The 51,898-nt window shown below is 31.9% G+C and overlaps 5 protein-coding genes across 5 annotated transcripts in view; 2 read left to right on the top strand and 3 right to left on the bottom strand.

Moving 5' to 3' along the window:
- Positions 1 to 5,247: 5,247 nt before the first annotated feature.
- Positions 5,248 to 6,893, bottom strand: LOC122607742. Its single transcript, XM_043780773.1, has 2 exons — positions 6,207 to 6,893; positions 5,248 to 5,656 (listed from the first exon to the last, which is right to left on the bottom strand). Exons 1-2 carry the CDS (start codon positions 6,598 to 6,600, stop codon positions 5,493 to 5,495), a joined length of 558 nt encoding a protein of 185 aa, XP_043636708.1. The 5' UTR covers positions 6,601 to 6,893; the 3' UTR covers positions 5,248 to 5,492.
- Positions 6,894 to 29,131: 22,238 nt separating this feature from the next.
- Positions 29,132 to 30,780, top strand: LOC122595764 (ATP-dependent DNA helicase RRM3-like). Its single transcript, XM_043768203.1, has 2 exons — positions 29,132 to 30,151; positions 30,211 to 30,780. Exons 1-2 carry the CDS (start codon positions 29,132 to 29,134, stop codon positions 30,778 to 30,780), a joined length of 1,590 nt encoding a protein of 529 aa, XP_043624138.1.
- Positions 30,781 to 35,857: 5,077 nt separating this feature from the next.
- LOC122585204 (putative phytosulfokines 6) lies at positions 35,858 to 36,850 on the bottom strand. The gene is made up of 3 exons (XM_043757314.1): positions 36,630 to 36,850; positions 36,424 to 36,506; positions 35,858 to 36,211 (listed from the first exon to the last, which is right to left on the bottom strand). Exons 1-3 carry the CDS (start codon positions 36,736 to 36,738, stop codon positions 36,101 to 36,103), a joined length of 303 nt encoding a protein of 100 aa, XP_043613249.1. The 5' UTR covers positions 36,739 to 36,850; the 3' UTR covers positions 35,858 to 36,100.
- A 6,154-nt stretch (positions 36,851 to 43,004) lies between these two features.
- LOC122595753 lies at positions 43,005 to 44,489 on the top strand. Its single transcript, XM_043768190.1, has 3 exons — positions 43,005 to 43,043; positions 43,466 to 43,763; positions 44,089 to 44,489. Exons 1-3 carry the CDS (start codon positions 43,005 to 43,007, stop codon positions 44,487 to 44,489), a joined length of 738 nt encoding a protein of 245 aa, XP_043624125.1.
- A 6,906-nt stretch (positions 44,490 to 51,395) lies between these two features.
- The window catches only part of LOC122595745 (putative nuclease HARBI1), a 1,268-nt gene continuing 765 nt past the window's right edge, over positions 51,396 to 51,898 (bottom strand). The window contains exon 2 of the mRNA XM_043768178.1: positions 51,396 to 51,865. Within this exon, the coding sequence (XP_043624113.1) occupies positions 51,396 to 51,865 (470 nt within the window). The remainder of the gene's footprint in view (positions 51,866 to 51,898) is intronic.

Genomic DNA, 51,898 nt, shown 5'->3' with positions numbered 1-51,898 from the left:
GGTTAAAGATGCCAACATTTTCGTTTGGCAATGTTCATTTATGGTCCCAAACACTCTTTAACTCAATTAGTTTGATGATTTTTAAAGTCCAAAATGATTCGTATATGCGTGTTTAAGTCCACCACTCTTTCAGCAATTTGTTCCTGGTGATCTGTTACTTTATCATATGTTGTTGTCAAAATAGCTTATGACATGGTCATCTTATATATGCTTTGTTATCATGACATGGTGTTACATGTTCGTTGTTGTAGAGGTGCCTAGGTGGAGTAAGATATAATTGGTGGTTTCTTGCTCTCTTGGTGGTGCTTATTAATTCTAATTTCTTTATAAGGTTATGGATGGTCGGATTTATTTCCGGTGTGTTTGTAGGGCATTATGATACGAACCCATCCCATAATAGGCTCGCATCATGTCATAAACTAGGTGTAGAACTTACTCCCAAAAGCTAGCTCAAAGGAGGAGTGGACACCTAGGCTTATAAACCACCAACCAATCCCATACTTGGCCGATGTGGGATCATATCAATACCCCACCCTTTGAAGAGCCAACGTCCTTGTTGGTCACGGCTATGTTGGTCACGGTTGGCACCCTTCTCCTTGGGTCCAAGCCACCACTCCATAGGCCACTACTCCGAGCGTTGGAACCTCGAAATGTAGGGTTGGCTCTGATACCAATTGATACGAACCCATCCCATAATAGGCTCGCATCATGTCATAAGCTAGGTGTAGAACTTACTCCCAAAAGCTAGCTCAAAGGAGGAGGGGACACCTAGGCTTATAAACCACCAACCAATCCCACACTTGGCCGATGTGGGATCATATCACATTATTGGTAGTCGAGAGATTGCTGTCCACCAACTCCATCACCTCCTAGCAATCGGGCAGTTGTAACTTTTCTCGTTCCTACTCACTGTTCTGATTCTTTTGACAACATTAGCATCTTTTATCGTCTTGTTCAATGTCCTTGTGATTGAGTGATTGTTCATACGGTTGATTTTAGGTCTAATTTTTCACCAATTGCATATCAGTTTCATCGTCCCTATGTTTGTATTGCCATTATATGTAGACTCGTAATATCTTTGGTATGTTAGTTTAGATTCTATCAACCTATTGGCTCTGTTGCAAGGATAGTTTCAGTGGCTATGCTAAGTTATCTGATAGCTCAGTTTCGACTGGTTTATGCTTTTATAGGTACGAGACATTATCGGATAACATCATATATTTGTTCTTGAAAGTTTCTTGCATATGAAAATTTTAATGGTTTTATCAGTAAGTCACTTGGATATTTTTTTAGTTCTTTCCCAAGGTTTTGTTGATGTTATTTGTGTTTCTAGTGTATTCTGGGCAGCTGGCCAGTGGAGTATGTCACAGATTTTGGTATGTTCAATGCCTTCTTCTAGTCTGTTTTCCACCCGTTTGTTGATTATGACCACCAGGACATGGCAATTCCGTTGAGTTTGATTTCTTCCAATTATTAGTTTCTTGTGTTGCCCTTGTTTCCTTGGTAACTGGCATGCTACAAGTGGGATATCCCAGCTTTTGGTATGTTACTATGTTTGGTGCCTTCTTTTTTAGTCTGTTATCCTTTTATTCAGTCTTAGTGATTTTTCAATTGGCACTCTTGGATTGCATGTTTTGCTGTTGTGGTTGCCTAATCAATCACATCTCATGCTTCATGCCTTGATTTTTTTAATTTTATTTTGCCAGTTATGTTGCTTGTTGCCCAGGATTATAATCAAACCCGAAAACACGAATCACTCTTTATTAATAAGAACAAAGGTATACAATCACTGTAATTTTTTTTGCAAATTTGGATACGAAAGCCGACGGAAATCTACTCTAATTTTTTGCAATGTTTCACCATCATCGCATCTCCATCTGAACGGCAATGCTCTTTTGATGTGCTAGGCTGTATCTGTGACTTCATATGAAAGGACAGTGAACCTCGGTTTCTCTTTCTTTTGATACATCTTTGTCGTCGCTATAGTTTGGAAAACTTTGAGATCTATATTATTGTATACATTTTCATTGACAAAACATGAGATTTCTTTTGTTCGTCTGTTCTAAATTGGGGCCAACTCCTTATGGTTCAATAAACAAGTTCACCCTAAACATTTCCCCAATTACTAAATACTCCCATTGTTGCTGAAATATTCTTTGTTTGTTTCACCACCACCACGGGAAAATCGATTTTATACCTGTCATAGCCATTAGCCACACTGACCTTTGTTGAAAATTGAAGTCACATGACTATGAGGGGGGACCAAATCTAAGCAACCCTGACATGATATGGTCCGAATCAGATCAACTAGTTCCATTTAAATAATCAATACTATCTTCATTTGATTACAAGAGAATGCTAACTAGAAAAGGTAATTTTTTGTTTTCTTATTTTTTAAATTTTCTTTTCTGATTGTAGATTTATTGTAAATTTTTTCATGTTTGATTCTAGATATGGCATGTTTAGAAAAGTAAGTTTTCGTTTTCTTATTTCTTTTCTGATTGTGGCCTTGTGGGTTTAATCTTCATTTTTTCATGTGTGATTCTAGATTTGGCATGTTTAGAGAAGGTAAGTTTTCGTTATCTTATTTTCTTTTCTGATTGTAGGTTAATTTTCATTTTTTTCATGTGTGATTCTAGATATGGCATGTTTGGGAGTCTCTAGATTTGATTTTGACTTTATCACAAGTGATCTAGTATCCCAAAAAAAATTTTACCTGTAAAATCAACATGTTACATAAAATTTTTCAAAAAAATTTACACTTCACGAAAAACATATACCCGTAGCCATGACTACTCCTAGCTGGCTAACTTGTGAGTAGTAAGTAGTACTGCCTCTATATTATTAACTAGGTTTTTTATCCGCACGATGTGCAGATGTTAAAAAATATTCACTAAAAGTTTTATACAAGCATTTTTAATTACAAATATATTAATTATTATCGTATTTTTAATATCTTGTTTTTTCCCCCCTAAAAACATGGAAAGAAATAAAACAAAGACAGAATATTTAATACATTAACAGTGTGTTCTTGAGTTTTGTTAGAGGTGGAAAGGAAAAGAATACAAGTGATTCTAAAATAAATTGTGTTCTTGAATTTTTTTTAACAACGGAAAGGAAATGAAATGATAAGATTTGAGAGGATTTTTTAGTTGTTTTTGTTTAAAAAATTTCTTCTCATATTTGGGATGATTTGAAATGATTGAATCTCTTCTATTATAATTTTATCGCTTCTCTTCTTTTCTTTTAAAAAAATACTCAAGAACACAGTGTAAGCAATCTAGTAACATTTTTATGAATTAAAAAAATTTGGAAGTAATGTCATACTTTTATTAATGAATGATTGATAACAAAAACTTGTTAGAAAAAAAAAAGTATTATTTCAAACTAATTAGTAAACGCTATAAGTTTTAACGCATGAGCTTAAAATCCTCAACGTATAGATTAACATTAAAAAAACATAGACTAACATAAAAGAAAATATGTAGACATACAAACACCTGGATAAATTGTATGGAATTGAATACATGTTAAATATGTCAAATAAATATGTCCTCTAACAAAAGTCATATTCAAAAAATCTATCACAAAAGATTTATTCGACCCGGGTAAAGGGGAAACTGAAAGTCCCAAGACTCAACAGAAACTACCCCGTTGACTTTATATAACAACACCTAAAATCATTACAAAACAAGTAGTGTGACAGAAATATCACACTAATTCATATACAAGACATGTCCCATATATGTAAACAAAATAAACAAACTAGAAAATAAAACATAGCCATGAGAACCTAGTCTACCCTATATGTAATAATAAACATACAGAATAGACCTAAAACATAAACAATACTTAGCAGCTATCAAACAGATGTATCATTTGAAAAAAAACAAAGTTTTTTTTAAAAAAAACCTACACATAATAAAAGAAATTACATCAAACATTAAAAAAATATATATATAATCAAAGTTTTGTGTTAATATAGTTGTCTTCAAAAATACTATAAAACAAAAGAGGATCTCAATTTAATAAAGAACATATAAAATACAAAAAAAGTAAAATATAAAAAATAAAGAGTAAAAATTAATAAATCTGTTTCGTAATTATAGTTTGATATAAAAAAAATTATTATTTTGTATATGTAAAATAAGATTTTGAATATTTGTATAAGATTTGATGTTATCTTTGCCTATAAACATCCGCATTTGCAACTTTTTAATATTTTTTTTTATTAAGAAGTATTCAAATTAATATAGAGATACCACATAGGAGAAAGTCCTATATGACAATTTTTTAATGTAGTTTTAAGATTGAGGAGGGCTTTAGAATGATAAGAGTATTTAGATAGACATCATTGAAGATTGTTTTTCTTCCATAAAAGTATTCATGGACACCTAAATCATTGATCAACTAACACTTAATGAAACTACTTTTTTTTTTCTTTAATATATAAACTGCCACTTGTTATTACGTAATACGTATTAGCCGAATTAGAATCATACATCAATACTTCATCTCATTAATCACTTATCCTTATATTCTATTACCCTTTTTCAAAGCTTTGAGGTCTATAACTTCTATAAATCAAATTTCAAACGATATCGAATTTGTAAAATGATCTTTGAATTTGTCTATCAGATTACATGAAGCAAGTAAGTATAAAATATTAAACATTATAATATTTTTATATATTCTAGCTTCGATTAGGAAATCAGGATATTATTATTGAATTTAGATAGTAATTTTTATTGTTTAGATTATTTGTTGTAGACTCGGCTGATTCTAACTTCAGTAATTTCGATACTATTAGTGTAATTGCCTATAACTTTCTTCTTTTCCTTTCAAACTACATGAAGATAATCAATAAACTCATTGTCCACTACGATGCTCATTTTTAACATAATACTTTTGTCAACTATGATATTTTGAACTTTTTTATTCATGATTTTAGACCTTTATTGGCAATTTTTTACAAAGAAAGTGGAAAGACAAGGGATAGTCATGGTATCGGTGGACAATCTTCAAAAAGATAAATGATTATATACAAGTTGGTTAGACAAAGGCACAAAGCATAATACCATTCCCGATTCACTCCCAATTACCATTGATTTGAATGATTTTTTTTCCCATCCTTTAGAAAGACCAATATTTACAGTTGGATACCTGTTAAAATATGTTTTAAAAATAAATACAGACAACTGTAGTCTCTAGAAAAAATAAAAAAATTCAAGCAACCATACCTTAAAATACTTTCAAATGGATATCCTTTTATATTTTGAAAGGTAATATATACACATACAAGGCTACAAGCTAATCCATCACTGTAACTTCAAATCTTATCATCAATCATTCTTTATTCTTGATGAAAGTAACTAATTCTGTTTGTACAAACTACTATTTGAACTCGACAGTATAATTCAAAATTATAAATACTGAAGAAGAAGAAGATGAATAAAACTAATAAGAATAGTAAACGTGTATACTAAGTAATTTCATAGCATGAATTCCATGAATCTGAGCCACCCTAGTCCGTTTTTCGCCTCTTTTTCGGCTTCCTTCGAGCATGTAGATGAAGACGACGATATCGCTGATTGCTTGGGACATAGAAAGAAATTCCTTGAACCTAACTCATTCAACTTCTCGCCCGGCGATAAACCTGAAATGTCGGAATCCATAACAAATTAGCAACCATTTCGGTCTAATTACACGAGAAAGTACCCGCGCTAGTGGCGGTGCGGGATAGGCCATAGAGTGTAATAAGTCATTGGAGGTGATAGGTCATAGAGTGCGATATACAGATGTCTTAGTCTGGCTCTGCACCTCTGCCTCGGAATTAAAAATTCATCGAAAATATATCGAATGACCCATCTAATGTAACAACATGAAATTTTAAGAACACTCGTATAACTTTAATAATCTATATTTTTGAGATAAAATATTTTGAAATGAATAAAATAATTTAAAAAAAAAAAAAAAATAAGTGGTTGAAATTTACAAAGAAAAAGTTGAAAATGATTGGTTTGAGATTTTAATTAGTTCGAAAAATATTGATGAGAAACAAATGCTTCGCATAAAACATGATGTATATATAAACAGAACTTTAAAATAATAAAAAAAATGTCACTAAGAGTTTTTAAACAACTTATACTGCGTAACGTACAAGTAAAGTATTCAAAATGGAATCAGATAGATATTGATTAACTTACTTTCTAAACTAAACTGCGAATAATGGAGATTAAATCCAGAAGGATCTAACGACGGAAATACCATCCTCCGGCCTTCCTTCGCGAACTGCCGTAACACGGCAGCAATCAGATCACCAACCGTCGATTCCGGCGAGATCAAAACGTGTACAGGACCTAAACTTCTTTGAACCGTCACGTTTAGCAACAGCTTCGTCAATTTAGGTGGCGTGACCGTCACCGGAGACTCATTCGGAACCGTATTCCTACCGGAAACTAAATCCGGCACCGTCCTCGGTCTCGCTAATTTGCCTACCATATCTTCAGCCAAACGGCCGTGAAACGACGACGATTTTTCCGTCAATCTTCCTTTTTTGTTCTTCACTAGTCCTTTTGGACTGCTTTTCTTCATCGACATCGAGTAACTTTAGTATGTATATACAAAAAATAATAGAATTAAGAATGAAATTCGTTAAATGATGAACTTATGTCACCGGAGACGGCGGTAGCGGAAAAACCGGAGTCGAGGGAAACCGGCCGTTGGTTTACCGTTAAGATCAACAACCATAACCTACAATAACGACATAATAAGAGTAACTATAAGTTGGCTATTTTAAATTAAATTTTTGGTATATAGATATACTTGTTTTTGTGTATATATACGAGAATCTATGTTGAGAGGTGTGGGATGACAATTTATTGGAGAATAAGTGTGGGTTTATATATTGGTATGTTGGATGTGGATGAGGATGAATATTTATTCAGGGGAAAGTTAAATTCAGTTAATTGATAGTAGGGTACCGGTTATGGTAAGTTGTTGTTATGCGAGGCGTGACGGTGACTGGCTATAGCCAGTTTTTTTGCGGCAAATTATTGTGCCAAGTGGGTTCATGTTGTGCTAAATTATGCGTCCTAGCCATTTTAAGAGTCCGTGTTTCTGTGGGACTTTTTTTTATGTTTTCTTTTTAAGTCCATGTGGATTGTTGACATTCTTTAATGTCGTTACTCATTAGGTCTGCGCTTATAAGGATGGTTTTTTTGAAACTTCTTCAATATCACATCAGCATCACATAATCCAGAACTCTTCTCAGGACACTCACTGTCTATAAGGATAGCTTCTTCAGAACTTCTTCGCCACATCATCAATTCTTATATATTCTTTTTAATTAACAAAATATCATTCAAATATAATTAAAAAAAACACATTTTATTATTAAACAAACAAATTACATTACTTAAAAATAAAAGACAGCACAAAACTAAAAAAAACATTCCATAAACGTACCGCAGATCCGGCATGATCTCGTGATAAAACCCTCTGGGTCTAGGAACATGTGAACCAGACGCGTCATCATTTGATTCTTCTTCGTTAAAAAGTTTAAAAACGGCGCCTGCGATCTCTGGATTAAATAGCGTGTTCATTTGCGTAGCGGTGTTGGTAAGGAAATTGTATTCCTCACTTGCTATGATGAAGTAGACATAACTTGGGTGGTGTTTGAAATGAAATGTTTATGTGTTAAAATGAAATGAGAGGTTTGTTTGATGAATTGTTTGTGTGTTAAAATGTGAATAAGGTTAGTGTTTAAATAGGAAAATAAATAATATTACCGTTGGAAAAAAAAAAGTTTTAAACGGCCACAATGGTCCCAGAACGGACGTCTTCGAACTTCTTGGGGAAGAACTTGTGATAGGACGCAGACACCGGGACGATCAAGGTTTATACACCGTCCGCGTCTTGGCATGGAAGGACGCTCCGCAGGACGGTGTATAAGCACCGGCCTTAGTTGCAAAAGTTTAACTAATTATACTGTTTTCGTTATGTTCCACAATTTTTATACTCTTTCTTAATGGTAGTAGGACAAAGGGCTATGGTTAGAAAAAAATTATACTCTATTACAATTAGCTTTGTTAAACGAAGTTAGGAATCAATATATGGGTTTATAATGTTTAGATTTATACTCGTATATAAAATGCGAATAGATCCTAAACTCATCAAAGATGACAGATTTTATGTACAGTATGTCTAAAAGCATAGATTAAGTTTATATTTTTCAAAACCAAACCTGTGAATAAAACTACATAATAGTGGTTACACACGTGTAAGTATTTATATATCTGATTAACCGAACACCTCCAATAAATAGCTATCCAGATTAGGGCATCAAAAAGTCGAACTTTCTTGTTGGATGTCTACCTATAGTCCACCCAAATGACGAGGTTATAAACTTATACGTAATATGTAATTGGGAGAGTATACATATATATTTTTAAACTTGAAAGGATGATAACTAATAATACGAGAGAAAGTACTTGATCGTTACGACGGTAAGATGGTGGGGGTCAGGAGGTGATAGGTCATAAAGTATGATAGGGCATAAGAGGTGATATGTCATAGAATGTGATAGCCAAATGCCTTAGCAGTACGGGTTTTGCCCACGAATTTAAAAGTTCGTTGAAAGTATATCGAATGACATCTTTAATGAAAGAGCATGAAATTTTAAGAACACTTATATAATTTGTATAATTTATCGATGTACGGTTGTTGAGATAAAATATTTTGAATAAATTAGAGATATAATATTATTTTTTAAGGAGAGAAAAAAAATGAGTGGTTGAAATTTAAAGAGATAAAAAATAAGTGGTTAAAATGTATATAGATGTATTGTACATTATGTCACACCCCATCTTAGGCGGAATCGTAGGATATGACGAAAAGATATAGCATAGCACATAAACTTTATAATAGAGTCATACTAAATGAAATCCAAATAAATGAAATTCCCACAAGCGGGATAAGTCTAAGCAACACGCCTCAAACAACAAAAGATGTAGCAAATAGCAAATAGACTTCAATGTTCAAATGCAATCTAGGAGTCCATGAAGGATCTCTTTATTGGTCTTCCTAAAGTCCATATGCTCACTCTCCTTAAGCATTGTTATTACCTGAAAATGAATGCTCGAAAATGTCAACATAATGTTGGTGAGTTCGTAGGTTTAATGTAATACAAATGAATTTGTTGTGCATGATATATGAAGTATGGACAATAGTGTAAATATAAACATGTAGTAGCATGTATGCATACCAAATACTGATCAATGTCATCATAGTTATCCAACAACATAAACTCACAACTGCTTGCCAACAACTCAATCACATCACTTGCCAACAACTCAATCACACATTGTTATACCAATAAACTACCAGCTGGAGTATAAAGTTGGTTAATTGTTATCACTGTTATCTATTGCCGTAAATTGTCTTCAATAGATGTCGACAGACATCTATTGCATCATTGTAATCAACACAAACAAACTAACATACACATTTCATAATTACACGTATTTGTCCAATAAAACAAACAAGTTTTGGCACAGCTAGTAAATGAAATGAAAAATGTTTTGAGTATCATTTTCCTCCAAAGAAATAATATAAAAAGGGGGCCACAAAACTCACCTTAACAAGCAAGTAGTTGTGCAAAGTCCAACAAAATCACTAGAATCTACATAACATATATAAAAACAAGTTACAATTACGGACATGGTCAACAACCGGACATTGTAACCCGTATTTGATGATATACATATATGGCTACTTTCAAAATGTTCACAACTGATTTGTCCACTGTATTCTCGAGTTTTTATTAAAAGAAAAGAAAGGAGAAAATTGGATACGGGAAGAAAGGATAGAAAATTACATAAAAAAAAAGCATTCTCGAGTTGAAAGAAAAGAAAAGAAAGTTGATAGTTGAATGTATTCTTGAGTTAGAAGGGAAGGAAAAGAAAGGGTAAAAAGATACAATTTTACATTTATAGTCTTGTAGTAATTAAAACCTTTATATAAGTTTAAGGGGATAATAATAACCACTTTTCTTTCCAAATCTTGCTAAAAGTGGCAAGAAAGTTTTGGGATCAAAACACTTTATTTTTTCATTTCTTTCCCTTCCCTTTCTTTTAAAACAAAAACTCAAGAATACAAAAACTAAAAATTTCTTACTCTTTCTTTTCTTATCTCCTCAAAATAAAACTCAAGAATGGAGCCGTCATGTATTATTAAGTTACAAGTCACATAACTTAATATAGTGTATTTGTTTTAAAGGCGTACCATTGGTTTCTACAAGTTCATATTCACTGAAATTTTTGATAACTTTATCTATTTTTTATTAGGATGAAACGAACAATTCAAGCTTTCAAGTCTTAACCACTGTAACTTTAGAGTGTTACATACTTACATGAATTTTTGCATAATTTATTTGGTACGTTAACTATTTTTAAAAATTTCATAATTACAAACTAGTCAGAAAATTCATTGTTTGTGCACAGAAAAGTTTTATAAAAGTTAAGGACCTTCGAAACTCCAAAAAATCCAATTTTTTTACTATCAACTCTTAACATCTTAAAAATGTTTCTGGAAAAAAATAAACTTCCAGCTCATAAAATTGACCAAGATATGACTATTTGAAGTCGACTCAAATCTGTTCGGAAAACTCAAATTTGCACAGTTTTGTTACAAAATCCATTTGACAACCTTAAACTTCATATTTTGACACAAAACCAATTCCACCAGAAAGTACACTTCCTGAACTTAATTTTAGACACCAAAAACGTGACTTAACCATCTTCCATTAACCAAGATACAACCTTTCAAAGTTACAAACCGAATCTGTCCAGATTCTGAAATAACTCAAACTTACTGTTTTAAAGACTACTACAACTAAATATTCATATATAAACTTTTAGATCTTTCCAACACCTATATAAATCTGTTATTATGATTTCCATGGTACCATAATTAGTTTTCCCTCAACTATATTAATTATTACGCTACAATTAATACGTAAACTTTTAACATTAATATGATTTATACTTCAAGCTTTTGATTTAACCTAAAAAAAAACTCTTTCATTCATTATTATAATTTTTGCCATAATATACATATATATATATTTATATATATATATATATATATATATTCGTCAAAATAGGTTACTTATAATAAAAGATTAATAAATAAAAAGATATGCTTATATATATATATATATATATATATATGAAAAGAGAAAGGCAAGTGATTTACCCCAAGATTGATGATCTCTCCTTAGATACCTTGACAAAATAGAATATAATCTATAAGAATTTTATTATTAATTGTAATTTGAATCAAAAGTTCATAAGAATTATAATTAACCTTACCAGTAATTTACTTGACAATGATGAATAAAAATAGCTTTGATCTTGAGAGGGTTTCCCTTTTTTTTTTTTCTATTTGGGTCGACGACAAGGAGGAGAGGATAGCAAAAATAGTTTTATTTATTTGTTTAGGTATTTACTTTATATTTATTATAGGAATAAGTGTTTAGGAGTTTGAATGTAATTAGGATACAATAATATATAATTTAACAAGAGTTCTAGTAAGATTATGATTTCTCGATTATTATTATTATTAACGAGTAATGTCACCCGGGCGTTACCCCAGGAGACATTACATTTGTTAATGATTTAATTAAAAATATTATTCAAGAGATAATATGCCATAAACTTTTTGAAGAAAACACGTATTATTCAAATTATTAAAAACTGACATTTGTCAGTTAAAAAATGAACTGTAAAAGTTTTGTGTGAAAGTGAAAGTCGTTCGCATAAAAGTTTAGTGCTTAAAGTGTAAGAGACTTAAATGTTGTGGTGAAAATAAAAGAAAATCAAAAAGTATAAAAATTTAGTGCTAAAAGTATAAGGGGTTAAAATGTTATGGTGAAAATAAAATAAATAGAAAGTTTATTATTGTTATACAAGTTTTCCCGTACATTTCTTTTTAATATACGTGTTAAAAAGTTTGTTGCTAAAGTATAAGAGGTTAAAATGTTGTCGTTAAAATAAAAGATTTTAAAAAAGTAGAAAAATTTAGTGTTAAAAGTGTAAGGAGTTAAGATATTGTGGTGAAAATAAAAAGATTAAAAAGTTTACTAAGAATTATAACAGTTTTGTTCTAAAAGTGTAAAGAGTGAAACTATTGTGGTGAAAATAAAAATAAAATAAAAAGTATATTATTCTATACACGTTTTTCCGTACCTTAAAATAAAAAAATAAAAATAAAAGCTATGAAAATTTAGTGCTAAAAATATAAAGAGTTAAAATATTATGGTGAAAATAAAAAGAATACAAAGTTTACTAAAAATTATTATAGTTTAGTGCTAAAAGTGTAAAGATTGAAAGTTTTGTGTTGAAAATAAAAAGAATAAAAAGTTTACTAAAAAGTATTATAGTTTAGTGCTAAAAGTGTAAAGATTGAAAGTTTTGTGGTGAAAGTAAAAAGAAAAAAAGTATACTATTACTAAAAAATATTATAGGTTAGTGCTAAAAGTGTAAAGATTGAAAGTTTTGTGGTGAAAATAAATAGAACAAAAAGTTTACTAAAAGGTATTATAGTTTAGTGCTAAAAATGTCAAGATTGAAACTTATGTGGTGAAAATAAAAAAATAAAAAATATGTTATTCTTTACACGCTTTTCGATACTTTGTTTTTAATATATATATTATAATATCCTACTACTTGTATTGATTATAAATTACTTTGATAATTATTGATTTTTATTCACCACTAAGCAACGTATAATAATTTATCAATGTCCAGAAATAAATATGACTAACAACTACGCGTCTAGAAATTACGGGGATAGTTATAGTCATTTATGTTTAGGAAGATTAAATATGTAAATTCTAAACTATTGGAATCCAAGTAATAGAAATCCCATATTGGAAATAATTACCACATTTCTATGCTTGTTATACTGTATAGACACATTGACTAGTCAAAATTTTTGAAATTAAGTTAGAGGCTATAATAAAGTATTGATTTTAATGACGGATGTCACGCATTTTGCATTAATAAGTATACATTGTTGAAAAGTTAAAAAAAATTTGAAATAAATAAATGTTTTATAATATAGTACAGATAGAGATTTAACTCAAAGTTTAAGTGTATTATAATTTTTGTTTAGTCCCAATATATATATTGTCGCTTAATCACTTTAATAGTTTAATGATTGGTTATGTTATTCATCATATAAAGCCACGGTCAAATATTACTCCAAGCTTATGAACCTTCCATGAGGTGGCTATTTGACGTTATGATAATACAAAAACACACGTGGCAAAATGCCTTAACGCTCAAAAAACAGAGCGGCGGTTAAGGATTGTAGTTGACCGGGGGATAGGCCTAACCAGCTTCCGGTTGGTCGGGAAAACACGTGTATACAAGAAAACTATGTTTTTCTTATACTGGTAATTCTTATCTTTCATTTTCAAAAAATAATAAATCACCTAATAAATCAACATAATAAGATTATGTCAAGTTTAATCATCGAAGGAATAAATTAACTGACAGATGCATCCTTAAATTTTTCCATGGGTCTTGGGTTTAATTCTTAGAAGTGACAAGTTTGTGGATTTTTTTCCCTTGAATAACCTGTAATGGCTTATGGTTTACATCTCATAGTATAGAGTACATGCAGAATTTTACCATTATACCTTAAGGTTTTTCCCTGATGTCGAATACCGATTAACTGTTCAAAAAAATTTTTTTTCAAAGGAAAAGAATAAGAGAGAATAAGTAGAATACATTTATCATATGATAAGGGCTTTAGGTTAATTTGTTAAGTTGATTTATCAATTTTCTTCTTTTTTATTTAAATCTCTAAATATTTTATATTTTGTGTTTTTGATTTGTTAGTGTAGTATAATTTGTAATTTATCTGAAAATATATAATTTTTATTTTATTATATATACGAACTATCTACCAATATACTAAAACATGATTAAGGAATTGTTTGAATGACACATGAAATAATTTTTCATCGACATGTGTCATTTTATCTATTTAATAATTAAAATATTTGTTCTAAGTTTTAAAATCTGTAATTATCTTTACTTAATATAATATTTTAAAACTATATTAATAAGTCCTAATCGAACAACGTTTCCAACTACCATTATTAATTAAATTACCTAAAATTATTAATTATATGCAAATAAAAACTATAACAAAACATCCAACTTAAATAAATACTAAAATAATGTAATTATATGCATATATGTCGTTAATAGTAGTTTTTCCTATTCATAGAATGCTAAAGTATTATCGTAGATTCGTACCTCATCCGTTAACATAACCTTTTATTGCGTTCTTTTCTACTTTAAATGTTTTTTCTCGTTTTGCACCTTAGCTTTAATTAATTACTTATTATTTATTATTATCATCTGTGTTTTTAAGCATACGTTTATCAAACACAAGGATGCACGAACATATATAGGTAGCATACAATTACGAAAGTTATTACACACAACCCATTAATAGATGGTCCCATCGTCGCACAAGTTGAAGTAGGCAACCTCGAGATCATTTATGGGGGCAACAATCTAGGACCCTTTTTTAATTAGTAAAATTGTTTATTCAAAGAAGGCAGCCATGCGTTTCATTCAGCCGCTTTTGTATAATCAACGGGATGTGTAACCCCGTCAAGGAAAAATGTATAACCCTACCATAAAGGGTATTAGCAGCGACATCGTCGTTAATGTTGTGGGCTCCCATATCTGTAATGATAAATCTGAACGAGAAATTAGCGGGCCCCTTGTCAGTGTCATAGTATTTATGACGACGTCACCGCTAATACCTTGATCGGGTTGACTTTTGCATAGTGGTGTTACCCTCTACCGTAATCAATAATGCCTTCACTAGTTGAAATGCACTCAGACCCCTAAAACCAATTGGTTTTTATGACCTCTTTTTAAAGCAAAACATTTAACGTTGAAAGCAATCATTATTGTTTAACGTTGAAAGCAATTTTGTATAGAGATAATGCCATGAGAGTATAACCAACTATGATCTAAAGTTATGTAATGTATCCAATTATTTGACTAGTTATGTAGTGTAACCAATTTTATTTTTTGGGTTATGTAATTTAAGCAACCGGATGGAAAACAAGTTACCGGTTATCACTTTTATTTTTAGGGATAATAGCACTGGAGTGTTACTAACTAAGACCAAAAGGTTATGTAATCTAACCAACTACTTGACTAGCTATGTAGTGTAACCACCTTTGTTTTTTGGGTATGTAATGTAAGCAACCGGATGGGAAACAAGTTGCCGATTACCACTTTCATTTTTATTCTTTTTTTATTAAAAAAAGGGGTCATGTGTCACATATATATACCCGCCGCATTATGCCGGTTACCTCTTCTCTCTATCTCTTTCTTCTTTCTCTCACCCCCCGCCACAACCACCACCCTTCGGCCACCATTAGCACCATCACCTATAACCTAATCACCTATATGTATATATACATATATATACACTCACACACAAACTCCATCTCTTTTTCTCTCTCTCTTTCTCTCCATCTCCTTCCTTCCCTCTCGTTCTTTCTCTCTCTCAATTGTTGCAATAGTTCCGAACATTATTGGGATTCGTTAAGGGGTTTTGAGGGTTGAAAGATCCGATAGTGGCGACGGTATTGATTTTGAAGATTCCGGCAACAAGTGACCTCTCTTTTCTATCGGTTTGAGTTTGAAGATTTGTGGGTTTTATTGAGAAATCAAATTTGTGTGTAAATGACTAGATTAATATATGGATATTTATTGAGTAGATGGTGAATGACAACAGTGAAAAACAACATCAGATTCCGGCAACAGTGAAGAACATCAGCAGATTCCGACGACATGATCGAACTTTTTTTAGCTTTTGCATCCTTCGTTGAGTCGTTGTCATTCAGATCTTTGACAATAGCTGTGGAGTCCAATAAAGCAAAAGCCATTGAGGTATCTCATCATGGTATAGTGTGGTGATTAATATTATAGAATGAATGGGCGTGGTGAAACCATTTGTCTACGACGACGAAGGAGAAATTTATAAAGATGTAGATATAGATATATAGTGATAGATAAAAGAAGATATATTGATTGATGATGATTTGATGAATCGGGTGGGTTAATATATTTGGGTTTAGATTCTCATTTTTGGGTTGTGTTGCATAGTCTGTGTGATGAAATGAAGAAGTAAAAGAAGCAAAAGAAATGAATAATTTTATAAATTTATTTTTGTTAGTATAATTACAAAGGTGGCTACACTATATAGTCAGTCGAGTAGTTTACCACATTACATAACCTTTTGGTCATAGTTGGTTACACTATGGTGTCATTATCCCTAACTTTATTTTTGGCTTAACCGGATGGAAAGTTGAAGTAGCCGGTAACTTACATGACATAACCAAAAAAACAAAGGTGGTTACATTACATAGTTAGTAGAGTAGTTGATTACATTACATAACCTTTTAGTTATGATTAATTATACTCCGATGTCATTATCCCTTTTTTACATTATCAAATATGTTTAAAATGTGGTATTATACAAGTTAAATATATTTGTTGGTGATAGCGTACACCCTACCACATAACGAGCTAGATATTTTCCTGACCACTTCCTAATCCTAAATATATCCATCGGGGTTATAAAATAAGTATTAAAGTAAAACAAATAATACAAGATTTTGACCTTTAGATCATGGTTAAATTGATGCACAAAGATTCACAAAACAATCGATGCATAATAATTTTCATGATGCACGGTGATCTTCAGAGTAAAAAAACCTATTATTTTATTTGTTTTACTTTAATATTTTTTTTATTTTACCTAACCTATATTTATATAATACAATTAATTTGATTTGATTTAATAAACAAACGATCATCTTTGTTACTTACAAAATCAGAATATCTCACGTGTCCAACTTCTAGTGGAGAAATTAATCTGGATTTCTTTCTCATTTGTTTTTAACACATATAAGCATGTATAGTTTTTATTAATATGATGATAAAATATCTAATTGTTTTATTAGGTTGATTATATGATTTATATCTCCTGTTATTCATATGCTTTTACAAAACTGAAAACACTGACGGGATAATGAGAAGTTTTCTCTATTTGTCAAACCTTTTATGTAAGAACGACATTCTAATCTACTCATATTCCTAAATTACATGCATGTTTGGGATGAAACCTAGGACTCTCAAAAAATTCCTATTAATTCACCCCACAAATGTGGAAAGTGAGACTTGAATCCAGATAGATCCCTCAAGGTCAAAGACCTTACCAATAGGTCACCAACCCCATTGGCTGTCAAACTTACATTTTGACCAAACTTCAAGGGCTTAATAACTAATATCTTAAATTGTTAGGCTATTATCGGCACTAACTTGAAGTAACACATATAGATATGGTGAAGGCTTGATCATGTGTAGGAATTATTTGTATTTGGCAGAATTCGGAATCCAATTCCATGTTGTTATCTATTTATCTGCTTGCAGTTGTTCATCCATTCTGCCATACCGTCACCGAAAGATGTGTGGCTATGTGCATTTGTGAGTTCAAGCATTGATTTTATCAAAATAACTATTAAAATAAAACAATTGTTTTTTAATGATGAATTGGTTTAATATAATTGTTTATACACTTTGTGCCTTTTCAATTTTTATGTATTAATTTTAACATGATTAAAAAGTCAATATCTTATCTTATTTTATTTTACATTTTTATATATTTTTCAAGAATATATAATCAAAGGAAGAGATTGAGAGAGAATAAACGAATTACACTTGTCATGTAATAAATATTTTAGGTTGATTTGTTAGGTTGATATATCATTACTCATTAATATAATAAGGTCATGATAAAACCATTCTTTTGGTTCTATAGATCTGTTTTCATATAAAATTGAAACTGAACCAGAACGTTTGTTTCTTTTTTTTCCAAGAAAATAACAAAACGATATGTACGTTTTTGGGTTCGATTTTATGGATTTTAGAACTTCATTCCTAACACAAGTGGCTTACAAAAACTGGAAAGATATCGTGTTTGAGAGCCCGAGGTCCGACAAAGAATCAGCCGTTTACCTAAAGCAAACAAAGCAGGACAAATTGGAGGTAGTATTTTGTCTAAGTGACGTGCACGAGACACATATATCAAATTATCAATGTCCCTATTGTTGGTTCCTTAGGGATTTCACAGTCATGGCCAAAAATTAATAGTTCTCGTCCAGCTCATAAATATAATATAACGAACGAGTGGTTTAAGTAAAGAAAACGTCAAAACTTGCCATGACCAATAATATCTACGTAAGTAGATAAGATTTCGACTTAATCTATATTATATTATTTATTATTTATATTATAAAAAGAAGAATTTTGCTAAACAAAGCCCTAAGAGCTTTTGATAAAGTGTATTAATTAGTTGTACACTTACCATAAAAATCAGGGGGCCGACATTTAATATGAAAATATACAACCTTTTTATGCACGTTAAGTGAAACCCTAAAGGCTTCCTTTAGCATTTTCCTAAAAAGAAATAGCTCTTTATTTATCGAAATGTTGAAATTTGTGTAATATTTACACATAGTAGCCCTTAAAAAATGTTTTTATCTACATTGCCCACTTAACATTAATAATTAAGTGTAAGAACCAAACTCATTAAACTAAAAACCAATTTTTTTTGTGTGCTGTACGGCTCAATTACAACTAGTCGTAAAATTTGCACCGTAATTTACTCTTAGATTTTTTTCGTCCATGTTTGAAAACAACTCAAAATCGCAAGGACCGTAAATTTATGGCCCAGGACTGTAAATTTACGGTCCCATGTAAATCAATGGGCCGTAAATTTATGGTCAGAGACCGTAAATTTATGGTCCGACCTGCACAATTCCATTTTAGTTAAAAATCCATATTTCACTTTTCATGCTACAAATTCTTTAAACCAAAACACCAAAATGAGTAAAATCATATATTACAACATAATTGATATATCCAAAACCTTAACCATTGAAATATACATTAAAACGACCAAACGGATCATTCGCCCAAAACGATCTTTCAAAACAAAACGATCATGTCAACCTTTAAACACCATGTGAACCATTTGCAAATCAAATTCCAGAAATTTTATCCTAAAATAAGTTAAACCAAAAGAACATTGTATCATGAGTCATCATGGTTATTAGGGATAGTCTATCAACAATTACCTAAGTTGTCAATTCTTCCAAACTTCAAAACTTGAACTCTAACTTCACGTCACCGGCTCCTTGTTCTTGCTACTACTACCTACTCCTATAAAACATCAAACAACTAAAAGTAAGCATTAAAGCTTAGTAAATACATATGAATATGACCAATATTATCTTTACAGTGATAAGGTATACAACAAATTAAGTCATTCAAATATCAATCAAAACAAAAATAACAAACAAAGCATGATCATGTCTTTTCTACTTGGCAAACACCAATTTTATAATTCTCATAATATGACTTCTAAGTTCATATACTAGCCAAACACCAATTTTATGAAATTCCAACTATGGGGTTCCTCATCATTAACTTATTTTCTCAATCATATTACCAATTTCTATAACAAAATTCATTAGGGTTTTATTTAAACCCTAAACCCATAAAACCCCCCAAACTATAAAATTAAGAACCCTAATTTAAATAATTCAACAAATAGAGTGAATTTCTTACCTCCAAGAAAATAAATAATAAGAAGCAAATTGAAATCCCAATTTCTTCCTTTTCTTCTTGTAATCTCAAATTATTTCTTTGCTAATTGAGTTATAGGGAAATTTAGAAGGAAGAATTTCACTATTATTGCTAGATGAAATTTTGAAGAATCAAGAAGGTTTTTATGGAAGAATTTAGAAGAGAATTAAGAAAAGAAAAGAAAAGGAAAGATGGAATTAGGAATAATCAAGAAAAGTGGCTGGCTTCTTTTCTCCATGCCACGTTTTCTTCCAAATAAAATGAGTATTATACCCGCTAACCATTAAAGTTCCAACTAATTTAACTCATTTTCTCAAAACAAAATACTAGGAAACTAATTAAATGTTAAAACTATATAAAAAAAATAAATTTTTTATTACCTTAAAAATAGTGGGGTGTTACATTAAGTTACACTATCAATCATTTATTAGTCAAAATATATTCATCAACCCTTTACATCAATTACTTTCACAATAATAACTTACACCACTTGACAGTCGACACCGTCTCCGCCACTAACAATCTACCCCACCACCACACCCTCACCGCGACGATTACCGCCGTATTGCACGGATATCGTGCAAATTATGATATACTAATATAAACTAATACTATCACAATATCACTACCAAACAACTAGACTGAGTAAAGTTAATCCTCCCCAATTCACCATGGTGGTCTAATAGCCAAACTTATTGCTCTTGTCATAAGAGGCACATTTTGCATTGACTCTTTCTATCAGCAAACATAAGTTATTTGGATCCATTGTACCTTATCCATCAGCAAGTATCGACAACTTACATCAGCTATATATATATATATATATATATCAACGATATTAGGCTGATCCTTGTGAACGTTGGAAGCGTGATATGTGACCGTTTTTTTCTTGGTTGTAGTGCGAATCTTGTCATTCACCGGAAACCACCTTTTATTTTATTTTATTTGTTGGGGGAAGGGGGGTTCGATTTTGAGGTTAACATTATCGTTTTCTTGACTTGTTTGTCAGAATAAATTCCGAAAACGACTTGCCAATGCTCTTAATGTACTACACCCTTATTCCGGCGAGACCTGAAACCCCTTTTTGGGGTTTCTTTTCATTGTCGCCCATGGTTGTTCGATTTTTACGGCGAACCCTATTGGGGAGTTTCTGTCTTGCTACTTCTTTTCCGGTGACCCTTTTTTTTGGGGTTTGTGGTTCATGTTGTTGTTCCTGCATGTTTTCCGGCGACCCCTTTTTGGGATTTATGGTTGTTGTTGCTGCATGTTTTCCGGCTACCCCTTTTGGGTTTTTGGTAAACGTGGCTTTGGTTTTCCTGTGACCTCTTTTGGGGTTTTTGGTTGCTTTGTTTTTTCGGTGAGCCCCTTTTTGGGTTTTTCAGTCTCCGCTGCTTCTTATGCTTATGATTAAATGTGTGTGTATATATATATATCTTTAACATTGTCGTTAATTGCATGCTTGTGATTAGCTTGGTAGTGTTAACATAGCGGTAGCGTTGCTGATTTTTTTTCGTGGTATGTTGCCGTCTTTTGTTCTATTAAAGCAAATATGTGGCCGGAAAAGTAATATTATGTCGGCGATGATATCGTTGAACAATTAGATTGTTGGTGTTACGTTAAATGGTTTGATCAATGACTTTGAATAAGGTGAACATGAAAAATCTCAAGTATTCACTCGTTTACATTTATATTTTGATTTGACAACTTGTTTCCTTTGTTAGTTTAAAACTATTAGTTACATTGGAAAGTTATGATGAGTATAAATCTCATCGTAGGTATTACCTTCTGAAAATATATATTGAAGATTTAGACTCACAAGACTTTTGTCCTTGCACATGTCGTATAAGAAAATTTAAGTTTGTTGCTTCTACTTGTGTAATGTATCAGTTCATATTTCATATGTATCTTCTTGTGTGCAGGTAAACAAAACTAATTAAAAATATATATTAAGATTCAACACCACGTTACCACAATTGTGTTCAATTTTAATTAAAGCATGTTTTTGTGTTTTTGGAATTCAATGGCTGCATGTAATCGGCCAAAAATTGGTAGGAGCAAGACAATCCTTACCCAACCACATTTCGTCTTTTATTTTCATAAGCATAAATACGTACTCCTATTTGAGATGTTTCGTGAACCATGTGTGATGTGTGATGCGACATGTGGCTAATATTTTCAAAGTTTCTTTGTTGCATATATGTGGAAAATTAATATTAATATGGTATACTATTTGCTCAAATGTGGCGAAACGATGCAAAGATAAGTAATAGTAATCGAACAAACATTTGAGTTCGTATGAGGGTCAGTTTCATCAAAAAATCATTAAACATGTTTTTAGCTGAAAAAATGAATATGAGGCTGTTACACATCTAATTTTTGTTAAAGATCTTTCATATTTTTTTATTTTTAATACATAAAAAACATAGGCCTAATCATTTATTTAAAATTAAAAAGTTAGCACATAAAAGGTTTTTCACTTAATATATAGTAACCTTATACTCATTTTTTCCTTTTAACTGATTTATGACAAACCAATTGTACTCGTGCCATTTTTATTTTCTATTAGAGCTAATTAATGGATTTAGTATATGTAATACTGGTCTTCAAACTCGTATTCATGGTAGCAATTTAGAATTATTTGAATAATAAATCAATCCTATTGAAGTTGTATAAAGCACTCGATCCATAGTCCATAGTATATATGAAGTATTAAGTTTACGAGACATAAAATTTTTATTAAATTATAGATTTAGATTCAGTGGTTAACTCATTGCTTGGTTATGTTTTACAGTATTAATAATAATTTAGCAAGAGTGAACTTGTAACTATCAACTCTACGATGCGAATATGGCCTTGAATTGTTACAAGAGCAAAGTAAACAAACCAAAAATTATAGACACATGCTTTCCAAGTGAAGTTTTAGTAAAAAAAAAAAGCATCCAATAATAAGGAATATATGCGAATCTAAAAAAAAAACCATATTGAACAACCATAAATGATAAATTTGCTAAAAATAATTTTTGACCCTAAATGAACAATGAAAAGATTATATGGATTGAAAGATTTGATAGTATTAAAACTTTGTATAGCAAATATATAAGATGTACAGGCCCAATTTTAAGAATGGGCTGTTTGGTTTCAATGGGGTTAATCCGCTTCTGGTCCTGGATATGTAATTATAAAGAGAAATTTACAGTTTTGGTACCTTAAGTTGGCAACTTTTGTATTTTTAGTCTCTAACTCAAATAATTGCAGCTTTCATACCTAAAGTTTTGTGTTTTTTTCAGTTTTGGTACCACGTTCATACGGCGTTAATTTTTGCCGTTAACGCCCTCACGTGACAAACACGTGACGGGTATTTTAGTCTATTCTTTTTGAGAAAATTACACTTTTGATACCTCAAGTTGTCAATTTTTTCACTTTTGGTACCTCAAGTTGTCAATCTTTTCACTTTTGACAAACATATTTTTATTACACTCTCCAATTTTCATCTCACATATTGACATCTATCAAACAACACACACTCAAAAATCAACACACATGAATTTTTTTTTACGGCTCTTAAAAAAACACCCAATGGTGTGTATCCATTCTTGAAATATTATATGTTGTTGGTGTAATTACGGGTGATGGTGGAAGAACTGAATGCATTGGTGGATCGATGGCCGGAAAAAACTCATGTCGCCGGAATACGCACCCACCAACGATCTCTTTTCTTCATATTATTGAAAACTCTCTCACCCCTAAATTACCATATTCTTCAATCGGAATATGCTACAAACGAAATTTGATTGGAATCTGGTACAAATGAAATCTGAACGAAATCTGTTACAGATGAATATATTTGCTACAAACGAGATTAGATTGGAATATCTAGCTAAGGTGGAGGTCGTGGTGCCTGGTGGGGAAGGAAATAGTCGGTAACCCTTTCTGGTGGTGTATGATTCATATAAGAGATTTGAATTTATTTACGCATGTTTATATATTGGATTTGGTATGATATAGAGATATATGTATACATGGATATATGGATGATCGCAATGTGTGTTGATTTTTGAGTGTGTGTTGTTTGATAGATGCTAATGTGTGAGATGAAAATTGGAGAGTATAATAAAAATATGTTGTCTACTTGAGGTACCAAAAGTGAAAAAATTGACAATTTGAGGTATCAAAAGTGTAATTTTCTCAAAAAGAGGGGGGGTCAAAAGACTAAAATACCCCACACGTACACATGAGGGTGTTAACGGAAAAAAATAACGCCGTATGTACGTGGTACCAAAACTGAAAAAAACACAAAACTTTAGGTATGAAAACTGCAATTTTTTGAGTTGGAGACTAAAAGTGCAAAAGCTGCCAATTTAAGGTACCAAAAGTGTAATTTTCTCATTTATAAATGTAACACCCGACTTTTAGAAATATGGATTTCAATTTTTTTTAAATAAAGCAACCATTAAATGCGGAAACGTCCCATTAAAAACTTAACCATTTCCTAACGGAAATGTACGGAAATGTCGATAAAGGTTTTGGTGTTATTTATTGCATCATAACGACAATCCAAGAAATCTACATTCAAACAACCAAACTAAATATACAACGACATAATAACTAAAAGTCTAAATAAATGAGGCAAAGCTATGGCAACATAAAGTCTTCATAAAAGCAACCATCTACCCATGCCTCACTCTAAGCAATCTTCAACGACCAACCTGAGGAAACACAACATTTTCAACAAACAAGTGTCAGCTTTTAAAGCTGAGTAAGATAACCACAAGTTGTATAAAACGGTTGCCAGTTCAAACATCTTTTAAAACTATCATACGCATGTTAAGTAACACATAACAGCAACAACAAGCATTAGGAATATCATATCCCTAGATATGCCTAGCAACCTCATCAATCGACAATAAGCATCTCAACAAATCAACATCAGATTATGCCACAACAAAGCCAAGTAACTTATGTCACTTGTTATCGACAATATAAATTGTGTGAAGGCGGTCAATTGACCTTTAGGAAGCCTCACACCCGACATGATGGGTAGACCATTCGGTGGTCCATCGGCGTCGTTACGGATGGCATAACCAATCCACGAGTAAACCGGCATCGACAAAAATGGCCAGCCCACGCCATCCGGCAAACCCAACAACAGACTGAGTCGAATGGGGGTTATCATGATTACCCCAAACGACAGCGACGATAGCATACTAGCCAAGGCTAGCATGGGTTAAGCTTAACACTTTCGACAATAATTATACTCGAGTAACAACAACAACAACAATACAGCTTTTAGGGCCCTTAACGTGCGTGTGACATGACAATCCTACCAAGTCTAGTGTACTAGATGTACATACCAACATGTATCCAGCTAAACATCAATCTCAATCATATCCAACATCTAAGCATGCATATCAAGTATAACGAGAAATAAAAGATCATTAGCATGCATAAACAACACCCAAGTAACCTCCCGTGAGTTCCCATACCCAACATACGTACAAAAGGGCTTTAACAAATATTTATCTTGAAAACTAAGTTTTTGTCATGTCCCTCGTGTCAAAAGGTAGTTATCTTACCTCAATAAGCACGCAAAAACAAACTTTCGTCAACACGCAACAATGAATGTTCAAACCTCCAAAACTTACGATATACAAAGGAACCTAATTAACTTCTACTTAATTAAATTCCTAATAACAAATACTCAATATCATTGTCCTCTTAATGCATTATTAGTACATCTTATTATTTCAAAATACAACTATAATTCATGCTACAATAGTTTTAGAAGATAAAAATGCAATATATTACTTCTATCACATATTAAACTATGAGAAAGAAAATGAAGATTCTGATTTTTAAACTATAAGGACCAAAACTGTAAAATCTAAAACTGTAGGACCTGAAATGTTAGATTCAAAACTGCAGGGACCAAAAATGTCATTTTTAAAACTTTAGGGACCATTTATGACAAGTTACGAAACATCAGGTACCAACAGTGACAAGTTTCGAAACATTAGGGACCCAAACTGTATTTTCTGAAACATTAGGGACTGAAAACGTTAACTTTCAAACTTCAGGGACTAAAGTGTAAATTATGGTAGATGCTGACATCAGCATGCTAACATCAGCTGATGTCTTCTGATGGGACTCGGTGTTCGACGGGCTCCTGCACAATTTGAGCTGCTCCCTCTTTTATTTTTAAGTTTCTTTTTTATCAAAAACTATATACGTATGAAACTTCAAAACATGATTTCTACTTCGTTACTTAACGGATTCAAGCGATTCTTTTGGCAAAACGTTCGTTTTTCATCAAAGAATATATCTCCAGAAAATATTTTATTTTAACTTTCTGTATAATGATAAAACGACAAAGACGTTATAATATATATATATATATATAAATCTTTAAAACAAGATTCCCGATTCGTTATTCAACCAAATCAAGTGATTCTTTTTGCAAAACCCAATATTTTCAGAAACGAATATACTACAGAAAATTAATTTCGTTTAATTCACTGTCATCACCAGATTTTATGAAAAACGTATTAAAAACTTTACGGATCCTATCGAAATTGATGTGTGTGAATCAAGATACTTCCAAATAATTACACAACGTTAATATACAGCAAAATAAACTATTTTACAGAACTAAACTCTGCTTGTATGATAGTCATCATTGAGATCTTAAATTATGCTCGAAAACGTTAATTTTCAGTATGAAAATCTCTAGACATAAGCAAAGATCATTCTAATATATCATATATTGAAAAGAAAGACATACTTACTCTTAATCCAGAATATAGCCACAAATTTTGATGGAAAAAGATGAAGAGATAAGAAAGAAATAGCAAAAACTCACATAAGGGATCTTATAATTGTTATATATGTTAATTGTGAGTTTATGGTAACTTAAATATGGAGGTTACAAGACTTGAAAACCCTAATGAAGCAGATTTAATGTCTAATTTTCGTCCTTAAGGATTGGGCTTGGCTAAAGTCCACACAAACAAGCCCAAAAAGTCATATTAGCCTAAAAACTAAGGCCCGAAGCTAATATATACACTAACGGATGACCAATTAACGTCTTAGGCACATAATGGTGAACCGACACACCATATTAACATCTCATAACTCAATAACATAATCACATATAAGCCCATTAATCATCCCCTAACAACACAAATATTAGTTAACGCTTAAAGAAATTAACGACACAACAAACGGTTAACGTTTGACTAACGGAAGGTCAACATAAAATATTTAGGATGTTACAATAAACTATGTATTATGTACTCGTATTTTTGATATTTTGCCTGATCATGTGTTTTCCCCAAACATTTAGTCAGTATACGATGTTGAAAAAACTTCACCATAAAATGGTGAAACTTTGCACGTATCCTAGACAACGAGATGTTAACTATAAACCGTTACAAGTATGAGGGGAGAAAAACCCCAAACTTTGTCATCCCCAAAAACCAAACTCAAGACTTTGGATAAACCAGGAATACCTTTGACCAGCTGGGTCTAATCATCTGTTAACTTCATCATTTCAGGGTTTCAAATCTATCTATCTACCTTAACTATTCAAGGAACATACCGGCGACAACCAACTTTCTATTTTCCCTTTATTTACGACCTAACCTATATACTTATTCATATAAAATAATTTATTTTAAATTAAAATATATGAAAATATGGTAAGACAACTATATATGATAGAATTTATAAATAAATGAATCGCATATTGTCATACAAATAAAAAAATGTATCCTTTAATTTTGAAATATGAGATAACATTATTAATAAATAAATAATTTTATAGCTAAAGAAGTGGGAACTCAGATAGTATTGTGACTCCCCTATAATTTTTTTAAATTTTATGTATTTTTTTATAATTAAATAATAATAATAATAATAATTGAATTGACAAAATCTAATGTGACAATAACTAAGCTTAAAAATATTTTATAGATAGATAAAATTTGATCACTAGATGTCATGTTCTTGAAAAGATTATAAAATAAATTGTGTTTTTAAATTTAACTTAAAGATAAAAGTGAAATAAAAAAAAATTGAAAGGGTTTTTGGTTAATTTTGTTTAAAGAAATTTCTTTTCAATTTTAGAGTAATTCGAAAAGAAGATAACATATTTTCTGTCTTTTATAATTGAATACAAACTACCTAGCTACAAACACAAGTTTACAAACACATCATTTCATCAATCAAATCATTTTATTTTTATCAATCTTATTCCATCTCTTTGTTGATTGGTTCATATCATATGCTACATGTATTTGTAAAATTTTGTTTGTATTTATTTTGTAAGTCTAGCATTTTCCATAAATATAACTCCCCTAAAAAAGGGAGTGATATTCGTATCATATGTTTTGATTAATCTACCATATATGTGCTTTAATAACTTGTACAGTTTATTCAAAAAGTTATACTGTTACGAATATAATTATCCCAAAAAAAAACCCAAAACCCATTCAAGCAAGCCTTGTTTCTTTTTTACTTAATAAACTTAATATCTAAGAATTTAATCATTCACTCAAATTTTATATTTTTCTTTTTTTTACTTAATAAACAAAAATAATAATCAATTAATTTTATTTTACTTAATACATAAACAAACGTGGCTACTGTACGGTTAAAATATACTCAAAACCGCTCTCATCGATCAGTTTTCCTTTTTATTAATGGCCACGGTTTCAATCTTCTTTTCTAATCTCTTTATTAAATTTCATATGTATAATAATAAGAGTAATAATGGAGGATATATGGTGATTGTGGTAGAAATCTACCAAGGTGACAACAGTCTTCAAAACGGCGATCGAATCAATCGTTCAATTGAGGTTAATCTTTGTTATTTTTCAGTTTTCGTATATATAATATAATATATATATACACCAACCAGCTAGTAGTAATCTATTACTGTAGTATTTATTTCAAACTTCTCATTTTTAATCAGAAGAAGGCTGCTTCTACCAAGCTCTTCTTTTGTTTGTTTCATCTTGGCTAGTACTTAGGACAACCAACACAAATGTGTGGGTCAAGCAACTGTACGTAATATATAAAAATGTATACAATTGCCTTTATTTGAATGGGATTAACTATATATGGGTCAAATAATTGGAATAATAGGACCTTGTTTACATATTTACGTAGAAAATGCTACAGAATGTTTTATATGCCTTAGCAATTTCGTAAAGTAGCATCTGTCTATTGCCAACAACTACAGCTTCTATTATATATTATCATTCTAAAAAACCTCAAAGCACCAATTTTATGCTAGGAATATAATTCACCCATATGAAAATCAGTAGATTTGATCATATATCCACAATATATTTATATTTTTCATTGTAATATATCCGTCTATGAATTTAGGTTTAAGACTACAACCAGAGGATGCCAAAAACATTGCTTTATCGTATATTGAAGACTTATTAATGGTCCGTGGTGGTTCAATTCTCAAAAGGATACCAAACATGCCTCATCCAAATTACGAACAAGCAAGTGAATCCACCAATATTCTTATTCAGGATGAGCTCAATTATGACAGAATAACTTTGAAAGAAGAACATGACCACCAATTTAAGTCATTAACAGATGAACAAAGAAAAGTTTATGAAACCATAATGAGCGCGGTGGATAATGAAGCTGGCGGGGTTTTCTTTGTTTACGGATATGCAGGAACCGGTAAGACGTTTATATTGAATACATTAGCTGCTTCATTGCGATCAAAAGGTGAGATAGCTATAAACGTTGCATCAAGCGCTATTGCATCATTGTTACTTGATGGTGGAAGGACTGCACATTCACGGTTTGGCATTCCTAAGAAGTTAACCGAGGAATCGATTTGTGACATTAGTCCTGATAGTGACATGGCTGCATTATTAAGGAAAACGAAATTGATCATTTGGGATGAGGCACCAATGTTGAACCGACATTGTTTTGAATATGTAGATAGAACCATGAGAAAGATTATCTCTTCAAGAAAACCATTTGGAGGGAAAGTTATTGTTTTTGCTGGTGATTTTCGTCAACTTCTCCCCGTCATCCCTAGAGCAAGTAGGAATCAGGTTGTTAGTGCTTCTTTAAATTCCTCTTACATATGGAATAGCTGTCAAGTCTTAAGGCTTACTGTTAACATGAGATTAAAAGTTGGCTCAAACATAGCCGATAAAAAGGAGATTGAAGCATTTGGAAAATGGATTTTGGATATTGGGGAAGGCAAATTGGGTGGACCTAATGATGGAGAGGCAATGATTGAATTTCCACAAGACATTCTACTCGACGATGAAGGTGATCCTATTGCTTCTATATCCTCGTCTAAGTATCCTTCTCTTTCTGAACACCTAGATGATCCAGAGTACTTTCAAGATAGAGCAATTTTGGTTCGTACAAATGAAGAGGCTAATTCTATAAACAATCACTTATTATCTATAATGGATAGAAGGAAAAGGTATACTACAGTGTTGATAGCATATGTCCGACTGATGATTGTGATGTTTTTGATGAGTTACCCTACACTTCAGATATTCCAAATGCAGTATCTGGTGTTCCAAGACACATTTTAACTCTTAAGGTTGGAGTCCCAGTCATGTTACTCCGAAACATCGACCAAGCAAATGGGTTGTGCAATGGTACAAGAATGCAGATTAGGAAGCTGGATGAGCATGATATTGAAGCTAAAGTAATAACAGGGAGCCATAGCGGTAATATTGTCCACATCCCTAGAATGAAATTGATACCTTCGGATAGTGGAATCCAGACCAGACTCCAGAGAACACAGTTTCCTGTTGTCGTGTGCTTCGCAATGACTATACACAAGAGCCAGGGTCAGTCACTATCCCAAGTGGGTTTATATTTAAAGAAACCGGTTTTTAGTCATGGACAACTATATGTAGCTGTTTCACGTGTGAAAAGCAAAAAAGGATTGAAGGTGTTGATCCGTGATGAAAATAACAAGCCAGCCAACAAGACTAGAAATGTTGTCTACAAAGAGGTCTTCCAAAACTTATGATTTTATTTTCCCATTTTTTGTTTTTTCTACTTTCTAAAAACTATTCACTTTTTTGAAGTTCTGCTACTGTTTTGCATATGGTTGATTAACTTATAAATGTTTTTGTATTAGCGACCTAGAATCTCAATGTCTTTTTGAGTAACATATGTTGTGATTAGTGTTGGTTTTCCTCAGGCTATTGCATATTTTAGGTAGTAACATAAACTAGCTGATATTGTGAAAGTATCTATGAATTTGATCAATAATGTTTTAGGATGATCCCAATATTATATGGAATAATCAACACTTCAAGCAATGAAAAATGATCCAAGTGCTATTTGAAATATTTATGACTGATTTAGGATGTGTTAAGTGATTTAAGATGTGTATTACTTAGTTCACTATATATATATATATATATATATATATATATATAATTCTTTTGCAAAATTTTTTTTTAAATCCCAGATTGAACCTGTGTTGATTAACTAGTTAAAGGATAAATATTGCTTGTTGGTTCTTGCTCTTCATCCTTCCTTTGGGTAGCTAGTGTTTGGTTTCTTATTAGTCGCTCTTTCTGAAGTAGATTCGGGTATGGTTTTTTTACTGATGCGGTAGTGTTGCAAACAGTTTGTTTTGGTTCAACTTTGCGTAATGTCCTACATGAATGAGGTGCCTCTGTAGAAGCTGAAAGTAGGTTCGTTATTTTAACTATGCTTGAGTTTTGGGCTAGATGTAGCCATTCCCAACCCAATATGAAACATGCGTTTGAATTCAGCCCTCTCTAAGTAGCTACTGGTGTTTGTTTTTGTTTGGTTTTGCATAAATTATGCACGAGTGTTGTTGCTTAACAGAAGCATGGAGTATGTTGGTTTTTCTTGTGAGCGGACGGTCTTGGTTTTTGTTTTAATATTTCAAGTTTTAACTCTGTAAATGTTATGTGAAGTCAATCGTCCCTAAGCCCGGATAAAATGAGGGTGGTGGAAAGACGTGAATCATAGGTGCTCGTATACATGCTTGTGCCTTTGGTGTAGCTATTGGAAGGCTCATTTAGAAAACATTCACTATTGGTGAGACTATGTAAACATGCATTTTCTGCAGGATATTTCAGATGCTATCCTGGTAAAGTATTGTGGATTTCTTGTTACTTCTTGCCCGACCCAGTACTTCTCTAAAGATTTGAACATCTGTCATACAAAGACAGCACCAACCCAAGACTTGGAGGGGGAATTAGGCATGTTGTGTGCTCTACACACCGGGCCACTGATGTGGTGGAAAGACTTGGAGGTCTTTGGCATGAACACAATATTGTTTCCTTTTTGCCTTTCACATTGAACCCCTATCTCCCCTTTTCGTTTCTCTCATTTCTGATGTGGCCATGGAGATTGGTTGTGTGGAGTGGGAATTCCCTTTGCCTTGAGTGTTCAGGGTCTCAGGGATAACCATTTCCTCTTTTCAACTTTCATGTTGACATTCGGTTTAATTTTTTCTTTTAGAATGTCAAGAGGGGTGAGTCATGTTATGCATTAATTCGAAATTCCTCAACCTCCATATATTTTGGTACTTGATGCGATGATGGCTATCTTCTTTCGGTTTCCAACACTTTTGGGTTTCAGTTGAACAATTAGTTTAAATGACTCATGAGTAACAATCTTATTTTGTTTGATGATATATGACTAACGACTTGCATAAGCCTATAGACTAAACCTGCTGACTTGCTGAGCTTCTACACATGCAATTACGTACGTGAAGCTAAAGCAGCCTAAAACTATGATCACCAACAAATTAATTGTACCAATACATGGATCATAGGTGATGTAGTCAAATTTCCAGGCTACTCAGAGGCGTCTTACACACATCACATTTCCGAAATTGTTCATTATATAGAACAAAGAATAGAGTATCAAAACTCAGACAAACTAGCTGAATTGCAAGAGATTCTCTAGATAAAAAAGTTTTCAGCCAGTTGCGAAAGAATTACACTATGTGGTGGGATACCAGATTTTCAGATTTCCACTTGATAATTGTTACTTTGTCTCCAAAATAGTTAAAAGTTAGATGTATGGCCAGAACATGTGTTATGATTCTGATTTATCCAAGTAATTATTCAGATAAAACAATTTGCATGTGAACGTTGTTCATTTCGTTAGTCTTTTTTGCATCTCATACCAAACAAGAATACCTTTGTGACCCTTAAAAATTTTGTATTTCTAGACATGTCTGTCCATTTTTTAACTTGATCATGGAATAGTTGGGTGTATAGTATGGGAATTAGAGTGATATTATTTTTTTTAAAGGTAGCAACGGATAAATGACTAACATCACCCACGTGGATGCGCTCACGCCGGTTCAACTCCTGACAATGTTTTAAAGGGTTTGCTCCCCATATGTTAGAGGAATATAACATTGCTAAGGCCCCCTCACCACATTTGCATGTGTCACGATTCGAACCCGAGACCCCCTCGGAGGAAACCACATTGTGAAAACCCCCGGCTAACAACCCAATGGCAATTAGAGTGATCCGGTGATGATACTGTTGTCTCTTGTAGCTAGTTGGATGGGGTTGCTTATATATAAAGAATATATTAGATTACTAGACCATTTGATTACGTTTTCACTTAAAACATAACATCTTAAACATGATCACATGTATATTTTGTTTCACTAACTCATTCTTATACAACTAACCATTAATAAATAGATTGGTATCTAAGAAAACAAACTTGAAACCTTAAAGTATTATGTCCAAATCCGGGTTTGGGCAAAACACTCAACGGGCTGGAAACTGAGTTACTCAGAAATAATTGAGATGGGTATATAAAGAGGTAATGCTGCTTATCCTAATATTTGTCGTTCATTCTTTAAAATCCTATAATTAAACTAGTGGGACTCAGCTCATGCTATATATGTGGTCAAAAGCCACTTTCGGTTATTAACTACTGTTAAATAAGCACTGGTCATATTGCACATGCTTAAGGACATAGACCCAATATATACTTAGAATCCTATTATAAATTAAACGTAAAGTTGACTAATAATAAATGGAAAAAAGTACCAGTGTTAGTTCAGTAGCTTACATATAGCCATTCTGTATGATGCTCTTATCATACATCTTGACGTACAGTGTGCTTTCTAGACTCAGAGTGGCTCTCATCGTAATCTGTACTAAAGCCCACAACTATTATTTTACCTTTGTTTTTTAGAATAGTTTCTGTAAGGAAATACACGAAAGATAAATTGGTAAAATTTATATACTATTTTTGGAAGTAGCTAGATATTTGTTGTTGGACAATCGAAAAGAAAAATGTGAAGGCTTATTTTGAAACAAAAATATCCGAGTTTATTTCTTGACTTCTTATATAGAGTTTGTAGTTAAGGTACATAAAATATTTGTACAATTAATATAAAATTTAACGAATAAGCTTTTGATTAAAGGGTATAATTTCTTTGGATAAAGATCTTTTAAAGTTGTAATGATATCATAGGTAAAGTTGAAAGGATTTCAACCATTGGATTAATATTTGATTTTTAAATTTTGACCTTTTCAATTCAAGAGTAAGAGTTGTTTAACTTTACCTATAAAATTATTACTGTATAACTTTAGGGAGTGATATATCTACATCACTTTTTAGCCATCTACAGCAGTTGTATATATTTTACTGCACAGTATACAACTATATAATGATTGTATTATTGTAGATGACTAAACGTAGTTATAGATATATCACTTCCCATAACTTTAAAGAATCACTATCTAATTTTTTTTTTCTCATATTAAATACAACGTTAACATTTTCCATAAGACTATATGATGATTTTGATTTCTTAAAACTCTAGATAACATATGATGTGGTATTGTGGTTTCTAGTTGAGAAATTGATGGTAACTGCAATCTTCTAAATTTGCAACCATGACAACAATTAATGTTCGAATTTGGTCAACTTCAATTCACTGAGAATTGCTACTCTCCAACTGTCTAAATGTCTAATAAGTGCCTCAATGCATTTAAACTCTGTATATATGAACATTAAGTATCTCAGTCTAGTTTGGGTCATATTTCTCGGTTATTTAGTCTCTTAAGTTAGGCCGGTTCTTATAAGGGAGTCCCAGGGGAGTCCTTGAAGACTAGGACGCAAAACGCTATTGTCACGGAGCATCCAAAATGAGAGTCTTCAGCCGAGAGTCCTCACGAGGACTACGAAGGACGCACAAGAGTGGGACCAAAATGCAACAGAGAGAGAAAGAGAGAGGAAGAAAGTAAAGAGGTGGGACCAAGATCTAAAAAAGCTTGTCATTATAGGCAGGGAGAGTCCTAAGGAGAGTCCTGTTGTTGACGTGGCAGTCAGGACTCCTAAGGACTCCTTCTATTATAAGAACCGGCCTTAGATCATAACAAAAAAAAAGGTTAGACGTACCCAAAAAGAGATCGATGAAAATAAAGAGCTTCCTTGTTTGCTTATGAATAATTTATACACAATTTCACAAAGTATGTCAACTTTCATTTGATCATATTTATGTAAATTAGCTCGGGTTCTGTTCATCAGTTCGCCAAGCCTTCAAAAAAGAAACTCGAGTGATTTGGCTTAAGGAATGATAATTCTAGTAGAACATAATCAAGTAATGCTAAAATATAATCAATCCTCTCCTTGAGCTGATATAATCAAATAATATATAAGAATTGGATGTTTATGCAAACATATACACTAACATATATAGGGTTATATAAGTGATTGAAAATGTATTTATTTTTAATGTAAAGTCTATCGTATATATTCAATTATTTAAATGTATATCTAACTTTTAAATATTAGTAGTACATGTATGAAACGATATCTTTGTCTATGCTTTCATCTATAAAAGTACTACTACTAGATGCAGACTATAACAATATTGAAAATGAATATATACTTAAGATTTTTAAGTTAATTTGATGCATATTTTTCGACTAGGTTGTACGTATACACGTACTTTCAAACATTTATTCATCTATAATACTAATTAATGATACTACTAATTAATCTACTTCTACTATATAAATGTTTGACTTGAACTACCTTGAGACAAGTTTGAACTTGAATGACCCCGCATATAGATAGACTATTTTCAAGTACTACACACAATTATTATTTCTATTACTATTCATAGAGTTAGAAGTACACGTACACCCAGAAATCGTTGGTTTGGTAGTGTATCTAGTAGCTAATTAGGATTTTTTTTTTTTTTTTTCATTTGGAGTAGATGCAAGTCACTACTACGAGTACTTTAGAACATATATGTATGCTACATTGAGAAAGAAAGAAAAGGCCATAAATTTAATCAATAAGAGATCAAACTTATTTCATTAATGTTTATGCTGCTGAGTGTAAATATAGTCCAAGTGAGCTTCTGCGAGAAGTCTCCTGTTTAAACACTCTTCATCTCCATTTCCACACTCCTCCATGCCCATCATCTCCTGTGTATAGTACGTCATCAAATATTATATTATATTAATCCCCAAATAGTTAATCAATTAATATATTTGCATCATCTCCGGAGGTAGAGATCGACATATATGACTGTATACATCACACTACCTATCGCCCAGGATTGGGTATTGTTGTGATAAGAAGGCTTAATTAATCAAATAGTAATACTTCAAAAAAAAAAAAAAAAAAGTATATTTACATTGAATGAGTTGATGGCCTCTAAATCAACAGAAGATTCTTCATTGTTGTTGATAGATTCATCAAGTTCCACCATCTTTTCACCTATAATTTCATGACAAAAAGGTGGAAGAAAAGCAATACTACTTTAGATTAATGTTATATGAAGATATAATTAGTTAGTGAAAAGATAAACTTTGAGTGTACATATGTGTGTAAAATTAGTACCTTGTTTGGTGTGCTTGATGAAACGGGCAGATGTGTGTGTAGGTGAGATGGCAATAAGAAAGAGAATGAAGATCATCAAAGGAACACCACAACGGAAGTTGTGCTTCATTGTCTCTCTCTCAGCTCCTTTGGTAGTGTTGTGTGTGTGTGTATGTGTGAGAGAGAGTGTGCGTATGTGTAAATTGTAAAATGCTATGTATATATGTTGTTGGGAGTTGGAAGTGGGGAAGGCCCGATATATAGCGAAAGATTTAAAACATATATATACATGCAATATGACAACGCACTGATGTACGTTTTGACTCAGGTTGACTCTAAACGAGGTGTACGTTCATGTATATTATAAGGAAATAACAATGATTTAATAATAATATCTACCAACAAGGTCATATCTTACGAGGTTAATAACTAAATGCAAAATCATCCATTAACTTAATTCATATGCTTAAAAAATAATTTAAATTTTTAAAAATTTGACTCATAAATTCCATTAAGTCTTTTTCCTAATCTTATCATTTGATTGTTTCACAAGTCTTTTTCCTAATCTTATTAGATTTATATATCATTATCCTAGCTAAATACAGGGGCGGTGTAAAGGGTGGGCAAAGTGGACGACGGGCCGAGATCCGATTTTTTAGGGGCCCGATTTTTTATTTTTTATTGTTATATTATATAAAATTAAAACTTATATGCGGATTATAAAGGAAAATAAGAAGGGATTATCACTTGTCTGCTTCTTCGAAATCTAAGCGATGCAGTTAAAGTTTACACAATTTCAATTTGTCAATTATCCCCACCTTTCATTTATTTTGCAGGTGATGATTTTTTTATAACTCTTTCTATTGTTTTGTGTAGATAAAAACTAATTGCAAACTTTATCCATGTTTATCTTCTTGTTTATTATTTGTAGTATGTTAATTCATTAATATGATTTTTTTTTTTTTTTTTTAGTTTCTTTAAGAATAACTTTTTTATTATGTTTATTGATATAACGTTTAGCTCATATAATGTAAACTTTCTATCTTGATATATATATATAATATTTGTTGCGCTTAGCCGATGAGCCCTTTTTTTTCTCTCGGCCCAAGACCCATAAATCTTCGGAGACGGCCCTGGCTAAATATATATCATTTTCACTTATTACTCATATATAAACTCGCATATGAGTTAAGCATCAAGTATAAGAAAGAATCAAAATGAAATATCGATCAGTGCTATGACGTTAAAATTTAATATTTATGAAATATTAAACAATGTTTATTATTCTAGTTTTTTCACACTTGTTTAAAGCAAGTGTGAATAAATGACATTTTTGTTATAGTGATATTGTTATTGCAAGACGATCAGGGCAACCAAAAACACATCTTTGTTTATGAATATTGTTTTCATGTGTGTAAAGAAGAAAAATAAATACTTCAATCCGCTTTACAATAATGATGTCAATGTCGAACAACCCAGCACGCCGTACTGTGTTGCCGAACGACATCAAATGCAATGTTGATGCCGAGACACCATCTCGTGCTCATATGCAAGTAGCTAGAATGTATAAAATACGGGTAATATATATATATATATATATATATATATATATATGTTTAAAAATATGCCAAAACACATGTCTACATTCAAAAATGACACATGTATAACACTCATTTTCTTTCTTAATCTATACATTTAATCATGTCACATATCTATCTTAGATTTTTAGGCATATCAATTATTTCTTATAAGATACTAGTGATTATATGAGTTGATCTAAAAGCCTATAATGGCATCCACAATGGTAGGTTGATAAATGATTTTTTTTTATATAAAAAAGTTATTGAAAAGATTTTTATCACTGGGGTTGATATTTTTCAACTTATTGAAGCAAAAGTGATTTTTTTACACAATCAATGTAATCAAAGAAAGTGGATGGAAAGAGATTTTGAAAATTATATTGTTTTAATAATGGTGTGATGAACAAAAAAGTTTATAGTTTTTTTACTATTGTGGATGCTCTAAGTTGGAAAAATTAGTTATACCGTTGTTTAAGGGAAAAAATTTACGACACTTGTCGTGACAAGTATTTTTAACTTATAATAATACAGGATTACAGGTGAAAATTCTTTAAAAAAGCTTTTGGGTTGATGATAAGCTTTTTTTTTAACCCTTTTTCTTTATGTTTTTTAAATAAAGTTTGACTACAATGTTACAAGTAACATTAACTTTGTCATCAGAACTTAATTTTTGTCACACCCCACCTTAAGCGGAATCGTAGGATATGACAAAAAGAAATAACATAGCACATGGAATTTATAATAGAGTTATACTAAATGAAATCCAAATAAATGTGATTCAAACAAGCGGGATAAGTCTAGGCAACACGCTCAAATAGCAAAAGAAGTGGCAAATAGTATTGAATGTTCAAATGCAATCTAGGAGTCCATGAAGGATCTCTTTACTAGTCTTCCTAAAGTCCTATACTCAGTCTCCTTAAGCATTGTTATTACCTGAAAATGAATGCTCGAAAATGTCAACATAATGTTGGTGATTCGTAGGTTTAAAGGAATACAAATGAATTTGTTGTGCATGATATATGAGGTTGGACAATAGTGTAAATATAAACATGTAGCAGCCTGTATGCAATCCAATACTGATCAATGCCATCATAGTTATCCAACAACACAATCCCATCACTCCTGTCAACAACTCAATCACACACTGTAATACCAACACTACCAGTTGGAGTATATAGTTGGTCGATAGATTTCAAATAGTCTTCAATAGATATCAAAGACATCTATGCATCATAGAATCACACAAACAAGCTAGCATACACATTTCATAATTACACGTATTTGTCCAAGAAAGCAACAAGTTTTGGCACAACTAGAAAGAAATGAAAAGTGTTTGAGCATCATTTCCCCCAAATAAATAAAATAAAAAGGGGCCACGAAACTCACCTCAATCAGCAAGCAGTTGTGCAAAGTCCAACAAGGTCGCTAGAATCTACACAACGTATATATAAACAAGTTACAATTATGGACATGGTCAAGAACCGTCCATTGTAACCCGTATTTGATGATATATATATATATATATATATATGTGTGTGTGGCTACTTTGAAAATATTCCCAACTGATTTGTCATATATTATTAAGTTACAAGTCACATAACTTAATATAGTGTAATTGTTTTAATGATATACCATTGGTTTCTACAAGTTCATATTCACTGAAATTTTTGGTAACTTTATCTATTTTTTATTAGGACGAAATGAATAATTCAAGCTTTCAAATCTTAACCACTGTAACCTTAAAGTGTTATACACTTACATGAATTTTTAATTAATTTATTTCGCACGTTAACTATTTTTAAAAATTCCATAATCACATACTAGTCAGAAAATTCACTGTTTGCGCGCAGAAAATTTTTATAAAAGTTAAGGGTCTTTGAAGCTTCAAAAAAATCCAAATTTTTACTGTACACTCTTAACATCTTAAAATGTTTCTGGAAAAAAAATAATCTTCCAGTTCATAAAATCGACCAAGATATGACTATTTGAAGTCGACCTAAATTTGTTCGGAAGACTCAGCTTTGCGCAGTTTTGTTATAAAATTCGTTTGACAACCTTAAACTTCATATTTTTACACAAAACCAATTCCACCAGAAAGTACACTTCCTGAATTTAATTTTAGACACAAAAAACGTGACTTAACCATTTTCCATGGCCAAGATACGACCTTTCAAAGTTAACAAACCGAATCTATCTAGATTCTGAAACACTTCCACACACCCTTTTTGAAGCTCATCCCTACTCAAAACAATTATCTAGACTTTCAAACTCCACAAAGACTTATATATATCGGTCGTTAATATATGTTTATATTTATATAACTTTCCAGATTGCCTTTACGATTTGTCAAACATTGAAGTTCATGACAACATGCAACTTTATAACAATATGGCTTTTACCATACTCTATGGATTCCATAATTTATTTAGTTATTAATCATACTTTTAATTTATAAAAATCTTACATTATCTTTTGAAATTTGGCCATACGTATACACTCATCAAATAGATTACAAATATTATATATAAATATATATATAATTTAATAAAAGATAAAGATTAAGAATTTTACCACCAAAGTTGATGATCACTCCTTAAAGTACCAAAATTTGCTTTGACATAATGTTTATAAAACTTGGCTTGATGAGGATTTTAATATGCTCTTGTGTGGTGTTGTATGTGTTCGACGCAGGAGAAGAAAAAGAAACAAGAAGGGTTATAATTTGTTATGGTGATTAGTTATATTCATAGATAAGTCTTTGATATAGTTTATAATTAGGATTTATTAGTGTATAATTTAGCAAGAGTTATAGTAGGATTTTAATTCCTCTATCCGTAAATTACAAGCTAAGGATTTGGGAAATTTGTTGTTGTTGTTTAATAAGTAGGTTACTTGCCTTCCATGTTTTTTATATATAGTTACTACTATCATTATATAGAATTATTTAGGATTTGGATGGGATGGACATCCCTTTGACCGAACTAAGACCAACAGGTAGATACATTATTTTTTTAAAATTTTTTTTTAGTAGTAAAGTGTTATAGGCTTTTAGTTAATCTTAACTGTGACTTATACAATGTCATGGCCCAACTTGTTAGATTATAACTCTAAATAGCCAACGAGTAGTATTGCTATTAAGAAATGAATATGACTAACAATTACGCGTCTAAATATTACGGGAACAGTTATAGTCATTTATGTTTTACAAAGATCAAATGTCTAAATCCTAAACTTATTGAAATCCAAGTAATAAAAGTCACATATTGGAATGATCACAACATCTACACGCTTGTTATACTATGTAGGCACATTAACTAGTCAAGAAATTAGGATCACAAATTAGAAACTATAATAAATTACTGGTTTGATGACGGATGTCACAATTTTTCGGTCTACTCATTGGATATCATAAAGTTTCTTACCATATATTGAAAACAAGTAAACAACTCATTTTTTAAAATCAAAACTTAAAGTTATATGAATTAACTTTAAGAAACATTATCTTGTTAGCATCGAATAACATAATTACTCCGTAGTAGGGATGAGAATTCCATTCCCACAAAATTAATTTCCATTCCAACAACAAAAAAAAAGTAGGGATGATGAAACATTATTATTATCACATGTAAATGGTTCCGATTTGTATGGAGGTATATATGATTATGGTAATAATGCATAATGATCGAGAATGAATTCACAAGTCATGTGAGACCGCACCACCAATATTGTTGATCATGAAAGAGAAAGAGAGGTTTGGTCATTGTCAAAAGAGTAATGTGGTCCAAAGTAAGTCCAATCTTACAAGAATCAGTACGTAGTGTGTGGGTGTGTGATAGTGGCTGACAGCATCAAACCAAGTCAACCTTTTCTACGTACTCCAACAACTGTTTCCCATCTTCCACCTTTCACCCCTCTTTTTCCCATATTTTTTACTCTTTTAATTCCCACTTCATCCAAAACAATAGTTCCAAGTTAAATATTTGTATTTTTGTATATAAGCACTTGTAAGCAAATGCTAACCATGTTTACAACAAACTTCCATTTCAATTTTAGGTAAATGGGTACATGAGACCTCATAAGATAGTGTTTAAGTAATTTTATTCTCTCGATAATTATTTTTGGGCTCGGTTTGAGGATTATTGTTTAATACTCCCCCCGTCCCAATTTAAATGTCACGTTGATTAACTTTGACCGTAAATAACTTTGTTTGAACTATATAGTAGTTGATGAAATTTATATGAACGAAAAGTACATTAAAAACTCAATCCATTCATAGATTTTATATCAAGTGTTACATGACACAAACAAAATTATTTACGGTCAAAGTTAGTCAACGTAACATTTAAATTGGGACGGAGGGGGTATCTGACTTCAAAGTTTCCGTGCACCATAAATTTGAGGTGGTACACAAAATAAACTTATACGGAGTATATAAATTCTTAGTTTCGACTTTATTGTTATAGCTTATACTAGTATGTTTTAATGACCACCAAAATTGAACATGTAAAAGTAAGATCGATCTTAATTTGGCTCGACATATCATTTGATATGTAGCCGCTTATAACTAAGAATTAAGTTCGGAGTTAAAATCCTAGTACGTACATAATCATGTGCCACCTTAATTTCATGTATATATAATTTGATCTAAACTATTATATAGATGTAATTCAATCCAACTTATGAAGTATAAGGGGGGACGGATGGGGTGTCGAAACCGGCGGTATCACCCCCATACCGGCAGTAATACCGCGGCCACCACTGAATTTATAGATGAACGGCATGGGCAACGGGTATAATATATTGCCGTTGGTGATAAATGGAGAGAGAAAGAAGGAGCGGGGGAGGTGGGGTCCAGGTGGGTCAAAGTAGCCGTTTGGCATATAAAAAAAAAAAAAAACCCTTTTCCATATTTTATCTATATATACATATACATCTATCACAAATCTAACAAAACCTTTTTACCAAAAACATATATTTCTTCAAACCCAAAACCTTTTCACCAAAAAAATGTCTTCAAGTTTTTCCGATGAACTTATCATTCCCCCTCCGTTTCCCCAATTATCTACCGGTAGTAAGTTTGATTTTTTTCAAAACGCGATCAAAGAAATAGAAGAACTTGAAGACTCGGGAAGCTCTCGTGAAAGCCGAACCTATATCGATCGCGAGAGAGACGTCGCGCATAGCAAACTCATGCGCGACTACTTCGGTGAAAACCCAAAGTTTGGGGAGTGTTGGTTTCGCCATCGCTACCGTATGAGCTAATGTTTTTTTTTGAAGATTGTTGCCGACATTGAAGCTACTTTCCAGTATTTTCGAGATGGAGTAGATGCGAGGGGAAGAAAGAGTTTCTCGCCGATTCAAAAATGCACGTCGGCAATTAAACTACTTTCAACGGGTGAACCGGCAGACAACTATGATGATTATCTATGTATGGCCGAAAGAACAAGTCGGGAATGTCTCGAGTATTTTTGTGACGCGGTCATTCATTTGTACAAGAGGGAGTATTTGCGCAGGCCGACATCCCACGACGTCGCCTTGCTGTACAATGCGCATGAGGCGCGACACCATCTGCCAGGTATGCTCGGTAGCCTTGATTGTACGCATGTTGTATGGAGGAATTGTCCTAGGGGCGAGAAAGGGCAATACACGCGAGGGGATCACAAAGTGCCGACTATCATGATTGAAGCTGTTGCGTCACAAGATTTATGGATTTGGCATTCTTTTTTTTTGTCCTCCTGGATCAAACAACGACATTAATGTGTTGAATCGGTCGCCGTTGTATGATACTACTAGAAATGGAACGGCTCCGAACACGTCATTCACTTTACGAGGCCGCTTGTACTGACGTAGGTATTTGCTTACTGATGGAATATATCCTAAGTGGTCTACGTTTGTAAAAGCGTATCCGCATCCAGTTGATCCAAAGGAAGTGAAATTCAAGCGAGTGCAGGAGGCGGCGAGAAAAGATGTGGAACGGGCTTTTGGGGTGCTTAAGGGAAAATGGAAGATTTTGGAACGTCCAATCCGGATTATGGATAAGGAGAAAATAGGGAAAGTCGTCGAAACATGTTGTGTATTGCATAACATGATCATAAAGGACGACGGGAGGGCTATCTCACCGGTTCATATAATGGATTCACTGGTTCCTGCAGCTTACGATCCTAGAGTTCTACGGGAATTACATGACGAAAACGTCCATCATCGTCTTCGGTATGATTTAACGGAGCATGTATCGACGTTGGATTTGGCATACCTCGATGACCCAGCAGCTCAACCACCACCAATCGAGGATTTGATTTAGTATTATGTAGTTTATTTAGTTTTTTAAAAAATGTTGCATCGTATTTTTCTTTTTAAAAGTTTATGTAATGTTATGTTTTTTTAATATTAAATAAAATGTTATGTATTATTGTTAAATTGTTTAAGTTAAAAAAAAATTAAAAAAAAAATAATTTGGGAGGATTGAGAATTTATCGGCCGTCAGTAAAAAAATTGGGAGAGTTATAAAGTTAAATTGAGTTATAAGGATTTTATTGATGGAATTTGAGGAGTATCGTAAATTCATTCATCCCCATTCCGCCCCCCCCTAATGCATGTTACAAGAAAAAGCTTCACTACATGTGACACCTTTAGTTAATCCTTGTAAAGCTTCTCTCCACATTGCCACCTTTAATTAATTAAGCCTGATGCGTACAGGTACAGCGTATATATATATATCTCATGTTTATATATAGGTTCCATTGCAAAAATGCTAATTGGATCCCACATGTAAGCAACCATATTTGGTGCGCGCATACTCCACCTCCTTTTTATTGTTTAGCTGAGAAAGGATAACATACGTACACGGCAATTTCCAAAGCTGGACATCCTGCTTAATTTATCATAATATAAAGTTGATGTACTACAAGTGGCCGGTGTTAATTTATCATATATGCAACTCGAACTAACAATTAACCTCATAAAACCTCTAATGCTTAATGAGCTAATTAAAATATTCATCATGATACATCTCAACTAGAAATATAATTAAACTCAGACCGACATAAGATCGAGCACTGCATCTTGTACCCGTTGGACAAAGAGGCGAGATTTGTAACTTTATATGTTGCAGTTTCTTCTAATTACCAGTTATCGAATTGAATAGGAGCAAATTAATAAATCTTGTAAAATCTAAGTTGATCGATTAGGGCGGAGAGATTGATCAACTCTCTAAATCATTAAAAATGTATATATATACTTTGTAAGTTGTAACATTTAAACTTTTTTTCTAGTAACTTGTAGAACGAATGAACTGCATGCATGTTGCTCAAAAAAAGTTTATGTAAAGCAAATGTGGATAAATATTATGGATACATGATGAACCTTTAAAAATTACTTCCCAAAATTGGTATATCGTGTATTACTAGCTACTACTATATCACAAATTTTTGACTGTTACCTAGCTATATTATTTTTAGAGTTCTCAGCTCTAGTCAATAATGTATATATAACTTGATATATTATATATAAATATATATATGTAAAGAATATATTAAAGTATGATATTATATATGAATATCAACTACCTTCTTAAAAAGTTTTGATCAACCATGATATATATATAATACGTTAAATTGTCAATAATGAGGTTGGTGGCCTATTGGTAAGATTTTTAACCTTGGGATGATCCGATCATCTGGGTTCGAGTCTCATTTACCTCGAGTGTGAAATAATAAGGGTTCTTCTTTAGGTTTCATCCAAGATATATATTCAATTTTGGAATAAAAATAAAATAAAATGTCAGTTCTAAAAAATACAGTAATATAACACGTAACATGAAGGAAATTTTATTTGTATATATGTATTTATTTATATATGCATATGTGTCATCAAGTAAGAAGACATGTACATTTTTTTAAGGACTATTGGATTCTTGCATAAGAGTGCTAGCTAGTAAATATATAGAAAATCATCTGTATCAATAGTGCTTTCTCTGCCAAATCCTATCTTAGTGCTGTTAACGCGGATAAGTAATGAAGTTCCCAACAAGCTACTCCATTTTATTGTTTATAAATTTTTCCCACTATAACGATCATCGATCATATCCTGCAACTATATATAAAAAAAAGATATGGAAATTGTATACATTTTCATAACAATAGAAGTGAAATTAATAAGTTCTTGCAGTACGTATTGAAAAATACATACTAGCTACCTGATCAATATAATTGTTTAACGATTGTAAGAGTGAATTAAGCATTAAAAATTCATCATTTGGATTTTGGAGTATGGGCCAATTTGAATGATTTATGATGAAGTTAAAATAAATAGAGATTAAATTAATTTGTATAGTAATATATGATCGATGTGCATTTCTGTGAAATGGTTTGTCGTGAATCTATGTAGTAAAGTTTCTCACTTCGGTGATTGCAATATAATTGATATTGCTTGATAAACCGACACGCATCATCAACTAGCGAAAATAGATGGAATACTATACTATTACTTTATATATGGAGCATCATATCATATATATATTTAATAAAGAAGATAAAGATATGCTTCACTTTATGCCTATATATCAATCTATCAATCCCATGTTGGAAGGAATCAAATACACAAAATAATTATTCTGTACCATTACAATTGTTTATTAGGTTCCAACTTCATAAATAAATAATTATGATGATATACTAAAATCTGGAAACATAAACATGAGTCGATCTCATACTTCAATATGCTAATAATAATACTTATTGGTCGTATGTAGACATGTAGTAATATGAATTCAGTCACTTAATAATCAGTCGATCACTTAATAATTAAAAAACAAACATGTACTAGTCTTTTTTTTTTTTTTTTGTAGAGGCTCCATATATATATATGCAATCTGGTCATCTTTACATACATGTACACCTAGAAAAACAACAGAAGCACTAGAGCGACAAAATCCATTCTATTCTTAACTTACGTATATTAAAGGTAGGTAGATGTTTCGACAAACAACATCATATCATAGACAGCTTAAAGCATTTAATTTTTAGAAACATATAATTAAGCTCGGTGTACATTAATTATGATGACCATGGAACTCGATCGTCTATAGCATAGATAGAGGAGATCTGGAGAATGTAGAGTCCATGGGTGAAATGATGTATTACATGGCAAATTTTATAGCTTGAAGAGTTGAAGTCCATAGAAAGAAAAGAAAGGGCGAAAAACTAGCTTCTCCTTTTCTTTTTGTTAAAAAAATTTAGAAAAGGTTGTTACCATTAAGAGTAATAACTTAATTGAGGAACATATTGGTCGACAATGTTCAATCTTTTGAGCAAAAAACTTTTCCAAATCAAAATTCTCTCCAGCTTGTTAATTAGTTCTAAATTTATTTCATACCTTAGCCCAAAAAAACTGTATAACTTAATTAATCAAAAACAAAATATATGGTTGAAAAACTCATTATTGACACAATTTTAAAGAGTCTGAAATAACGTAACTTTAAACTTTACAAATGTATTTGAAAATAAAAATGGACTTCATTTTATTGGTTGGGCCGATAGCTGGTCAAAACTTGAATAACGCTTCATTTCTTAGCCATATGTAGAAAACGGATTTTAATATTTGCTTGGATCGAAGTATCGAACTGAACGGAGTTTTCGGCTTTGAGTTTGGAATTGGGTCATAGCCGTCACCAGTAAAAGTCGGTTTCTTCTTGGACCAGTCATTTGTATTTGAGCCCAGGAGCCCGCATTTCATAAGAATAGGTGGGCTTTTTCAAATTGACAAAATGACATATATGCATTCATACAAAGAAACTCACACATTTTCCTGACGAAAAACATATGCACAAAAATGGTTATGGATTCTAGACAGTAACTCTTTTGTCTCAAATTAACACAAATGTTTTTCGAAAATGTATATCGAAATAGAAATAACATATGATTATATTTTTTTAGTTTACTCTAGCATCTATACGTAAAATGTAAACGTAATATGACATAAAAAAATTTTAAATGTTGATGTAAAATTGATATCCTTTTAATGTTTTAATTTGACTTGTTGGATATTTCTTTATTTTCAATTTTGAAAGTAAATATTTTTTGTTATATTATATGATAACTGGTTCAACAATGTACTTTTAGTAATATATCATACATAAATTGGTGTGTTGTTAGTTTGTCTTTGTCAGAATTGAAGTACTCCGTATATTTTTTCGATCGATCGGTAATAAAGACAAACTTGAAAATCCGCTATAAACAATATGTGGAACCATCCTACCCACATCTTAATTAGGTTGGTTAATCTAATCTAATTTAAACTATACTACGTGGTTGATCTCTTATCAAAGAATCACACATAGAATATAGAATAGTATATATTTGTTCAGAATATTGTTGGTTTGTTTTTCGATATTTCGTTCTATATATATCCTACAAAATCGTGGTACTCCTGTTCATATGACGAAAGCATGGGCAGGTGAAATTAGCCCTTCGTCACGACAAAATGAATTCACAAAACGTTATGGACAGCTAGATAAATAATACGCAATAATCTGTTGGCCAAGTGTTTGTCTTTATGTTTTTCAATTTTGAAAGGACAAGAAACTCTCATAAATACCGACATCTAAGACCACCTTTTTGTCGATGCATGATAAATAATCTTCTACAAAGCCGGATTGTTACATATATCCATAATTGTTATTAATATCTTAATATGTCCATATACTAACATAGAGTTGACAGTACGTAGAAGAGTAGCATTACATAGTTTGATCCACTACATGTACGTTTTTTTTAAGCACCATGATTGAATCAGTGGTAAACATCCTTACCTTTAGAGAAAAAAGTCATGGGTTTGATCCTCATCTCATGCAAAGGTTGGAGGGTCTTTTCTACCATTTAGGTAGAAACCGGAAGCAGCCTCTCTACTTAGGTAGAGGTAAGGTCTGTCTACATCTTAACATCCCCCATACACCGTCGAGATATTGAGGCTCAAAACCCGCAGAAGGCGACACTGAGCAGTTACTTACTTATACATGTACGGGTTTTTTTCTTTTTCACTACTAAACTTTAACACTACATTCTTGAGTTTTTTTCAAAAGAAAAGAAAAGAGAGGATTGGACATAGAAAGAAAAGATAAGAAATCATATAGAAAAAAATACATTCTTGAGTTGAAATGAAAATTAAAGAAAAGAAAAGAAAATAGAAATATAATGATATTCTTGAGTTAATAAGAAAGGAAAAGAAAGGAGGAAAAAATACAAATTTACAATTATATCCTTTTTATATAATTACTCAATAAAACTATACCTACTCAAACAAAACAAGACATCAACATTACTTTCACACCCAACCAACATACTGCCTGGACCAAAATTGCATCCACTATCATCATTTTTGCCACAACCATGAATTATGTCACTTAAAACAACCCAAATAAGTGCAGATTTTTTACATTCCCAAAAGTTAAAATACTACAGTACATAAGCTTGTTCCAACTCAAGCTTTAACCAAAATACTAAAGTACATAAGTCTGTTGCAACATACAAGCTAATGACAGACGCGATTTAACATAGTGACAAGCAATTCAACCTAATTATGAAGAAAGCAACATAGAAAAGTACTAAACATCCCCAAAAGAACACTTGAAGCTTAACAACAACAACATCAAAAGCCTTTTTCTTATCCACTACAATGATTAGGCTAAATAGGCTAAATAAACTACTTACATTGATAGTAGAACAATCAAAACACAATTGTTTCAGTCACTTGCAGTTATCATTTCTTCTAGCATTTCCCTCCGCATAATGGAAGGACATCCAAACAGTGCACGTGTTTTTCCCGGATGTTCCACCAAATAAAGATAAGCTTTTCTAATCTGATTTGGAGCCAAATCCATACTCTCTAGTCCTATGTAGATCTCCTCCTCAGAGTAAACATGTGGACGTGAGCTCTTCATTACCTTGATAATAAGTAGACGTATTAAAAAGTTCACATTTTAACCATCCAATTAAAATAAGACAGCAGCCACTCATAAAACATGACGTTGGCTGGATTGAACCATAAAATTCAAACATAATGTAAATAAAAATAATACCTTTGTATTTTCTCGAATAGCTTCAGCTACATCCTTAATGGAACTCATGACCTTACCTTCGAAATCCTCCTCCTCTTCCAGTTTTCTTTTCTTTTTATTTTTTACCTTTATAGTCGGAAGCTTCTCTTTAGAAGGTTTTGTAGTTGTTGCAGCATCAATATTATCTATATTAGGGGGAGTCTCCAAAATAATCACATCAGATTCTAACAATTGATCAATCTCTTCAATTGTTTCCACTCTTTTACCATTGTTCAAAATATTTTTCCTCTCTTTTGTAGTTATAGCAGATGCACCTGTTGCTCTATCTTCTGCAAACAAATACAACAATTCTTCGTAATGACATATTTGTTTGTTTTTCCACTTTGCAGCTTCAGGCTTTTCCTGTTATATGAAGGAAATATATGAACATAAAAAGATAAGTTCTTATATAAACGAAATATTGATATAAAAAGATAAGTCCTTAAAAAAAAACTTCAATCTTACTTTGATTAGTGTTTCTCATACTTCTTCCTCGGCCTCAATTAAGTTTGTCTTAGAATTCCATGCGAAGCCACTCAACATAAGTCCCCGAAACATATCATAGCATTGAGAAAAATGGAGTTTAAGAGTTTTGAGTCGATTCATCAAATGCTCTTTTGTAAACTCCCTTTGAAGATGTTTTCTTAAATAATTTACCATATTACTATACGCAAGAGAAGTAAATGTTCCACCAATTCTATTCCCATCATCATGTTCCTTCCTCATAGCTTCAATGAAAACCGCATCCATCTTGACATTCCATTGGATCCTCTCTTCCTTCACGTTATTTCCATCATTAACTTTTTTCGCCATTGGTAATCTCTGTAGAAACCAATAAGATAAAACATAATATATTAGTCTAACCAATAAGATATAACTAATACAAATAATAAAAGCACAAAACACAAGTATGTTACTGGCCAGCTTGTGGAGCTAACACGCTCCTGGTCAATCAATTTCACTATACGAGAGGTGATGGATTAAACATAAATAAATACAAGAGCTAGATAAAAAAAAATAAAAGCTAAGAGCTGAATGGTAGAAAAGGGAAGTTCATCATCCAGAAATAAAATAAACAAGGTTCAAAGTACAAATACATCCAGAAATATCAACCAACTAGATAGACATATTAATTTCGTTGTTTGGGTCCAACAAATATTCATTCCACATTTCATTTGCAATTGAACTTCTTAGTTGGTCTCCACTGTCATCTATTTCTCTTGGAGCATAAGGTTCCAGGTCTTGTGTTGCACTTAATATCTTGCGTGCCACTTTATCTTCAAGTTCTTGGTTACGATCAACTTCTTGTAAAAAGTTGTGTAAAATACAGCATGCCAAAAATATGTCAGATTGTATCTCAGGCGAGTAAAAAGGCTCTGAACATCTAAGTATAGCAAATCTTTTCTTCAAAACACCAAATGCGCGTTCGATGGAGTTCCGTAACGAGGCATGACGAAGGTTAAACAGCTCACGTTTATTCCGAGGACCACGAGAAGAATACTCCTTCAAATGATATCTAACACCTCTATAAGGTGCTACGAGGGTGCTTTTATGAGGGAAACCACCATCAACCAAATAGAACTTACCTATAAACGTAGTAACATCAGTATCATGATATA

Source organism: Erigeron canadensis, chromosome 1 (genome assembly GCF_010389155.1).
Source record: "Erigeron canadensis isolate Cc75 chromosome 1, C_canadensis_v1, whole genome shotgun sequence".
NCBI classification, from domain to species: domain Eukaryota; kingdom Viridiplantae; phylum Streptophyta; class Magnoliopsida; order Asterales; family Asteraceae; genus Erigeron; species Erigeron canadensis.
This window is presented reverse-complemented; position numbering and strand designations above follow the sequence as displayed.

Bases quoted from the DNA above. Each gene is read 5' to 3' on its own strand.
- LOC122607742 (XM_043780773.1), bottom strand. From the start codon at position 6,600: ATGTCGATGAAGAAAAGCAGTCCAAAAGGACTAGTGAAGAACAAAAAA. The intron at 5,657-6,206 runs GTAAGTTAATCA...CCGACATTTCAG, and splicing joins TTCGCAGTTTAGTTTAGAAA to GTTTATCGCCGGGCGAGAAG.
- LOC122595764 (XM_043768203.1), top strand. From the start codon at position 29,132: ATGAATTTAGGTTTAAGACTACAACCAGAGGATGCCAAAAACATTGCT. The intron at 30,152-30,210 runs GTTCGTACAAAT...TATAATGGATAG, and splicing joins TTCAAGATAGAGCAATTTTG to AAGGAAAAGGTATACTACAG.
- LOC122585204 (XM_043757314.1), bottom strand. From the start codon at position 36,738: ATGAAGCACAACTTCCGTTGTGGTGTTCCTTTGATGATCTTCATTCTC. The intron at 36,507-36,629 runs GTACTAATTTTA...ATGAAATTATAG, and splicing joins CATCAAGCACACCAAACAAG to GTGAAAAGATGGTGGAACTT. The intron at 36,212-36,423 runs GTAAATATACTT...TACTATACACAG, and splicing joins AGGCCATCAACTCATTCAAT to GAGATGATGGGCATGGAGGA.
- LOC122595753 (XM_043768190.1), top strand. From the start codon at position 43,005: ATGGAGAGAGAAAGAAGGAGCGGGGGAGGTGGGGTCCAG. The intron at 43,044-43,465 runs GTGGGTCAAAGT...TTTTTTTTGAAG, and splicing joins GCGGGGGAGGTGGGGTCCAG to ATTGTTGCCGACATTGAAGC. The intron at 43,764-44,088 runs GTATGCTCGGTA...CGTTTGTAAAAG, and splicing joins GGCGCGACACCATCTGCCAG to CGTATCCGCATCCAGTTGAT.